Raw genomic sequence first — 72089 nt, 5'->3', positions numbered from 1 at the left:
ATATAATGAAAATATATAATATAGAGATCATCACTACAAAAAAAAGTTATAAATATCTTGTCAAATTGAACATAATCCTTATGAAATTAGTCCCATATTTAACAGTTGAGGTATTGGTAAATACATTCTGTACAGAAACACTCAAACACACACTTAACGTCTCGATCCTCGTCTCTTTGATTTTACGTTCACACTATCGTACGTTAACGATTAAAAAATCCGTAGTTTGACACTTAGATAAACTTTGTACAGAAGTTCTACTGACTACAGAGGAGCATCACAGCTAAAGCATTATAAAATAAAAGCTCAGTTTCTATTTTTTACGCGCTATGATAACGTGGCGCTGGAATTTCTACGTACCGTGAAGGAACTTGAAGAACCACAAACATATCGTTAGAAAATACTCCGTGAAATGGTGCTGGGCTTCTGTGGAATAGCTTAGGACACAAATAAGGTTTATGTTTATTCTGTGGTTCTTCTATGTCCCACAAATCCACCATCCCACAACCGGGCCGACTCCTTCGTATACACCACGGCTCTTCTAGCACGACGTAGTTCACTTTCATAGAAAGTAAAGTTTCGTAAACAGTCTCTGCCGATCTACGACTAAACACGCTATACACTTTTTTAGTCCGTTCTCTTAGTCCCGCATGCTCGTAATGCGGATGGTTCACGATTGGTCTTTGCGTTGACAACAGTATGTTTGCCATGGTAGACATAGGACCAGCAAACACGGCATCTTCGTGGGTTTCCGATTGGATCCATTCAATCAATTCCTCCAATTCAGGATTGCTATATTCACCAACAATTGATCTTTGCTCCGATATGTTTCTAAAGCCTCGGACACACATTCCACTCACTAGCACTGCCAAGATTGCCAAATGAATTTCTTTTCTTTCGATGACTCTCCAGTATTTTTTACAAGCCAACAATGAAACCACAACACACATCTGAGGTGTAAGGAAAAGCTTTAATCTCATGACAAGACTGGCCATTATTGCATACACAATAAGCATGGCACCATTGAATATTACTCCAGGATCTACTCCTGACCATAACGGTGGCCTTACCTCATTATTTTTATCCATTCGCACAATGATGTTATTCTTTACAATAGAGAGAATGTTGATGAAAACGGCTCCGCCCACCATTGTCACGCACGGGAAAAGGAGAGTCTCGTTTAACTTGTACAAGGACTCCTGCGGAAGGAAGTCAAACTCCGGGGAACAAGTATATAACAAAGTATGGAAATCTGAATAATTTGTGAACTTTGATTTCAAAATATTTACAATGTGAGCGTCATCCTCCACACCAAAAATCCTTGATAATTCAATCTTGCATGCCGTACATGAAACAAAGAGGAAGCCCAGTTGAACACCCATATTCATAGGGAACGGAAGATGATGAATAATTGGCTCCATGAAAAGATATAGAAGCAGTACTCCGACAAGACATCCAGCGAGTGGCGAAGACACTAATAAAGTATTGCCAAACTGGAGAACCATATTATTCAGGAAGCCATAAGAAGTACCTAGTAAAACCAGCAACATTGGCAGAGGTGGAATGACACTAATTGTATACATTATATAAACCACTATGACAACTGCAACTATAGTAAACTGCGCAAACTGCCAACACAAAAGGTACACTAAGGACAAGGTGCCAACAAGCAATGGCCGTGTCCATACAGGACGAGGAGTCCTTAATACTCGAGTTACAGCGATATTCAGAGCAATACTCCATGGAAAAGCAAAGCTCTCTCTTAGAGGAGGTGTCCACTGGACTCTTGTAGCCTCCCCATGATTAAAAAAGAAGCATAATACGGTCAGGAATCCACCTATGAGATTTCCACTGAGGTCTGTACCTTGAATAAATAAAAGAGCTGCAGTCAAACCTGCACTTATCCAAACGCCTGCTAAATACCAGTAAGCTGGATCACCTAGTCCTTCACAGCTCACCACAGGAGCCAAGCCACCACCTCGGCTTACCTGCCAGCACACTCTCATCTCTAAGCCAAGCCATGAGGTCATGGAACTAAAAACACGGTATGTTCCACCAAGTACCACCTGAAAAGTTAGAAAAGGCACCACATGTAAAGCACTTTAGGTACTCTTAATATTGCATATGCTAAAAACAATATATCAACTTGTAGCATTTAGATGTAAGTTAAATAACTACTTCATGATGAAAAGCAAATATATAAGAGGTGTATTATTACAGCAGTCCTAGAAATTGTACAGTGATCGCTATATGTTATCATCTGACTCTGCAAAGGGGAAGAAATCTACCCGTTAATATGGCTACTAGTTGTATGTGACGTTACCAGTTATTACCTTCTTATAACTATGCATAATTTACACTGCAAATGTTGGAACTAAAGGGATTTCATTTGTTTTGACCAAGGATTTCTATATTCAGTGATAGACTTAGTCTAATAAATTTAATCTTAAAACATTTTTAATGTAAAATTACGGCCTCATTTTCAATGGTAATTTATCAGTTAGTTGTGGACTTTGTTACATCAAAACCTTAGGAATATCTTCAATATAAAGTATTTCATTCCCTGGAATATACTCAATGTCATTATTTGTTACCTTAGCATTAATGAAATTATTTTCATCCAGTAACCCCAAAACTAGACAGATTTTTTATACAATCTTCTCAATGTATTGGCTACATTATTGAAAATACAGTACAGCTACCTTGATAGAAAGTGCATTTTGCAGCTAAACCTTTTAAACTGAATGATAGTGAAGTTGATAGTTCTCTAGCTGCATACTGGGACTTGACATATAATTGAACTGTGAAAATTTGAGAAAATTTAGGACAAAAAAAAAATTTATTGAAAAATCCCACAAAATGTCATAAGCTCTTAAACTTTTCATCTTGAAACCAATTTAATTGTTTCAATACTTACCTGGGATTCATATACATACTCTTCAATCAAATCATTTCGGACACCCGTTCTCACCCTCACTACTTCATTCCTAACCCTGTCTAGTCGAGATACACCAGCCATAATCCTCAGACACTTCATCTCGAACGTATCCAATTTCTGTCTCTCCGTCACTGTCATTCCAGACAACTCTGGTCCATAAATCCCAGTTGGTACAATCACTTTCCCATACAAAACTCTCTTTACATTCATTCTCTTTACTTGCCCCAAAACACTTTACATCCTTCATTCACTCTATGATTGTCATAGTTACTGTACTATAAAATGTAGTTTAATAAACCTTCCTCACTATGGAATAATCTATGACTGATTTATACAAGTACTGTGAACAAAATTCTTTGAAATGGATGAGATGGAATATCCATACACACAATGGATATCTATAAAATGTAGTTTTTACCATCTCATTTAAAGTATACTGACATATTTTATTCCAAAAGCTTCAGTACCAGAACTAGAGGGGCACTCAGTAGAGCGCAGACCTAAGCCATGGGAGCTTATTTTTCAACCTTGACCTTTGACCGTAACGCATTAATTGGTGAGGATTTTCATACACTCAAATATGAACCAAGTTTGAAGTCTGACAACGATGTCCGAACTTATGGCTGATGACGTGAATTGGAAATATTGCTTGATCCTGACCTTGACCTTCCAAAATTTAATCATTTCCAGCTTTTTACATGACAGTTAATCCCTGCAAGTTTCATTACTCTACAATTAAAATTGTGGCCAGGAAGCTGTTCACATACACGCAAACACACAAACAGGGGGCAAAACATAACCTCCTTCCATCTCCGTGGGCGGAGGAAAGGATTATTGTTACTAATTCATAATGTCATACCGTATATGCAATTAATAAGTTAATAAAATGAATAACTTTTTAGCAAATATTAGAAAAGTGCAATTATCACGACTTACCTCTGGGTACAAATTAAATCTTTGTAATGTATTGATGATATCAGGATACTCTGTCAAATTATCATGCATCAGACGATTTAACCCCATCAGAAAAGAATCGGAATTAACCAACGTCTTGTAATAAGAGTAATACAACCCCTGTGTAGAGTAGAAGAAAAAAATATTAACCAAATAAGCATAATTCTTTTATGTCATACTTCTAAAGTATAGATCAACTACATCGTTATACTGTCACATTTACAAGTATTAGTTATTCATGAAATTAAACAGGACAAATAGTAAGAACTGCTTCAAAGTTGTAAAATTTAATTATTTCATATTGTTTACTGCATTAAGTTTCTTAAAGTTTAAATCTCTGTTTAGGATTATATTTTATTTTAGGACAGACGGGATTTGAACTCATATACTTTAATTATTATTATTATTATTATTATTACTTGCTAAACTATAACCCTAGTTGGAAAAGCAAGATGCTATAAGCCCAGGGGCCCTAACAGGGAAAATATCCCAGTGAGGAAAGGAAACAAGGAAAAATAAAATACTTTAAGAACAGTAACATTTAAATATTTCCTATATAAACTATGAAAACTTTAACAAATTGGAAAAGCAAGATGCTATAAGCCCAGGGGCCCTAACAAGGAAAATAGCCCAGTGAGGAAAGGAAACGAGGAAAAGTAAAATACTTTAAGAACAGTAACATTTAAATATTTCCTATATAAACTATGAAAACTTTAACAAAACAAGAGGAAGAGTAATGAGATAGTGTGCCCGATTGTACCCTCAAGCAATTTTTTTTCTATATAATATTACAGTACGCTTCCTGATATGCTCATGAGGTAAACGCACTGTGGTAACTCAACATATAATCCTATGGACTAAGGCAAGCTAGTTCGAAATTCATCTCGCAAAAACTGTAGTACACAACTTGGAATAAAATCAAGACTAAAAACATGAGGTCCCAGAAATACTTTACAGACAATTTATGAATGTTCTATACAGTACACTTAGAACTTCTTCTAAAACAAAACTTACCATTTCAGTTCGGAAGGTCATCTCGCGTTCCAGGTTGGAGAGATGAGAAAAATGCCTGTCGTTCTCAAACATAGTAGAGACATGGATACTGTGAACCACACCAATACACACAGCTGAAAAACCAAGATTATATGTTTTACAAGTAAGTCTATGCATGTATTATCAGTTAAAGTTTCATTAAATCTATGCAAATACTTAACAAAATGTATCGGAATCACAGTACTGTAACACCCAATTCAAATAATAATAGTTTTAACCCTTTTACCCCCAGGCTATTTGGAAATTTCCAACCCTTAACCCCCAGGGGGTTATTTTTTTACCAGCACATTTTGCAGTATATTTTTTTAAAATTGCTCTAACAGCCTTAATTTTTGTCATAGAGAGGTCAGGTTGGTCTCATTATTTTGGAAAATGCCTGAATTTTCTCAAAAATTATCAAAAATATGAAAAAAAAAATTTATAGCATTTTTTTGCAAGGACGTACCGGTACGTCCATGGGGGTAAAGGGATGGCTTTTGTGAAACGTACCAGTACGTCCTTTGGGGGTAAAAGGGTTAATAATCATCTTATTAATTTTTTACTGTTGGAGCCCCTGGACTGGGGGTCTAGCCCTCACTAGATCTGTGACCTTGAAAGGGGGTAGGTCTAGGAACTACTAGGTTAGGTTAGGTCGGGTTCGTTATGGTTTGGCCTTTTGAACGAATCTCAAAATTTATAGTATTTTCATACAGGAAAAACTTTCCTTGAGAGACAAACTAAAACGGCTCCTCCAAAGTTTATCCAGTTATACTGTTTTGTATTTTCCTCCGGTTATAATACATACAAGAAGGTAATGTATAGAGAAGAAAAGGCTTGTTTTACATTTATATATCGATTCCCCAGTATGTTTTCCCCACCCAAAACCCTGAGTTCCCACTGTGGGTCCCCCATTATCGGAGGATATAGATGTATATATATTTCAGAAACTATTCATTTGCGACGGGAACGAGTGTTATTTTCGAAGAGCGTAATTTTTTCTATAAGAAAAAGTAGTTGATTGCCTAGGTTACATTGCCCTGTAATACACTACAATGAAACCGTTTTTCCTACAGTTAATAGTATGTTTGTAATGAATTTTACCTCTACCTCAGTCGTAAATAATCAAGGTTTTTTCTTATTTTCCCAACCCAAAGGCCACGGTTCTTACCTGTGTCCGTTGGGAAAGGGGGATAATGGGAAAACAAAATATTGTACTTGTAGTGGAAATAAAGATCAAATTCGTTGAAAGCACAATGTTAGCTATAGAAAAATATAATTTCACAATCAGAAATGCACGAAACACAATTGCAATTGGGAATAATCTATGGTTCACGAACTTGGCTAGAATTAAAGTAGCATACATTTACATGTAAAAAAAAATGATGCCTTCGAAATATAGCGGATGAAGACCATTGTACAGGCCTATAGTAAGGCTTACGGTAAATTTTTATATTATAACCATTTTATACAGCTTTAAAAATTGGAATACAGTGTATTGTTTATTTGGGTAAATTTTTAGGTTTTATTATTTTTACGGCTTTAATAACAGGAATCTTGTACATTTGGTAAATTTCTATACTTAAACAATATTTTTTATGGTTTTAAAAAATCAGGAATATTGTGTATTTGGTAAATTTTTAAAAATAATATTTTTAATGGTTTAAAAAAAATTGGGAATATTGTACATTTGGTAAATTTCTACATTTAAACTATTTTTTTTGGTTTTAAAAAATCGGGAATATTGTGTATCTGGTAACTATAAATTAAAATGTTTTTAATTAAAAATGTTCTTTTTTACTATGGTAGAATTGTCTAAATACCGGCAGATAAAATTTTTTCTACAAACATACTCATGCAGCTATTAAATAGAACACTTACATTTATAATTTACTTTATTAATAATTATAAACAAATAATCATAAAACACAGTAATAATTATAAACAAATTATAAAACAAGATAAGAAAAACATTTACGAACTCAAGATTGACAATTCGAAATGACATTAGGACATTGTTTACGTCCTCACTTACCACAAACTACAACCACTACGAAGGACGGTGCTTTATCCTCCGGCGGAGTCTTATTATGAGCCTTCGCCGGTCCATTCTCCTTCGGAATATTTGGATGCTTCCTATTTTTACTAGGCCTCTCGTCTTCGCTATGCCTACGGTGATGTTTGGCCGCCATCATTGAACTTGTTGTGCCGACTGGCGAAGTCGCGATCAGCTGAAGGAATCGGATACATCCAATGGATTTTATATATATAATTTCTAAAACTAATTTAATTTGTATATTTTTTTTATTTCTAGATTTTAATTTAATAATATATTTGTCTTTAGAATAAGGAAGATTATTAATTTGTTACGATTTATATTACAATGCCCGCCGAAGTCGTGATCATGTGAAGTAATCGGATACATCTAGTAGATCAGGTATATAGCTTCTAAACCTCGTATATATTGTATTTATTTCTTTTTAGCTTTCAATTTATTATTATTATTATTATTATTATTATTATTTGCTAAGCAGCAACCCTAATTGGAAAAACAGAATGCTATAAACCCAGGGGTCCAACAGGGAAATTAGCCCAGTGAGGAAAGGAAACAAGAAAATATAAAATATCTTGAGAAGAGTAACATCAAAATAAATATCTCCTATATAAACTATGAAAATACTTGAACAAAACAAGAGGAAGAGAAATTAGATAGAATAGTGTGCCCGAGTGTACCCTCAAGCAAGAGAACTCTAACCCAAGACAGTGGAAGACCATGGTACAGAGGATATGGCACTACCTAAGAATAGAGAACAGTGGTTTGATTTTGGAGTGTCCTTCTCCTAGAAGAGCTGCTTACCATAGCTAAAGAGTCTCTTTTACCCTTACCAAGAGGAAAGTGGCTACTGAACAATTACAGTGCATAGTTTTAGCCATATATTAGCCTTGATAATAAGGAATATTAATTTCCCTAATATTTTCTTCAACTTAATCAATTTCGTATATAAAGTAAGGAAAGACATCGGTTTTTTTTTTTTAAGATAGTTCCTTGAATATCTTTGGTTTTACTTTGCATCTCAAATGTGTCCGTGAGCATAAATGTATTCATAAATCTAATCCAATACTGTATTTAATATCATACTCACAAGTGTGTTCAAATCGTGTCTATATGGGTTGAAATATTATTCGCATAAGTTAATTCAAGTTATTCACTGCTAATACATATTTAGCCTAGATCCCATTGATAACAGTTGTCTTACTAAAACTAATTTATCATACGTATAAACTTTTTTTAAGCGGATACTATTTATTTCATTATAAAACATATTGAAAACCTCAAGGTCCCATGTGCAATAGATATTGGGTCAGAGTGTGGGACGCCTGTATAATTAAGTGTGGGCCAAAATGATCTTCAATTGGTGGGCTATATGGCTCTCTGATTGACTGCTGATATAGCGTTATAAGCCTTATAGTACTCTCTCTCTCTCTCTCTCTCTCTCTCTCTCTCTCTCTCTCTCTCTCTCTCTCTCTCTCTCTCTCTCTCTCTCTCTCTCTCTCTCTCTCTCTCTATATATATATATATATATATATATATATTATATATATATATATATATATATATATATATATATATATATATATATATATATATATATATATATATATACTGTACTTATAATCTTAGAATCGATATATCTATTTATTTATATATTTTATGGTCATTTAAATATCAATCAATCAACAGACCAAGGCATATATATATATATATATATATATATATATATATATATATATATATATATATATATATATTAATTCACCAAACTTTCAACTGGGCTCCACAAGGCACCAGAAAAGTTGGAAGACCCAGCCCTACATGGCTGGGGACTATAAATCGTGAAGTGGGAGGTAATGAATGGAGAAGTGTTGATTTAAAAGCTCCTCTCCCCTTTGGAGATATACGTTCTCCTTGATACATAACTGTCCCTGTTGACGCGAGAACAGTAAAAATAAGGTAATTAAGTATTCTGTTAATATCAGTCATTCTAAATTCCGTTCTCGTATCCTCTCATTATCCCAGCCTCGTCTCCACGGTCCGTAGACTCGGAGGCAGTGTTGCTACATATGGGGATTTATCCCTAGATTTGGGGATTTTGGATGTCTAATGGGGATATTCTGTAAAATTTCTATGAAGAAGAAACAAAGATGAGTAAAAATTTATATTGTTGCAATTAGTTTACTAGAACTTATATGAACTATAGTGAGTAATTTATATATTAATAAAACCTACATGATCAGAAGAGAACATATTTGTGGAAATATGGATTTTTGGATTATTTTGGGGATTTTTTATCATGAGTTTTGAGGATTTTTAAACTAACCCAACTGGCAACACTGCTCGGAGGAGTCAGTGACTTCCTTTGGGTTTTACCGTAATGGTTGTGTTAGGGATGTCGTAATGTTATCTTGCAGTTTTATAGTTATATTAACTTTACTTTGATGGCTGCTTTTCCGGTCCCATACAGCAGGGGAACCCCACCCTCTACAGGACCTCCACTGTCGTTTTACCTTGTTCGTTCACAGTATTTATCTATTCAAGTCACATATTGTTCATTTACTGTTAAATTGTCACTGTGAAAAGACTCATGAAATAAGAAAGTCTTCAGTTTCCTCTTGAAAGCCTTCATGTCTTCAATCATTCGAATGTTTCGTGGGAGCTTATTATATAGTCTCGGGGCCGCATATTTAAAGGCTCTGGAGCCTAAAGTAGACGTAAATCAAGGGCAATGTTTAATTTACTTTTACTTTAAGGTCTTATTTTAGGTCCTATAGTGCAAGAGAAGCCTATAGTCTCTACAGGACCTTTAGTAATTAATTTTAGCGTATACATTCCAAAATATTCATCATTTCACACAACGAGATGTGTTTAATTAAATCATTATAGGTTTCTACTTTTATTTATAATTTATGATAGTGTGTCTATTCCTTATCATGGGTTATAGGGGATTACTTATTGATATAATTAGTGATCTATGAAGATAGTATGTGGACAGGCACAGATAGAGAGATAGACAGACAGAAAGATAGATAGATAGATAGATAGATAGATAGATTGATAGATAGATAAACATTTCAAGAGAGAACAAAACGAAAATCATAGGTAAATCTCTCTCTCTCTCTCTCTCTCTCTCTCTCTCTCTCTCTCTCTCTCTCTCTCTCTCTCTCTCTCTCTCGTCCAGGATTGCCTTTACTGCTTAGTATTATTTATACGTTCAAAAATATTATCATCGTTGTTAATATCACGAGTAGGTCTAACATCAGTTATGATTCATGTACGCCCTCACCTTTGTTATTATCATCACCACTCCTAACATAATTCACTACTGTATAAAAAAAAGGATCATAAATAGCCTTTCGTAAAGTATTTTCCGCATTATTCTTTTTTCATCATCATAATCATCATCATCATCATCATCTCCTCCTACGCCTATTGACGCAAAGGGCCTCTGTTAGATTTCACGAGTCGTCTCTATCTTGAGCTTTTAATTCAATACTTCTCCATTCACCATCTCCTTCTTCACGCTCCATAGCCCTCAGCCATGTAGGCCTAGATCTTCCAACTCTTCTAATGCCTTCTTAAGCCCAGTTGAAAGTTTGGTAAACTAATCTCTCTTGGGGAGTGCGAAGAGCATGACCAAACCATCTCCATCTACCCCTCACCATGAAGTCATCCACATATGGCACTCGAGTAATCTCTCTTCATTTCTTCATACACTTCAGGTGTGGGATAGATAAATCAATTAAGATTGCGTGTCTCATTTGGGCTTTTTAATACGAAATTAATTAATAGATAAACGAATTAACACTCCGCTGTTGGTTATACCTGTCATCAATTAGGATTCACATATGTTCTGAACACTTGGGAAAGATTAATACATTAGTTTTTTTTTTTCTTTTGCTCAGCGTTGTTTTATTCCTCTACATATCATTATTAACTTTCTATTTTTTGTGTCTTTCCTTAGTATCTATGTCTCATCTCTAATCTTGTGAGAAACCGTAGCCTTTCTTTCTTTAAACGTGTGTGTGTGTGTGTGTGGAGGTGTGAGCGTGAAGATCCTACACACGTGGTGTGTGTGTGTGTGTGTGTGTGTGTGTGTGTGTGTGTGTGTGTGGAGGCTCGAGCGTGCAGATCTCACACTTAGTTCATAGGCCTAATTATTAAGTTTTTTTTTTCTTTTTTAATTGTTGTTCATGGTTCTTAACTGCTCACTCCGCAAAATAAGTTTGCGAGCACTCCATCGCATAATAAATAGTTGCAAAGCTTCTAAGCTTACACATATTACTGTAATTAAGCCTTTTTTACCCGAACCATAAACAACATCATTAATTAAACTCTCAATAGCTACTCTTACCTCATTCTACCTTGATATCAGTTGGGATAATACTTTGCCATCATCAGTTGTGGCAACCTATTGTGGTCAGTTTGGTAACTTTATCCTATTTTCATAACAACTCTCTTCTTTTAGTTTCAACTTCCTACATCAGATATCAAGTTTAATCAACTTTCTTTATCGAATGTCAACCAGCAGGGTTGATAACTCCTTTGCAGACGTTAGAAGATATTGTAATAACTTTGTTTTAAATCTATATTTTTGTCTTTTAATTGTAGATAATCATCATCATCATCATTTCCTCCTACGCCTATTGACGCAAAGGGCCTCGGTTAGATTTCGCCAGTTGTCTCTATCTTGAGCTTTTAAATCAATACTTCTCCATTCATCATCTCCTACGACACGCTTCATAGTCCTCAGCTATGTAGGCCTGGGTCTTCCAGCTCTTCTATTGCCTTGTGGAGCCCAGTTGAAAGTTTGGGAATAGTAGATAATGGAACACTATCATTAGATAGTCTTTAATAATTTCTTTCACGCTCAGCTGTATATCACCATATTTTTCCATATGAAAATTTTATTTCTTTTATATTTTTGTATTTTTCATTTATAATTGCAATATTAATATTTCATACACCGTTAATATGTTACAGCAATTTCAATAATCACTTTTTGTCATTTAGTAAAGCCTAGTGGTATATAAAATCTAGTTTTATTTTCAATAGAATTTATAAGACAGGCATAAATGTTTCTTCTCTCAATAAATGGATTCTTTGTGTTGTTCTCTCCGTAATATTATAGGAAACAATCAGGAATGTAGGTTTAAATGTCACTGTTTTCCGATAATGTATAATTCTGTTTTACTTGTTTAGGGTTAAAATCCAACCCTACACTGAAGTCGAGTGAACTACTTCTCGGGCGGGTCCATATCAATCATCTAACGAAACATTTTCATTATAACTTATACAATTCTTTGATTGTAGCATCTTCCAAATCATATGATCTTGTGAAAAGTAATGTCTTTAGTTTCTTCTTAAATTCAATTGCTCCCTTTAGGTCCTTCATTTCAGTTGGCAGTTTATTATAATGTCTAGGCGCACAGTAGCTAAAAACCCTTTCACCAAATTTACTATTTGTTCTTGGTTCAGATAGCCTATGTTTGTCACTCATGTGTCTTTTACTCATGGATCATCATGCAAATAACATGATTTCTTTCCATGTGGAATATGAACTCTTTAAATGTGAATAAACATCCAACATTAGTTGCATGAACAGACTTCTGACTGTCTACGTCTGGATTCAAAGATGAAAGTGGAATCAGAGACATAAACTAAACTGCTGACTCTAAAATTTACGTTAATTAAATCTTATCTTGAGCTTTTAAATCAATACTACTCCATTCACCATCTCCTACTTCACGCTTCATAGTCCTCATCCATGTAGGTCTGGGTCTTCCAACTCTCTTAGGGCCGTGTGGAGCCCAGTTGAAAGTGTGGTGAACTAATGTATCTCGGGGAATGCGAAGAGCATGACCAAACCATCTCCATCTACCCCTTACCACGATCTCATCCACATATACCACTCTAGTAATCTCTCTTATAGTATCATATTATGATTACCAATACTCGCTCTAAATCCTATTTATAAATCTTATTATTCTATAGATTTTAACCCTTACCTACTGTAATTTCGCAGACTTCTTACATCAATTATTATTAATAAAAAAAAATCAGACAATACATTCATGTTTTTTCTCTCCCATCTACATATTATTATTATTATTATTATTATTATTATTATTATTATTATTATTATTATTATTATTATTATTATTATTATTATTATTATTATTTGACAACACAGTGATTATCAAAAAATTCATCTTCACCTAAGGGTTAACTACTGCACTGTAATTGTTCAGTGGCTACTCTCCTCTTGGTAAGGGTAGAAGAGAGACTTTAGCTATGGTAAGCAGCTCTTCTAGGAGAAGGACACTCCAAAATCAAACCATTGTTCTCTAGTCTTGGGTAGTGTCATAGCCTCTGTACCATGGCCTTCCACAGTCTAGGGCTAGAGATCTCTTGTTTGAGGGTACACTCGGGCACACTATTCTATCTAATTTCTCTTCCTCTTGTTTTGTTAAAGTATTTATAGTTTATTTAGGAAATATTTATTTTAATGTTACTGCTTTTGAAATATTTTATTTTCCCTTGTTTCCTTTCCTCACTGGGGTATTTTCCCTGTTGGAGCCCCTGGGCATATAGCATGCTGCTTTTCCAACTAGGGTTGTAGCTTAGCAATTAATAATAATAATAATAATAATAATAATAATAATAATAATAATAATAATAATAATAATAATAATAATAATACTTGCTAAGCTACAGCCCTAGTTGGAACAACAGGTTGCCATAAGCCCAAGGGCTCCAACAGGGAAAATAGTCTAGTGAGGAAAGGAAACAATGTAAAATAAAATATTTTAAGAACAGTAACAACGTTGAAATAAATATTTCCTATAAAAGCTATAAAAACTTTAACAAAACGAAAGGAGGAGAAATAAGATAGAATAGTGCGCCCCAATGTACCCTCCAGCAAGAGAACTCTAAACCAAGACAGTGGAACAAATTCGTATTTTATCTATTAAGTAGTTAAAGAGATCTTAATTTTCTCTGTTCTTTTCCAGAATAACATTTTATATATATATATATATATATATATATATATATATATATATATATATATATATATGTATATATATATATATATATGTATATATGTATATATATATATATATATATATATATATATATATATATATATATACACTATATATATATATATATATATATATATATATATATATATATATATATATATATATATATATATATATGTGTGTATATATATATATATATATATATATATATGTATATATATATATATATATATATATATATATATATATATATATATATATATATATATATATATATATATATATATATATATATAACAGGAACTTTAGAGGTCCGTGAAGCCCAGTTTTTAAGAAACTTAGAAATCTGAACAAGTTCTTCGCTCAAGGGGTTAACTATTCTGCACTGTAATTGTTCAGTGGCTACTTTCCTCTTGGTAAGGGTAGAAGAGACTGTAGCTATGGTAAGCAGCTCCTCTATAAGAAGGACACTCCAAAATCAAACCATTGTTCTCTAGTCTTGGGTAGTGTCATAGCCTCTGTACCATTGTTTTCCCCTGTCTTGGGTTAAGAGTTCTCTTGCTTGAGGATACACTCAGGCACACTATTCTATCACTTATCTACCTCTTGTTTTTATAGTTTATAAACTATAAAAACAAGAGGTATAGAAAGATATATGTTAATGTTGTTGCTGTTTATAAAATATTTAAATTTCATTACTTCTCATGTAGTTTATTTATTTCCTTATTTCCCTTCCTCACTGGGCTATTTTTCCTTGTTGGAGCCCTTAAGGTTATAGCATGCTGCTTTTCCAACTAGGATTGTAGCTTAGCTTGTGATAACAACAACAACAACAACAACAACAATAACGTTATATCTTTAACGGCCATGATACATTGACCAACATTTTCAAAATATTCGTGATCTAGCATTTTGCGATAATCGTTTGCCTCTCCTATTTGTTGACATTGTTGTGTATTTCCAAGCGGTGAATTAATGAAAGTAGAAATTCACCCATAACATCATGGATTTTACGAGGAAACAGGTACTTTTGTGTATGAATTGTGTATTAAAGAAAGCACTATGAATTAAAGTAAAGCGAAGTGCGAAAAAGGGTTTTATTTGATAGTCTGTGGTTAAATAAAAGGAGATTTTGGCTAGTTGACGGAATCGTACCTAGAGTTTTTGACTTTTGGATTAATAAAATCACATACGAAACAAATATAATTTTGTAGACTGGAAAAGTATTAATACTAAATTCCCACAAATTTAAATACTTTATATATGTTCTAAGCTAACCTTTACATTGAGTGCAACTATTGGCTTCTCCCCAGTGGGTCAGTGATGCAAATTGCCTCCATGGCCCTAATGCTAGAACATAAATGTGGAATAACGTAAATCTTTAAAGTGAGATTTATGCCATTAGTACACTTCACAAAAGTGCTCTGAAGCTACTACTTTATGTAAGGTTTTACGAAACGTTGCTTCGGCTCTAGTTGAACCCTCTTTGGTTTTAGGGAGCCTATGTAGATCAGCGGCCAGGTCTCTCCCGCATGCATAGAAAATGGGAATTCTTCCCATTTTCTAGCCGTTCATAAGACGTGGTCGCTGTACTACAAAACTGTATCTGTTCTGCAAAATCTCTGAAGCTACTACTTGCCGTAAGGGCTTTCGTAGCGTTCCTTCGGCTCTAGCTGAACCCTCTTTGGTTTTATGGAGCCTATGTAGATCAGCGGCCAGGTTTCTCCAGCATGCGTAGAAAATGGAAATTTTCTTCCCATTTTCTAGCCGTTCATGAGACGTGGTCGCTGCATACAAAAACTGTATCCGTTCTTCTGCAAAACCTCTCCGCAAGAAACCACCTAACCTAACCTAAAAGCCATGTCTCTTGCTAACTGGGGCTAACACCCCTCTGCAACCCTCCTTACACTGCCGTATTCTCAATTTATCTTGTGTTTTATTCATAACCTGTTTCACTCCTAGCAAGGTAATACAATTATATTTCGTAAAAGAAAAATATTTTACAAGTAATAAGAAAAATTTACACTTATCCCAACGAACTACAATCACTCCTATATATTAACGGAAACAAATATATTTGTTCTTGCATTACTTCAGGTCCAGCTTCATGGATGATTTGTTGCCTTTGCAACGGTACCATTACGCGAAGTCACTGAAGTCGGAATCTTATTCTTGCCAAGGGACAATTTTTTTTTTTTTTGTGGTAGTTTGAACGGATCGGCAATTAGCAAAGAAAGTGGGCCATTATTCTATGATTTTCCGTCTTATTTAAAACGCATTTCACTAATACGACACTTTAAACAATCACCGGAATAATCCCCAAGAGTCCCATTTTATACAAATAAGATCTGAATTCATTACTCCTGGAAAAAATTGTAATCCATACCATATTTGGATTACAGTATTGGAATTGAAACACTATTCAAAAGTATCTACGAACTCACACTGATAGGCCTGTGTTGCCATCTTCGCGCCTTGTGGGTAAAAAATGAACATCTCCAACCGACGATTGATGCTCCCATTACCCTAGTTGGATAAAAAAAAGCCTTCCAACAATTTCCCAGGTCAAGTGGGGTCCGATTGGGTCGTTTTGAATTGCCGTGACCGCTGATTAGTTGAGTATTCTGCCGCTAGTGTTAGTGAATTGATCAAAACACCATCTACAGTGAATTCTAGGAACGGAGGGAGCGAAAATGTGTGTGTTGGGGTACAGAGCATGTTCGGCCTATATATTTTTCGGTAATTTTGATGGTTTTCTAAATACCTCTAGAGTACTTGTATCTCGTAAGTACTTGCCCAGGGTATTTAAAAGATTCTAAACAGTTTTCATTTGATACAATTTTCCAATAGAGTTGAAAGTAAGGGTGCCGCTATTATACATACAGGTGGCCGCCATCATAAATACACCACGGTTTTACTTTATTGTACCACAATATTCTTAAACTTTTTTTTACCCACATGATGCAATATAACCATACTAAAACCCTAGCTTGAACCTCATAATAAAATTTGGCGATTAAGAAGAACTAAAGATACCTACAGTACTTTCATGAAGATACCTCTTTCCTGCGTGTGTTATGGTCACCATAACTAAAGAAGACCCCTGGAACAGTTGATAAATTTCCCGACAGGTGGTTCTTGGCCAAAACTTTGATTTCCTGTTTTATGTATAATTACAGTAGTACTGGTACCCGTTTGTAACTTCCAATATAAACTACTTCATCTGTCTTGTGACTTTCTCTTGGCCAATCACCTTCCCCCACAGTTTCTATAGAAGCTTTATCTCTTTTAATACTTGCTCCTCCCCTTTTGATACTTGATCCTTCCCTTTTGATACTTGATCCTTCCCTTTTGATACTTGATCCTTCCCTTTTGATACTTGCTCCTCCCCTTTTGATACTTGCTCCTCCCCTTTTAATACTTGCTCCTCCTCTTTTGATACTTGTTCCTCCCCTTTTGATACTTGCTCCTCCCCTTTTAATACTTGCTCCTCCCCTTTTGATACTTGCTCCTCCCCTTTTGATACTTCCTCCTCCCCTTTTAATACTTGCTCCTCCCCTTTTAATACTTGCTCCTCCCCTTTTAATACTTTCTCCTCCTTTTAATACCTGCTCCCCCCCCCTTTTAATACTTTCTCCTCCTCTTTTAATACTTTCTCCTTCCCAACTACATCCCACATTTGAAACGGTTCTTTGATGCGTATTTAAGAAAGTATTCCGTATTAACGGCATCCAAAACAAGTGGCCATTTCCCGTTTGAAGGAAATAAGTGTTACTGATGTGTTTAAAGGTATTTTGGATGGTTTTGATTTAATTAATTGATGGAAAAAAATGCATGTTTTTCAAGTTTTATGGATGGGTTAAACTAGGAGATATGTCTTAAGAACCTTGTTTCAGGAGTGAATTCATGTTAAGAAGCGAACATTGGGTTGAGGCTTAGTCTTAGAGTAGGCCTAAGCCAGAAGATACAGCAGTCTAAAGGGTGGCTATGCTCCCCTTCATAGGAGAGTGGGTAAGGCTACAGCTGTTAGGTAAGGTCAGGTAAAGAAATGACTCGTAGGTTAGGTTAGATAAGAAAATGGCTCCTAGGTTGGGTAAGAATATGGCTCCTAGGTTAGGTTAGGTAAGAAAATGGCTCCTAGGTTAGGTTAGGTAAGAAAATGACTCCTAGGTTAGGTTAGGTAAGAAAATGGCGCTTAGGTTAGGTTAGGTAAGAAAATGTCTCCTAGGTTAGGTTAGGTAAGAAAATGGCTCATAGGTTAGGTTAGGCAGTGCTCTTGAATTTGTTTTCCTTTTGAAATTTAGTTGCAATTGTCATTATAACTTGAAAAATATGACTGCGATAATTGCCAAAGTAAAACCGTTCTAATTCATTATAAACACACCAGAAACTCACCTCTTCCGAAATGGAAGTGTTCATATATTTGGCTTGCTCCCAACAACATCCTCACTAACTGAAATACAAGAAAGAACGATTTAAAATTTGTTTGTGTATGTGTTTGATTGTCTTAAAGTACAGTTTAGGGTAATAGGTGTTAAATATATCTGCAAAGTTCTTTATATGCATGGGCTTTGGGTGGTTGTTTGAGCATAACGCCCGAGAATAACGAGCCTCTACTGTATACTGTACCCCTTAATAGATCACTTCCTGTAAAAGGTTAAGCTATTGCCCGCGCCTCTTTTTTAGCCTGTATTTCCAGGAAATTTGCAAGCCAATGGTCATTATATTTTAGATCGTCTTTGGAAATATTAGTATATTTTACCATTGGATGTAGTTTACGTCTGATATATCCCTTCAGCGCTATGAGTAATTACCAGTTTTTTTTTTTTTTTTTTTTTTTTTTTTTTTTTTTTGTACAGTACATATATGAAAATTTTACAAAATATTTAACATTATGTATCAATAGAAAGGAAATTTACTCAGGTATCTGCTAATAAATATTGTAGAGTCCTATCTTGTACAGTTTTTGTTTTAAGATGATAAGATGAGTTAAGTAAAATGACCAGAAAAAGTGCCTTGGCCTTGATTGGAAATCATTTGGTGAGGGTTGGTGCTCAAAGAATTAACCCTTTTACCCCCAAAGGACGTACTGGTACGTTTCACAAAAGCCATCCCTTTACCACCATGGACGTACCGGTACGTCCTTGCAAAAAAATGCTATGAAAATTTTTTTTCTTCATATTTTTTATATTTTTTTTTAGAAAATTCAGGCATTTTCCAAGAGAATGAGACCAACCTGACCTCTCTATGACAAAAATTAAGGCTGTTAGAGCACTTTAAAAAATATATACAGCAAAATGTGCTGGGAAAAAATAACCCCCGGGGGGGGGGGGGGGGGGGGGTTAAGGGTTGGAAATTTCCAAATAGCCTGGGGGTAAAAGGGCTAAAAGGAGGGACAGACCCACTATCTAAATTATAGAAAATTACAGTAGTGTGTGTAAGTGGGACCAGGATGGAATTCTGAAGCATATCAGTAGGAATAGGAATTAGAGGATTTATTCTAGATATGCCTATACACTTTATAAAGGTTCATTCATAAATTACTGTTCAGCACTGCATAGCTTTCACTGTGAAAATGATTAAGAGTGGATCAAATTAATTGATGATTAATGTTATAGGTTTGCTGATAGTGCAGTATCAGGATTGAAGTATAGTCTTAAACAAAACTTATGTAGGTTCTAGTAATTTATATGTAATGTACAGTATAGTACAATATATACATGATAAATGGGACAGAACGCACAGTCAAGTGAACTTCGCCAACGTTTGCCATTTGTTGTTATTTGTCTAAAGTGAAGAATCATGTTGGGCAGTTTAAAATTCTGTGGTAAAAGGCAAGATTTTATTGTTGTTTTGGTAGTACTTTAATGAAGATGGTCATGGTATTAATTTTCTAATCAGATTTATGAATTACAGTATTAAAAAAAAAACAACCTTGACAATTATCACCTCTCATTATGTTTTTCTCTTTATTTTTAGTGATGGCTTCTAGGGACAGCAGTAATCCTGGTGTGAGTGGTGTAGTTTCAGCGACGTCTGGTGTCCTTCACCAGCAAACTTCTCAGTCAGGTATGACTGCTGCAGGTGCCTCGACAGGAGGAGCTAGCGTGGCCACAGCTGCAGCGGGTGGGTCGCAAGGTGCAGCAGGAGGAGGTACGGGAGAACCTGTCGGTAGGGTTAGCAACGTTCAGCGTATCCAGCAGAAAAAGGCCCATGTCCGGGCATGGCCTCGGGATAAGAAGCTTGAGAAATTGGCAATATATTCATCGTGTCGGGTAAGATTTTGTTTCCCAAATTTTTCTATAGGACTTAGCTTTTCTGCTTAAGTTTTCAAAACTATATGGTGTTTATAGTATGCTGAATTAATTTTAAAGGTCATTTGTTATATATATTAATGTATTTGCTGTTAGAGATCATTTACGTACCGGAGTAAGTGATTACAGTATTTGACTAAAAATACATTAATATTGCCTTTGCAATAGACTCTAATAACATTTCATATATAGTACATCTAGTGCAATATGATTATTCAAGTAATACTCAAATGATTATGATTGCTAAAGATATATTTTCAATATTAATCTTACCCGATGATCATGTAGCTGTCAACTCTGTTGCCCGACAGAAAAAACCTAAGGTCGGGATACGCCAGCGATCGCTATACAGGTGGGGGTGTACAACAACAGCGCCATCTGTCGAGTAGGTACTCAGGTACTTCTTGTCAACAAGAACCCATTTTTCCTCTGTCGTGCCACCGGCAAGACCTATTTGGATACGCTGTTGTTTCTGGAGTTGTTTTCACGCTTTTGGTGATGTATTCGCTCTAGATTTTAGCTTTCGCTATTCAGGAGTTATTATCATTAGCTTATCAAGCTTTTTGATTAGTTTTGGATTAATTGTTGATGAACTTTGATAGATTTTGGATTCCCCCCTTGGCTAATTCAAGAATTCAAGATGTCTGACCATTCTCAAGTCCCTAAGTACAGGCAGTGTAGCGCTAGGGACTGTTCTAGGCGTCTTCCGAAGGCCTCTATAGATCCTCACACCGTTTGTTCCAATTATAGGGGTAAATCCTGTCAATTGGAAGATCGATGTGAGGAATGCGCTGGGCTTTCGGAATTCGATTTTAATGAATTCCTAAAGAATGCACGTAGGCTAGAGAAGGATAGGATCAGGAGGAGTTCTTCTCGCTCGTTTGATTTTTCCTCTCCCCATGCCCCTCAACCTATTCCTTCCCCTGTAGTGGTGACTCCCGACCCTGCTACTAGTGCTCAACCCTCGATGGCGGACATGATGCGTGCCATTCAGGCTCTTGGTGACAGAGTGGAGTCATTAGCTAATGACCGGAATCAACTTTTGGCCGATGTCAAAGAGTTGAAAGAAAAAAGTGCAGTGGGAAGTGTAGTGAGTGCAAGTGCGGTGAAAAGTGTCAGTGTCAGTGTTACGCATGAGGGTGCATCTGTTCGTGCCAGTCGTCCTCCCAGTCCGGGACCTCTTGCAAGCTCCCAAGCCCAGGGGAGAAGCAATGTCGAAGGACCAAAGGGTTCGACAGGCCTTGATCAGCGTACGGATGTACCCTCAGTGGTTGCGGACGCATCTTGCATAGATCGTCCCATCCACAAACAGACGAGTGAGCCCATTCATTCCTCGTCTGTGGAAGAAGTTTCTAGGAAGAAACGTTGGACCAAGGTCTCACGACCTCTCAAGCGCAAGGTCCCTTCCGAGCGAGTCCAACGGCCCAGGTGTAGCCACTGGGTCAGTTCGGACTCGCCGCAGTCTTCCGAAGACTGCACACCTCCCAAGAGAGGTAGAGTGGTTCCGCAGCAGGCAATCACTCCGTCTGTTGCCGCGCCAACCACGGTAGACCCTAAGTGGTCTATGCTGCAGACTATGCAGTCTCAGCTTGCTTCCTTCATGCAGGAGTATCGTGCTGAGAAGGTTGACACTGCACCTGTTAACCTACAACCTGCCACGGTTGTGCGCTCAGCAGATACTGCGGCTGCCTGCTCCCACACTCCACCTGTGAGAGCTCCACCACCGATGCGCAGTCGACCCTGCCAGACGCATGTTGACGTTAGCCGACATGCGGCACCCTCCGTTGACATGCGTGAGCTACCGCATCAGCAGTGGGAAGGTGCTGTCAAGCTGCCGTGTTTTGACGCAATGCGGCAGTCTCCGCAACCCACGGCAGTCCCTCCCACGCACCAGCACTCCGCTTTTGTTGTTGCCAGCTCGCAGTCTGACCAGCAGCGGCATGATGTTGGATCCAGTGCAGCTACGCATGCACCCGTGCTGCCGGATTCAGCCGTTCAGCTGTCTGCTCCGCCTTTGCCACTTCCTCCACAGCATTCGGATGAAGGAGTATCTGATGACGACGAAGCTGCGCATTTGGACGATCCGCACTCCGACATAGAAGAACCCAAGTCTACGCCTCCCTCCTTAGACTTTAGGAAAGTCCTTGCCCTGTTTAGGGAGTTGTATCCAGACCAGTTTGTGTCTGCAACCCCGCGCTCACCTCCCTCTGAGTTCGCTTTAGGCATGCAGTCTGCAGCTCCTGCCTTTACGAAACTCGTACTCGCGCGCTCATCCAAGAGAGCTTTGAGGGTACTGGGAGAGTGGTTGCAGTCCAAGAAGCAACTGGGGAAGACTGCCTTCATCTTTCCACCTACCAAGCTTGCTTCCAAATCTAGCGTCTGGTATGCCACGGGAGAGGAACCCGGCTTGGGAGTTCCTGCCTCTGCCCAGGGCGACTTCTCAAGTCTGGTTGACTCTCCTCGCAGGCTGGCTATGAGACGCTCCAAGATTTGCTGGTCCTTTTCTGACATGGACCATCTGTTGAAGGGAGTTTTTCGTGCTTTTGAGATCTTCAACTTCCTGGACTGGTGTTTGGGAGCGTTAAGCAGAAAGACCTCCCCTTCGGATAAGGACTCTGCCATGCTTATCATGTCTAGCATGGACAAAGCCATTCGGGATGGGTCTGGTGAGCTTGCGGCTTCGTACGTGTCTGGAGTGCTTAAGAAGAGAGATCACCTTTGCTCCTTGTCTGCGGGGATCACACCATGCCAGAAGTCGGAGTTGATGTTTGCTCCGCTTTCCAAGTGTCTCTTTCCAGAAGAGCTGATCAAGGGGATTGCTGCCTCGTTGATCCAGAAGGATACCCATGACCTGGTGGCGTCTTCCGCACGTAAAGTCACAGCTTTACCTCCCGTGCCTAGACCTAGGATGGACACACCAGCGTCTAGGTTCATCCCGCCCTTTCGTGGCAGAACCTCCAGCAGAGGAGGTACCCGTGCTGACAGTCATCGTGGCAAAAAGAAGAAGGGTTCCAAGTCCTCAAAAGGCAGAATCTGACTGCCTACCTCTCCAGACAGCAGTGGGAGCCAGGCTCAAGAACTACTGGCAGGCTTGGGAGAGCAGAGGTGCAGACGCTCAGTCTGTGAAGTTGCTAAGAGAGGGGTACAGGATTCCGTTTTGGCGCAATCCCCCTCTAGCAACTACTCCCATCAACCTCTCTCCCAACTACAAGGAGGAGGACAAGAGGCTAGCTTTACAGCAAGAGGTGTCTCTCTTGCTACAAAAGGGAGCGGTAGTCATAGTCCGGGACCATCAATCCCCGGGCTTCTACAACCGTCTCTTCCTGGTAGCGAAGAAGACAGGAGGGTGGAGACCGGTGCTGGACGTCAGTGCTCTCAATGCTTTTGTCACCAAGCAGACGTTCACCATGGAGACGACGAAGTCGGTGCTAGCATCGGTCAGGAAGGAAGACTGGATGGTCTCGTTGGACCTAAAAGACGCGTACTTTCATGTCCCCGTCCATCCAGACTCCCAACCTTTCCTAAGGTTCGTCTTTGGAAAGGTCGTTTACCAGTTTCAAGCCCTGTGCTTTGGCCTAAGCACGGCACCTCTTGTGTTTACCAAACTGATGAGGAATATTGCCAAATTCCTTCACTTGGCAGACATCAGAGCCTCCCTCTATTTGGACGACTGGCTTTTAAGAGCTCCGTCAAGTCGTCGCTGTCTGGAGAATCTCAGATGGACTATGGATCTGACCAAGGAATTGGGTCTCCTGGTCAATATAGAGAAGTCCCAACTCGTCCCATCCCAAACCATTGTCTATCTAGGTATGGAGATTCAGAGTCGAGCTTTTCGGGCTTTTCCGTCGGCCCCCAGAATCAGTCAAGCCCAAGAATGCATCCAGAGCATGCTGAGAAGGAACCGATGTTCAGTCAGGCAGTGGATGAGTCTAACAGGGACGCTTTCATCGCTGGCCCAGTTCATCGCGTTAGGGAGACTCCACCTCCGCCCCCTTCAGTATCATCTAGCTGCTCACTGGAGAAAGGACATGACGCTAGAAGCGGTCTCGGTTCCTATATCCGAAGAGATGAGGTCTGCGCTGACGTGGTGGAAGAACAGCATTCTTCTCAAGGAAGGTCTACCATTGGCTGTTCAGACCCCCGACCACCTTCTCTTCTCGGACGCATCGGACACGGGCTGGGGTGCGACACTGGACGGACGGGAATGCTCGGGCACGTGGAATCCGGAGCAAAGAACACTTCACATCAACTGCAAGGAGCTATTGGCAGTTCATCTGGCCTTGAGAAACTTCAAGTCCCTCCTTCTAGGCAAGGTGGTGGAGGTGAACTCCGACAACACTACAGCCTTGGCGTACATCTCCAAGCAAGGAGGGACTCATTCGAGGAAGTTGTTCGAGATCGCAAGGGACCTCCTCACCTGGTCAAGAGATCGAAAGATTTCGCTGGTAACGAGGTTCATTCAAGGCGACATGAATGTCATGGCAGATCGCCTCAGCCGGAAGGGTCAGGTCGTCCCCACAGAGTGGACCCTTCACAAGAATGTTTGCAGCAGACTATGGGCCCTGTGGGGTCAGCCCACCATAGATCTCTTCGCTACCTCGATGACCAAGAGGCTCCCGAATTATTGCTCACCGATTCCGGACCCAGCAGCAGTTCACGTAGATGCCTTTCTTCTGGATTGGTCCCATCTAGACCTGTATGCGTTCCCCCCGTTCAAGATTGTCAACAAGGTACTGCAGAAGTTCGCCTCTCACGAAGGGACACGGTTGACGTTGGTTGCTCCCCTCTGGCCCGCGAGAGAATGGTTCACCGAGGTACTGCAATGGCTAGTGGACGTTCCCAGGACTCTTCCTCTAAGAGTGGACCTTCTGCGTCAGCCGCACGTAAAGAAGGTACACCCAAGCCTCCACGCTCTTCGTCTGACTGCCTTCAGACTATCGAAAGACTCTCAAGAGCTAGAGGTTTTTCGAAGGAGGCAGCCAGAGCGATTGCCAGAGCAAGGAGGACATCCACTCTCAAGGTCTACCAGTCAAAATGGGAAGTCTTCCGAAGCTGGTGCAAGGCGAATTCAGTTTCCTCAACCAGTACCTCTGTAACGCAGATAGCTGACTTCCTTTTACATCTAAGGAATGTAAGATCCCTATCAGCTCCTACGATCAAAGGTTACAGAAGCACGTTGGCAGCAGTCTTCCGCCACAGAGGCTTAGATCTTTCCGCCAACAAAGATCTACAAGACCTCCTTAAGTCTTTTGAGACCTCAAAGGAGCGTCGATTAGCCACACCAGGTTGGAACCTAGACGTGGTTTTAAGGTTCCTGATGTCAGCAAGGTTCGAACCGCTTCAATCAGCCTCTTTTAAGGATCTCACATTAAAGACTCTTTTCCTCGTTTGCTTAGCAACAGCTAAAAGAGTCAGTGAGATTCACGCCTTCAGCAGGAACATAGGTTTTACATCTGAAACGGCTACATGTTCCTTACAGCTTGGTTTTTTAGCTAAAAACGAGCTTCCTTCTCGTCCTTGGCCCAAGTCGTTCGAGATCCCAAGCCTGTCCAACTTGGTTGGTAACGAACAAGAGAGAGTACTATGCCCAGTAAGAGCTCTTAAGTACTATTTAAGACGTACAAAGCCATTACGAGGACAATCAGAAGCTTTATGGTGTTCTATTAGGAAACCTGCTTTACCGATGTCTAAGAACGCAGTTTCTTATTACATCAGGCCTTTGATTAGAGAGGCCCATTCTCATCTGAAGGAAGAAGACCATGCTTTGCTGAAGGTAAGGACACATGAAGTTAGAGCTGTCGCTACTTCAGTGGCCTTCAAACAGAACCGTTCTCTGCAGAGTGTAATGGATGCAACCTATTGGAGAAGCAAGTCAGTGTTCGCATCATTTTACCTTAAAGATGTCCAGTCTCTTTACGAGAACTGCTACACCCTGGGACCATTCGTAGCAGCGAGTGCAGTAGTAGGTGAGGGCTCAACCACTACATTCCCATAATCCCATAACCTTTTTTAATCTTTCTCTTGAAATGCTTTTTATTGTTGTTTTTGGGTTGTACGGAAGGCTAAGAAGCCTTCCGCATCCTGGTTGATTTGGCGGGTGGTCAAATTCTTTCTTGAGAAGCGCCTAGATTAGAGGTTGTGATGAGGTCCTTTAGTATGGGTTGCAGCCCTTCATACTTCAGCACCTAGGAGTCGCTCAGCATCCTAAGAGGATCGCTAGGCTCAGTAAGGAAGACGGGCTTAAAAAGGTAGAGTAATGGTTCAAGTCGACTTCCTTACCAGGTACTTATTTATTTTATGTTTGTTATTTTGAATAACTGCTAAAATGAAATACGGGATACTTAGCTTCTAATGTTAACATGTATGCTGGTCTCCACCCACCCCCCTGGGTGTGAATCAGCTACATGATCATCGGGTAAGATTAATATTGAAAAATGTTATTTTCCTTAGTAAAATAAATTTTTGAATATACTTACCCGATGATCATGAATTTAAGGACCCTCCCTTCCTCCCCATAGAGACCCAGTGGACCGAGGAGAAAATTGGTTCTTGTTGACAAGAAGTACCTGAGTACCTACTCGACAGATGGCGCTGTTGTTGTACACCCCCACCTGTATAGCGATCGCTGGCGTATCCCGACCTTAGGTTTTTTCTGTCGGGCAACAGAGTTGACAGCTACATGCTCATCGGGTAAGTATATTCAAAAATTTATTTTACTAAGGAAAATAACATTTTTCCTTACTCCTATTCAAGAGAATAGTGGAATGGAAAAATACTTATTTATCTAGCTTTAGAATTACGGGAAATAATTGTAGTGCTTGAATAATCATTTAAGATTTTAATGTTATTACAGGCTGATGAGAATTGCAAATGTAATGGATGGAAGAATCCTACACCACCGGCTCCCACAACTCGGCCTGATACCCCGCAACCAGCTGCTCCCCCATCGCAACCTTGCCGAAGCTGCTCTCATACTTTAGGTAACCTTTTTGTTATTGTTTTTAAGGCCAGCTCTGCAAGAGACAAGTTCAACTTATCTCTATCTATCTATCTATCTATCTATCTACCTACCTACCTACCTACCTACCTACCTACCTACCTACCTACCTACCTACCTACCTACCTACCTACCATGGCACTTCCCCCAATATTGTGAGGTAGCTGACATAAAAAAAAAGAAACTAAAGGGGATTTTTCATCTCATCGTTCCTCTTTGCCTGGTGAGGGTTGAACTCATAGGGCTGCATAATGACTCCCCTCTTAATAATACAGTAATAATCGGTGTTCTCAAGCAAAGGCTTCATAAAAATTATACCTAGTGTAATACTAATAAAGTTGTCATTAATTTGGTGCTTTTTTTTTTACAATAATGTATGATATTTCTATGGTAAGTTCTGATCTATCAGTTATTTTATCTGTGCATTCACTTAACTGTTTTACCCCCAATGCTATTTGGAACTTTCCAACCCTTAAATCCCAGGCATTTTTTTTTCAAGCACATTTTGTAATATATTTTTTTTAAATTGCTCTAACAGCCTTAATTTTCGTCATAGAGAGGTCAGGTTGGTCTCATTATTTTGGAAAATGCCTGAAGTTTCTCATAAAGTTATCAAAAGTATGCAAAAAAATGTAAAAAACTTTTTTTGCAGGGACGTACCGGTACATCCATGGGGGTAAAGGGATGAGTTTTGTGAAATGTACCAGTACGTCCATTGGTGGTAAAAGGGTTAATAATTTCCTTGTACCTTTTCAGGGGATCACGTTAGTCATCTGGATTCTGCTGCTGATAGTGACCTCGACCGATTGCTATCCATTGTTGTAGATGTCGAGAACCTTTTCATTTGCGTTCATCGGGAAGAAGATCCCGACACCAAACAGGTACCAAAAGTCAGAATTTTGATAAATTTACCTTCAAAAGTCATTACTGTAGACTTCTCTACTTTGAAGTCTAGCAGGTAGTAAGGTTATTTTCCAAACTTAGCTGTAGAAACACGTGATTTGTGTACTAGAGAGCTTTAGATATGATTTAAAAGATCATTATGAAGAGTCAATGTATGAGAATATTTTGTCATGCCTTTAGAAAATTCTCTTGTTATAGTGCATTGGTGTACTGCACATTCTATGTTGTTTTGCAATTTGATAATAATGGCATACATACAGTTATGTATTATGAAAATCTGTACAGTATAGATAAAAAAAAATTATCCTATTTATCTTCGTGAAGATTGAAGAATACAAGTGTTAATCACAAGAAATTACAGTAATTATGTTTCTCTATCACTATGGAAGTAAAAACTGACATTTTTTAAATATTTAACTTAGCCGGTGAATATATAGCTGCAACTCTGTTGCTCGACAGACAAAAAACTGTACAAAAAAAACTCGCTAGCGATCGCTATACAGGTTGCGGGTGTGCTCATCAGCGCCAACTGTCGGCCAGATACCAAACTCTATGTAAACAAAGACTCAATTTTCTCTCTGTCGACGTGTCGACAAGACGTACTTTACTCGCTGTTGAAACCTGGAGTTTTTCCCATCATCTTTGGTGAAGTACTATATTCTGGTTTGAGCTTTCGCAGTGCAGGTGTTTTATCTTCATCTTAAATCTTGAACTCGTTTTGGATAGATTTAATTTTTGGTGACAAAGAGAGTATGGACTTTCTTTGACTTTTAAATGGCCGACCCTTCCCTTAGACGGAAGTGTGTTTAGGCTTTTAGTAATTATCTTATCACGTTATAAATTAATTATAGATTTTCCTCTTCGATTAACTTTCCATTTATAATAAACATAAAAAATAAATTTTAATGTTTTGTTTATATGCGACCTTTCCTGAGAGTAGGCGGTCCTAACTTGGAAACCGAAGTTAATCAACGTTGAGCCCTTTAAATCGTAAATAGCTTTTAAAGAGCTAAGGATTTAAAACTTTTTAAATAAAATATTTTATGAAAGAATTTCTTTGAATAGTCTTCGTACTGTTTTCAAAGATGAACTAACGTTTAGTTTATTTATGCTACGCAGTTTGCGCTCTATCGTTACGATAGAGAGAGAGTGTATCACGGTTTCACTTTGCAGAAAGAGTAAATCGATTCTGACGTTTTGTTCATTCTTTCAAAGCTTAAATGTTTTAAATTCTATTTTAAAGGAACTTTTTAATTGAAAAACCTTTCAGTTTTTTCCTTTGGTCAAATAACATGTTTTTTTTGACGAAACGTAATTGGGCTCTTCTCTTAGGTGCGAAATCAAGAGAGAAAGAGAGAGAGATATAGAGACGGAGGGAGAGAGAGGAGAGAAAACGTTCCGTTCAAGCGGGTAACGTTGTTCTCGAGTTACTCTCGTCCCTAGTCTCTGTACGGGGAGAAAGGATAAAACGTTTTTAGTTTTATTCTCGTCCCCAGGCAATGTACGGTGAGAGATTGAAAACATAGTTTTGAATAAACTAGTGTTTATTCTCTTCCCCAACCACTGATTTTTTTTTATCTTAAAAGATGTTTACTGTTTTTTTGCTGGTATTAATATGCTTGCATTATACGCCTGATTTCGCATTTACTACCTTTTGATGAGGGTAGAATTGCGTGCTTCAGGTAGAAATCAGTAAAAGGTTCGATTTCAGTGTAATAAGTGCAAAACAGAAAATCGTAGTGATAAAGTGATATTGCGCAAAGTGTTACAGTGTTGCGTCCGAGGGTTCGTCTGTTCGTGCCTGTCGTTCACCTAGTCCGGGACCTCTTGCAAGCTCCCAAGCCCAGGGGAGAAGTAATGTCATACGACTTATGGGTTCGAGAGGCCTTGATCAACGAACAGACGTTTCCCTCTATGGTATCGGGTGTATCTTACCAAGATCTCCCCTACCATAAGGCGAGAGAGACGTTTTTCTCCTCGTCATCCGAAGGCTTTTCGCATAAGAAACCTGTAACAAGGTTTCGAGACCCTTAAGCGAAAGTCAGTCCTTTCAGGACAGGTCCAGCGTCCTGGTTACAGCCATTAGGACAGCTCTGACCCTTTGCAGTCATCGGAAAACTGCTCGCCGCCTAACAAAAACGTAACACAGACTCCAAGAGTCTTTTTTGTTGGCAAAGTGTTGCGGTCACAGACGTTACCCTCGTCTCTTACCGCAACCATTTCCGTGGATCCTTAATGGGTTGTACGGCAAGACATGCAGAATATGCTTGCCTCCCTTATGGAAGACTATTCTGCCGATTAGTCCGTTGAGTCTAGCCGTTTATCTCATCGATATCCTGGCTTTCAGCCAACCTAACGTTCCTTTGTGCATCCTGTTGACGTTGGCGTAGCTAAGTCACGTCAGTCAGGTTGTTTAGAACCACACTCGATGCGGTCTCGTGTGGATTTTCAGCCACTTTTGGACGTTAGGCCACTTGCTGATGTTCCTGTTGACGTTCAGGACGTTCGCTAACAATCGGAGTTGACTTGTTTTGACGCTGTGCGTCAACCTCCGCATTCTAGAGTTGTTTTGACTGCTCAGTCTAGACAGTCAAAGCAGTCTCGAGTGGACGCTGTGCGTCCTCACGCACCTGTTGTTGTTGACAGTTCAGTTGTTGACAGTTCACAGACTGTCTAGCAGTTACATGACGTTGCGTCCTGGTCCGCTGCTTGCACCAGTGTGTGGGGACTCTGCTTGTAAAGCATTGCCACCACGGTAGGTCTCTCCCTTGCTTGAGACTCAGCTTTTATCGGACAAGGTTCCTTTAGATGAGGAAGTTGCTGTTCCCCCTCCTACTGATATTCCCTTGAGGACTCTGTCAGACGGAGAGGAGCCTAAAGCTGCTTAGCCCTCTATGGACTTTAATTAAATCATGCTGATTTTTAAGGATCTTTGTCCGGATCTTTTTGTAACTGCTGCTCCTCGTTCGCCTAAACGTCAGAGCTTACACTAGGCCTAGCTACTTCGAAGCCGTTGTTTATAAGCTAGTGCTCTCTCGCTCTCCTAGAGAGCTTTACGTCTGCTAGGCGACTGTTTTATCACCAGGAGGAGTTTGGGGGATACAGCCTTTGCTTTCCCTTCTTTTAAACTGGTTTATAGAGCGAGAGTCTGATACGACACGAGAGAAGTTCTCGGCTTGGGAGTTCCTGCCTCTGCCCAGATAGACTTCTCAAATCTCGTAGACTCTCCCTGGCGCCTGGCCAGGAGACGCTCCCAGTTTTTTACAGGTCAACTTCACAGCTGTTTTCGAGCCTTTGAAGTTTTGCTGTACAATTATGTCATGCATAAACAAGGCTTTCAGGGATGGAAAGCGGTACCCGCCTCAGTCGCTAACCCCGTCTGTTGCCGCACCTGCTCCCGTAGACCCTAAATGGGCTTTGCTGCAAGACATGCAGTCCAAGCTTGCGTCCTTGATAGAGGACTTTAATGCGGAGAAGGTTGCTGCTGAACCTTCTGGCCAACAACCTTCCAACCGGTCGGTTGTGCGTCCTGTTGACGCTGAGGTAACCTTCTCGCGTCTACCAGTTGAGGTGGTTCCTCCACCGATGCGACCCAGTGTGGGTGGCCAGCCGCACGTTGACGTTAAGCGACACTCGGAGGTGGTTGTTGACGTTCAGGACGTTCAACAACCATCAGAGGTGACTTGTTTTGACGCACCGCGTCAAAACAAGTCACCCGGTATGGTGTTGACTGCACAACCCAGACGGTCTAGACAGTCTCGGGTGGACGCTGTGCTTCCTCGCGCACCCATGGTTGTTGACAGTTCACAGACTGTGCAGCAATTCCATGACGTTGCGTCCGGCTCCGTCACGCATGCACCAGTGCGACCGGACTCAGCGAGCCAGACGTTACCCACTCCGTTGCCGTTTCCTCATCAGTTTTCGGATGAGGAACTATCTGATGAGGACGTTGCTGAACAACAAGACGATCAGCCCCCAGAATAGATCAAGCCCTGCTATCCATCCAGAAGATGCTGAAGAAGGAACGCTGCTCAGTCAGGCTGTGGATGAGTCTGGTGGGGGCGCTGTCATCCCTGGAACAGTTTGTATCACTAGGAAGACTACACCTCCGTCCTCTTCAATACCATCTGGCTTTTCACTGGAAAAAGGACAAGACGCTAGAAGCGGTCTCGATCCCGATTTCCGGAAAGATAAAGTCTTGTCTGACTTGGTGGAAGGACAATATCAACCTAAGAGAGGGTCTTCCCCTGGCTGTTCAGACTCCCGACCACGTTCTCTTCTCGGACGCATCGGACTTGGGCTGGGGCGCGTCACTGGACGGTCGGGAATGCTCAGGTCTGTGGAACTCGAGTCAGAGGAGCATGCATATCAACTGCAAGGAGCTGTTGGCAATTCATCTGGCCTTGAAAAGCTTCGAGTATCTCCTTCGAGGCAAAGTGGTGGAAGTAAACTCGGACAACACCACGGCCTTGGCGTACATCTCCAAACAAGGAGGTACCCACTCACTGACGTTGTACGAGATCGCAAGGGACCTGCTCATCTGGTCAAAAGGTCAAGACATCTCCCTAGTAACGAGGTTCATCCAAGGCGACTTGAACGTCATAGCAGATTGTCTCAGTCGGAAAGGGCAAGTAATTCCAACCGAATGGACCCTCCACAAGGATGTGTGCAAGAGACTTTGGGCCACTTGGGGTAAACCATCCATAGATCTCTTTGCAACCTCGCTGACCAAGAGGCTTCCAATCTATTGCTCTCCAGTCCCGGACCCAGCAGCAATACATATAGATGCTTTCCTCCTAGATTGGTCACATCTGGATCTCTACGCATTCCCACCGTTCAAGATTGTCAACAAGGTACTGCAGAAGTTCGCCTCTCACGAAGGGACAAGGTTGACGTTAGTTGCTTCCCTCTGGCCCGCGAGAGAATGGTTCACCGAGATACTTCGATGGTTAGTAGACGTTCCCAGAAGTCTTCCTCTAAGGGTAGACCTTCTACGTCAGCCACACGTAAAGAAGGTACTCCAAAGCCTCCACGCTCTTCGTCTGACTGCCTTCAGACTATCGAAAGACTCTCGAGAGCTAGAGGCTTTTCGAAGGAGGCAGCCAGTGCGATTGCTAGAGCAAGGAGAGCGTCTTCCATTAGAGTCTACCAATCGAAGTGGGAAGTCTTCCGAGACTGGTGCAAGTCAGTTTCTGTATCCTCGACCAGTACCTCTGTAGCTCAAATAGCTGATTTTCTCTTATACCTGAGAAAAGGACGATCCCTTTCAGCTCCCACTATCAAGGGCTACAGAAGCATGTTGGCATCGGTCTTCCGGCATAGAGGCTTAGATCTTTCCAACATAAAGATCTGCAAGACCTCCTTAAGTCTTTTGAGACCACCAAGGAGCGTCGTTTGGCTACCCCTGGATGGAATTTAGACGTGGTACTAAGATTCCTCATGTCAGACAGGTTGGAGCCGTTACAATCAGCCTCCCTGAAAGATCTCACTCTTAAGACTCTTTTCCTGGTATGCTTAGCCTCGGCTAAAAGAGTCAGTGAGATTCATGCCTTCAGCAAGAACATCGGATTTTCGTCGGAAAAAGCCACTTGTTCGCTGCAACTTGGTTTTCTAGCCAAAAATGAGCTGCCTTCTCGGCCTTGGCCTAAATCTTTCGATATTTCCAGCTTATCGGAGATCGTAGGCAATGAACTAGAAAGAGTCTTATGCCCTGTTAGAGCTCTTAAGTTCTATTTAAAGCGTACTAAACCTTTACGAGGCCAATCTGAAGCTTTATGGTGTTCAGTTAAGAAACCATCCTTGCCTATGTCAAAGAATGCTTGGTCAGACTTTATCAGATTGTTAATACGAGAAGCTCATTCACATCTGAGTGAGGAAGACCGAACTTTGCTTAAGGTGAAGACGCACGAAGTTAGAGCTGTAACAACTTCCGTGGCCTTTAAGCAAAATATATCTCTGCAAAGTATAATGGACGCAACCTATTGGAGAAGCAAGTCAGTGTTCGCGTCATTTTACTTGAAAGATGTCCAGTCTCTTTACGAGAACTGCTACACACTGGGACCATTCGTAGCAGCGAGTGCAGTAGTGAGTGAGGGCTCAACCACTACAATTCCCTAATTCCATATCCTTTTAATCTGTCTCTTGAAATGTTGTTTTTTATGGGTTGTCCGGAAGGCTAAGAAGCCTTTCGCATCCTGGTTGATTTGGCGGGTGGTCAAAGTCATTTCTTGAGAGCGCCCAGATTAGGGGTTTGAGGAGGTCCTGTTGTATGGGTTGCAGCCCTTGATACTCCAGCTCCTAGGGGTCTGTCAGCATCCTAAGAGGATCGCGAGGCTCCGTAAGGAAGACGTACTTATAAGGCAGAGTAATCGTCTAAGTCGACTTCCTTACCAGGTACCTATTTATTTTGTTTTTGTTATTTTGATAACTTCTAAAATGAAATAAAAACTCTTAGCTCATAAGATGTAAACATATTTAACTGGTCTCTACCCACCACCCTGGGTGTGAATCAGCTATATATTCACCGGCTAAGTTAAATATTTAAAAATGATATTTTAATTATAAAATAAATTTTTGAATATACTTACCCGGTGAATATAAATTAAACGGCCCTCCCTTCCTCCCCAATAGAGACGCAGTGGGATGAGGAGAAAATTGAGTCTTTGTTTACATAGAGTTTGGTATCTGGCCGACAGTTGGCGCTGATGAGCACACCCGCAACCTGTATAGCGATCGCTAGCGAGTTTTTTTTGTACAGTTTTTTGTCTGTCGAGCAACAGAGTTGCAGCTATATATTCACCGGGTAAGTATATTCAAAAATTTATTTTATAATTAAAATATCATATTATGACCCATAGATTATTATTTTTGTCGCATTTTATTTTTTTATTTTTTTCAATTGCCTGTCACAGAACATTCAGATATGTACAAACTTCATCATTTCATACTCTAATCTTGATAGTAAAATACTTATCACATATATACTAGGGGTAAAGTAGACTTTCATTCTTTTGTCTAGTGTGAATCTGGCACTAGGATTGTGACACTTTAAAAATTCATTCAGGCAACAAATTTGATACTTTGAATTTCATCATTTTCACTAGCCACTTTTACTGAAGTGACAATTTGCATGAGATATTTCATAAAGAGCCATTTTTCAAGTAAATATTATAGTGAAACCTCTAGATATGAAATTTTCTGTATACGAAAAACTAATTTTACGTAACGACATACAAAGATTTTTTGCCTCATTACGGAAAAATACTTGGGATACAAAACAAAATTTGTGCTGTAATTTTAGGTATATTGAAATATTTAAATGTATTTGGGTTTATTTCATTCTATTTCATAATACAAAAATATGTTACGAAAGCCACTGTGCAGCGAATTAATTTCGTATCCTGAGTTATTACTGTATATGTATTAGTACTGTATAATTACATATCAATTTCTCTCCTTAGGTGTACTCCTATCTATTCCGTCGTCTCCGAAAATGTATCTTGCAAGTGACTGTACCAACCCTAGAAGGCCCTCTGGGTACTCCTCCATTTGAAAGACCAGCCATTTTCAAGGGTGTAACAAACTTTGTCCTTCATAAATTCAACCATCTTCCACAGAAAGTAAGAGCTCAGATATTTTTGCTTCTTTTTTATTTGTGAGAAGGTTCATGCTTATAAATATAGATCATAATCTATTTTGATACCAGAGTTACTTGTTTATACAGAACAATTATTTAAGGTATTGTTTTTTTCTAGCTTAATAGCCTATGTTGTGGTGTAATCACAGACTTTGGGAAGGAATAGTGATATTAGATATTCATTAAAAAAAAGAAAAAAAGTAAAAATACATAACTTGAGATGTTAAGAAAAGATGTAAAATTCCTGCTTGAATTATTATATAATGTATTTGTAATACTTTTTTTAATCAATTTTAAAAGATATATGTGGAGTAAAAAGTGTAGTTGTAATTAGTTGGAAAAAATATCAAGTCATATTTCTAGACTTTTAAGGCTTACTCGAAGAATTAGTTCTGAAATTTATGATTACTGTATAGTTCACAGAGTATTTTTATGTTTCATTTTAGTAGTTAGACAGTTTTAGGAATACCACCTTGAAGACACAGCGTATTGATTTTATAGAGTACTTGAAGTTTTCATTTATTGCAAATATTTGATTTTTTATAATGAAATTGATTATTTTTATATTTCCATACTCATCTGAGGTTCCACTCACCTGAGGTTTGTATGGCTTTATCCTTAAAAGCATTGCTTGCATCAGTGTGTATCCTTTAAAAATTTCCTGTTTTCTCTGACTCCCAATTGTGACTTCTGCAATATAGTATAGTAGTACTGCATTATGTTACTGCCATATAGATGGCGTTGTCTGGCAAGAAGTGTGGTCCATCCTCTCTCTCTCCACCATGCATGTACATACACATAACACACACCCAAACACACAGACCTAGCAGAGGATTTTATATGCACGACCCTTCCTACACGAAAAGGGTAATAAAGGATTTTTATCAGTCTCCTCTATCATACCAAAAGGGATACCTAATTCATTCACATAAATGGGGTGCCACCTCCTCTTCCCAGAAAGGTGCCAAATGACGACAGGGTCTTGTGGCACTGACTCACATACACATACTTAACCAATTGGGAGGTAGGGATGAATATATAAACCTCAGGTAAGTATAGAAATAATTAAATTATTAAATTTTCATTTATATCTATAAAACATTTGAGGTTCATATTGCTGCATCTCACAGTTACAATGAGGTGGTAAGGTGAGGGAAAGGAAAACCAAACCAAAAAACCTATTAAAACTCAAACTCTTCCTGACAATCCAAAACAAATCTCTCCTTAATTTCCTGTACTTCAGGAAACCAACAAAGTCTTGACATATCCTCTTATCTTTCGCAAGAATTCTGTTACAGATTGAGAAAGTCTAACATACCCCTTGCCATGGTCGCAAAAAACCCAACACCAAATTAAAGGTATCCTAATCACTACCATTTTCCCAAAATAAACATTCCAAATACCAAATTATATTAGTACATCACCTGCTGCTACAATATGACCTAACACCCAGCAATCTTTTTAAGAAAACCAGGCTTAAGTAGTGCTTGGCAAAAATAGATATGGTAAACCATTGATTCAGTCAAAACCTTATCTGAAGACAGATTCTTACAAACATTAAGAAAAGTAGCATCCCTTCTAATGTCCCTCACCTGTCCAGGATCATATTTAAAGTGAGCTTCCATGACTAAAGCCTTAATAAGAAAAGACGTAGCATTGTTGGAAAGAAGGTACCCTGGCACCTAAATCTCACAATACAAATTAGGAACCTTCTTCCTTAAACACTATTCACCTTGTCTAGATAAACTTTCACTGCTCTTATAGGATAAAGAAATCTATTCTTTGAACTACAACCCACCTTCCTCTCTGAAGAGGGAAAGTGGAAAAACCGTAGAAGACTCTTACCTTTAAAATCATTCTTGGTCTAAAGCTTGTCTAGAGAGGGAAAATTATTTTATTTTGTTACTTCAGAAAGACCCCGGAGTTCACTAATACGGTTGGCGAAAGCCAACTGAAATAGAGTTTTGGTGGTACGATCCTTAAAAGATAGTATTTCCAAAAGCTCAAAAGGTGGACTTTTAAAATAAAGTATTGTAAAATCTCATCCAAATTCCAATGAACTGACCTGATAACCTGAGGTTTAGAAATAGTAAAAGATATGAGGACATCTGCGATAATACCTTAAGAAGGTGAATCTAATCCAAGATGTTTGATACTGTAATGGTATTACGCAAGGGCTTACAACACTGATAGCTGAAATAGAGATTTTCTTCTCAAAGAATAGAAAGTGTAAAAATTGGGTAATATTTTTCAAACTAATTCTAATCATCAATACTTTCCTAGATTTGTGCCAATCAAAATAGACGTGCTACTATTTCTGATACAGATGATTGGTAGCAATGTCTTGGGAAGCTATTGTAGACAATTTAGAGGATCAAGAAAACCATTTTTCTTTGAGGTCGTGGCGGAGTCTCCATGTGGTTAGCTGACTCATGATTCATCAGTGCACCCCTCATAACAGAAGTTTTCTGGGTTGGTTAGGTAACCTTCTCAGTCAATCTAACTACAGAAACCATAGATCTGTAAACCATTTTCTCTGAGGCCAATATTGAACCATGAGTGTCATTCTGCTATTCGAAGACACCCTGAACTTGTTTCTCATTGCCCAAATCATTGAGAACTGGGGAAAAGCATAAGGTCCAGGTTCAACCAGTCCTCTAGTATGACATATATCTTCCTTGTCGTTGGATCCATAATAAGTGAGCGAAAGACATTCAGATTCTTGTTGAGCGAAATCGTAACCATGTCTACGTTAGGTCTTCCCCACCAACTCCACATCTTGACATGCTATAAGGTGTAGAAACCTTTTGTTGAGAAACACTTGTCGTTTCCTGCCTAACTAATCTGCAAGGACATACAACTCCCTGAAATAAACTAAGGTAAGTGGCAGATCCCCAGTAGCTCCATCCATGGCGACAGTTCTTCCGCTTTGTGGAACAGCAGTTCCGACCTCTTACCCCCGTTTCCGAATGTAAGTAAGCAGTGTCATGTTATCTGTAAAATATGCCATACGGTCTTACAAGCATTAAGGAAAGAAACGTCCCTTCTAATGTCCCTCACCTGTCCAGGATCATATTTAAAGTGAGCTTCCATGACTAAAGCCTTAGTGACTCTTGAGTCTAAAGAACCTTTAATACTGCATAAAGTTCTAGGTACAGCAGTTAACATGGAGGTAAGATTTCGGGTCCCCATGACGATTAAGTTACAGCTGGAAATTCCACATTCTCAACTAACCATGGGAGACTTCCTTTATTTCTTGTTTCTTCTGAAGCTTTGAAGTTTCTAATTTCAGAAGATGAGATTTGATGTGGTCTTTAAGGTAACTGGGCAATGGAAGGGGAACTACAGACAAAAGGTGGTTAGAGCATTGTGGAATCAGATAACCCTCTCTCACCACAGAGAGAACCCACTGCTTTGGAAGAAGGCTTTCCCAAACTTGATGAAAAGGGGCTAGCTTTCCCCTTCTCGGGATGGCTTGGTAGAGACCATTATTGCGTTCTCCTAGAATAACAAGGAGTCTTGCTGGAACTTTTACTTGGCTTTCTAATGCACCAAACATTTTCTGTAAAGTGTAAGAGCCTACAGAGGCCAAAAGGTGAGAATGATAGAAAGGAACAGTAGGCCTTTAAAAGAAGGGCCTTAAAATATTGCACTGATTCCTAGTAGCTATCTGTTCTGCCACCCTAGTAATCCTACTAGACTTAGAGTGTGACCCATAAGAGGGTATGCAATCAAAGCCTGCTTCAGTTCACCTGAAGCCATCCCAACCAGATATTATTTTCAAAGGATAAATATTGACGCAAGCACAGCTTTCAAGGGTAAAGCCATTTCTACTTCATGTGAATTTCATAGAAATATTATTTATTTGTATAAGAAATTGAGACAGTCTGGAACACATCATTTATGACTTGAAAGGATAATTGTAGAATAAATGTAGATATTTTGTTACCATAACTATGGTATTGGAGTTTTATAATGGTGGCTGAATTAAAAATTTTAAGCAAAAAATAAGTAAGCCATATTTGATGCATGCCTTGACAATTTAGGAAAATTTGAATGTTACATCGGAATGGAACTAATTCTCAAAATTTATAGATAATCAGATTTTGCAAAGAATCAATTTGTGGTAAATTGGACTTTAATTGATCAATTTGATAAACGCATATCTCAATAAAGGTATCAGTGACCTAATTTCAAAGACAGGCAATCTTGAAGTAAGAAGTTTAGCTTTGGTAGTTTTAATACCGTATTCAAAATTGAATAGTTGTATGTTGTATGGACAGGAACCTCTAGAAAATAAGGTTAGCATAAAAAGCCTATGAGAACTTGAAATTTATGTGATTTTGATACAATGTTTTTTAAAGGACTTTCAGATGATGAGTGATCTCGCAAAGATGTTTCTACATTGCCTCAACCACTGGAGATTAGAGACTCCGTCTGCCAGAAGGGCCCATACCACCGAAGAAGAAAGTTCTGCGTATAAAGTAAATTATACGAGGTATGTATGTAGTAATGTATTTATGTGAAGTAAAATTGACTGTGTTACGGGAACTTGTCCATTATATACATACATACATATACCAAGGCACTTCCCCCAATTTTGGGGGGTAGTCGACATCAACAAATGAAACAAAACAAAAAAGGGGACCTCTACTCTCTACGTTCCTCCCAGCCTAACAAGGGACTCAACCGAGTTCAGCTGGTACTGCTAGGGTGCCATTATATATAAAAGAAAAACTTTAGTAGGGTTTCATTTCAAATACATTTTAAAAAGAATATGGTTTTTACAAAGCCTTCGGTGTGGATTGTCTGTAAGAGGGTATTAAGGATCAAACACTTTGGTTTTCATATCCTGTTAAGAGGTAAGACCTCAGTTTTGTATTAATTCTAATTAGTAAGACGAGATACAATTTGATTTGTCACCAACAACGATAAACTAACTAGCAATCCTAGTTTTGTGAATTGAAAGCTATCTATTTTCCCAATATGTTATCAACTATGAATTTAATCTATTTTGCTTAATGATGTGTTCAATTGCCATTTTGTTTGTTTATAGGTGGTTGTGCTTCAGCTATGTACCTCAGCTTTGTGATTCTCTCCCTCATCATGAAACCACGTGGATATTTGGTCGAACATTTATGCGAGCTGTCTTCCATACTCTACGGAAGCAGCTTCTCGATAAGTTCCGAGCAGAGAAGGAAAAGATGCCTGCCGAGAAGAGGTTGCTGTTGCTAAATCATTTCCCAAAGTAAGTTAGATTATAGTTTTTTACCCTTTTACCCCCGGGGTATTTGGAAATTTCCAACCCTTAACCCCCAAGGAGTTATTTTTTTCCCAGCACATTTTACAGTATATTTTTTTCAAATTGCTCTAACAACCTTAATTTTTGTCATAGAGAGGTCAGGTTGGTCTCATTCTCTTGGAAAATGCCTGAATTTTCTCAAAAAATTATCAAAAATATGAAAAAAAATTTTTTATAGCAGTTTTTACAAGGTACGTTCATAGGGGTAAAGGGATGGCTTTTGTGAAACGTACCAGTACGTCCTTTGGGGGTAAAAGGGTTAAGTCTTACTTTTCTTGATTTTTGTAAGTTTAAAGTGATAGTAATTGCTGAAGTATTATTGATACTGACATTTTCTATTAGTGAGTGATTTACTTTCTTGTTTCTAGATTCCTTTCGATGCTTGAAGAAGAAGTTTACTCAAACAATTCTCCAATTTGGGATGCCGATTATAGGCCACAGTTTCCCCCTCACCTGCACAATCAAGCAACTGAGAAAAGTAAGTTAAGGATTAATTATAATTTTTTTTGTAAAGTAACTAATGGTGGGAAGTATTTGAAAATTAATTTGTTCCATAACCGAAATACAAACCACGCTATTTACATTGGGTTTACCTTTCGGCGTAGCTGAAATGGCGAGCCATTAGAATTTAACAAGGGTGTATTACCCCCGCGCTAGTTAGCAGGGGGGTAGGGGAGTGGTAGCTAGCTACCCCTCCCCCCCTCACACACCGGTGAACTGCTTCACTTCACTTTTGGCTCGGACAATGGACAGACGTCTCTGTCTTTGTCCTCGCTTGGCAGCCATTGTTTGTTTTGTCTTTACTTAATCACTTACTTTTCTTTTACTCAATATATATGTAAAATTTTTTTCGTATTTATGTATATATTTGAGTATAGAAATCAGTAAGTTTCCTTTTCAGAGTTTGTGCTTGTGTGTGTAGTGTACGATATCTCCGTGGAGCCCTCGGCAGTTAGGCCACCATGGTGTAATTTCATGGGTCGCGATCGAGTTTGACTACGGTCTTTCTCTCTCTCTCTCTTTGAGGTCGTTCACCCTTTTACTACGTTACTTTTACTACGTCTGAGTAGCTTCCTTCCCGTGTGGGTGGGGTTGCTACGCTGTACGTTTTGTCTCAATTAGTTTATGAATCTAATTGTATTTGTTGATTTTTCATCTTTGTAGAACGATTTCTTTCGGGGTTTTCGTACTTTCTTTAGTGTTCATTCATTTTTAAATTACATAATTACATAGTTACATAATTATAATTGTTATAATTCTGTGTTGGTTACAGCTCTCCTTCCGTGAGTGTAAGTGGTTGTGAGGGCACGTGCCTGTTGTGTAATTCTTGTGTTCCTTTCCCTCGGGATTCCTCTTCGGAGCCTTCCCGGGGGAATGAATGTTAACTAATGATTTTGTTTTATTTTTTACAGTTACCGATCTAGTTCGTTTCTGTAATGTGACAACAGAGTGAGCTGTCTTGTTGAGGCCTGGGGATTCGGCTGTTGCTGCCTCCCCTATAGATCTTCGTCAGGGACGTGTCTCCTTCTCCTGGAAGTACTCCCGTCACGATTGACAGCTCTCCTGTTCATTTTAGAACACTCAGGAGGCTCGCCTCCTTGGGTGGGTAACTTTCCTTCCGAGGGAAGTTTTCCTGTCCAGGCTTGAGTTTTTCTCCTTTGGGGGGTTCTTCTCTTGCCTTTTTTTCGTGCGACTATGCTCTTGGTGCTGAGCGGTCGCACCTGCAGTTACGCTCAAGGGGCTGGGCAACTGCAGGAGCCCCTCTTCGGAGGATTTCTCTTTTTAGGTCACTGGCTGACCCGTCTTCTACGAAGTGTTTTTCTTTCGTTCGCGAGAGAGTACACTCATAGAGACTCCTCTTCGGAGGACTCTTCTGCTGTTGTTGCTGTTGGCCGCCTTCGCCGTAAGGCTCACCGTCCGCTACATCGTAAGGGCCTCCCATCTCCCTATAAGGGTGCTAAGAGGCGCCTTTTTGAATCTCCGTATGCAGCCTGCAGCTCCTTCCTCTTTAGATCTCTCCGGGGATCGATCTCCAACGCCTTCTTGACCTTCCACCCCTGGTGCAGATGGACAGCAGTCTGACCTCGTCTTCCGACGGACAACGGTCCCTTCGAGGCAAAGGGTTGCCTCCCACGGGGGTGCTTCCCTTGCATGTCAGGGTTCCCCTGCGCGCCCTTCTGCAGTGTTCTCTCCTGCTCAGTGTTAGCGCACAGGCGCTCTCCTGCTCAGTGTTAGCGCACAGGCGTTCTCCTGCTCATCAGCTTTTTCCTGAGCGCTAGCGCTCTCCTGTTTGCCAGCGCTCTCCTGTTCGTCAGCGCTCTCCTGATGATCGTCGCTGCTGTTCCTGTTGGTTCCTGATACGCGCCCTGTGAGCCCACGTTCGCCCGCGCAATCTAGAACTTCGGTTCAGGTCTTGGACAAGGACTCTTCTTCTACGCACAGGATTCCACACGTTGCCTTCTGCTCGCCAGCGATCACCAGCTCGCCAGCGATCACCAGCTCGCCAGCGACCAGAGACGCGTCAACGTTCGCCTGCTCGTCAGCGATCTCCTGCGCGTCAACGATCGCCATCGATCTGCCACGCGTGTCAGGTCCCCTGAACACTATCAGTAGCGATCTAGCGCTCGCCTGCTGTGGACGATCTCCGGTAGCTGAGTCTTGCCGTAGATCTTCCTCCTGCTCGCCAGCGCTCACCTTTACTTCCGAGACTTGACCAGGCCTTGCCTATCTAATCAGTCTCTGACATTGCTTGAATTGTTGATGTGTACCCCCTTTGTAGCTGCTCCAGGCATTTACAAAAGTTTTTGAAACCATAGGTTTTTTATTGTGTATCCTGATAAAGTAATATTCCTTAATCGAATACCGGTTTCAAGTTAAAAGTAACTAAGAACTGAAGTAGAATATAAGGAACTCATTATCAACCATTTGCTAACTATTTGATTTGGACTTTGATTCCCTGGATAAGGAAAGAACAGTGGTTTTGGGGAATTTTTGGAAGTCAGGTTAGTTTGCGTTTGAGGTTTTAAAAATTTAGTTTTGTCTGATTATCACTTTTCCTATCACAAACTTAGTGTCTTTGTCTATCCTCTTTCGATTAGGTTTGTTCTGTTTCCATGGGACTCTCAATTTTTTTTCCCTAGTGTTTCATATTTTTTTTTCCTCTTTTGTTTTGCCCTTTTCATAGTATTTAAGTTTTTTCAATATTAAACTTAGCCGGTGATCATATAAGCTGTCAGCTCTGCTGCCCGACAGAAAAACCTAAGGACAAAATACGCCAGCGATCTCTATACAGGTGGGGGTGTACATCAACTGCGCCATCTGTCGAGCAGGTACTCAAGTACTCCATGTCAACACAGAACCAATTTTCTCTCTGTCGTGCCACTGGCAAGACCTACTAAATACGCTGTTACTAACTGGATTTGTTTTCACAACTATTTGGTGAAGTACACTATTCTAGTTTTGAGCTTTCGCTATGCAGGGGTTTTATCTTCATCTCAAAACTTGAACTCGTTTTGGATAGATTTAATTATGGTGACAAAGAGAGTATGGACTCTCTTTCACTTTTAAATGGCCGACCCTTCCCTTAGACGGAAGTGTGTTTAGGTTTTTAGTAATTTTGCTTAACACGTTATAGTTCTATATATTTTATATCTCCGCCTTTATTAGGCCTCTTCGATTAACTTTCCTTTTATTATAAACATATAAAAATAAATTTTTATGTTTTGTTTATATGCGACCTTTCCTGATAGTAGGCGGTCCTAACTTGGAACCGAAGTTAATCAACGTTGAGCCCGTTATATCGTATTTAGCCTTTAAAGAATTTAAAACTTTTTAAATTTAATGTTTTATGAAAGAATTTCTTTGATAGTCTCGTACTGTTTTCAAAGATGAACTAACGTTTAGTTTTTTAGACTACGCAGTTGTTGACGTTCAGGACGTTCAACATGCGCTCTATCGTTACGATAGAGAGAGAGTGTATCACGGTTTCACTTTGCAGTAAGAGTAAATCGATTCTGACGTTTCGTTCATTCTTTCTTAGCTTAAATGGTTTAAATTCTAAATTAAAGGAACTTTTTATTTGGAAAACCTTTCAGTTTTTTTCCTTTAGCCAAATAACATGTTTTGACGATATATAATTGGGCTCTTCTCTCAGGTACGAAATCAAGAGAGAAAGAGAGAGAGAGATAGAGACGGAGGGAGAGAGAGGAGAAAAAACGTTCCGTTCTAGCGGGTAACGTTGTTCTCGTGTTACTCTCCTCCCTAGTCGCTGTACGGGGAAGAAGGTAAAACGTTTCTAGGGTTTTATTCTTGTCCCCAGGCTATGTGCGGTGAGAGATTGTAAACGTAGTTTATTTGAACTAGTGTTTAGTCTCTTTCCCAGCCACTGAATTCTTTATCTTTATATATGTTTTCTGTTTTCGCAATTACTACCTTTTAATGAAGGGTAGAATTGCGTGTTTCAGGTTGAAATCAGTAAAAGTTTCGATTTCAGTGAAATAAGTGCAAAACAGAAAATCGAAGTGATAAAGTGATATGCGCAAAGTGTTACAGTGTTGCGTCCGAGGGTTCGTCTGTTCGTGCCTGTCGTTCACCTAGTCCGGGACCTCTTGCAAGCTCCCAAGCCCAGGGGAGAAGTAATGTCGAACGACTTATGGGTTCGTCAGGCCTTGATCAACGAACAGACGTTTTTCCCTCCGTGGTTTCGGGCGTATCTACCCAAGATCGCCCCACCCACACAAAGACGAGAGAGCCCATTTACTTCTCGTCTGCGGAAGAGGTTTCTCGTAAGAAACCTTGGACCAAGGTCTCGCAGCTTATTAAGCGCAAGTCGGTCCCTTCCGCGCAAGTCCAACGGCCCAGGTGTAGCCACTGGGTCAGTTCGGACTCGCTGCAGTCTTCCGATGACTGCACACCTCCTAAGAGAGGCAAAGTGGTACCGCAACAGGCAGTAACACCGTCTGTTGCCGCACCTGCTGCTGTAGACCCTAAGTGGTCTTTGCTACAGTCTATGCAGACACAGTTAGCATCTTTTATGCAGGAGTATCGTGCGGAGAAGGTTGACGCTGCACCCGTTAGCCTACAACCAACCACGGTTGTGCGTACAGTAGACGCTGACGCTACCTGCTCCCGCACTCCGCCTGTGAGAGTTCCACCACCCATGCGCAGTGTACCCTGCCAGCCGCACGTTGACGTTCACAGACGCACGCTACCCTTCGTTGACGTTCGCGAGTTACCACACAACAGGAGGGTGGAGTTAAGTTGCTTTGTTTTGACGCTGTGCGTCAACCTCCGCAACCCACTGTGGTTACCGCTACTCGCCCGCAGCAGACTAGTCAGTCAGGAGTAGAGGCTTTGCTTCCCCACACAGCTATGGTTGTTGCCAGCTCACAGACTGTCAAGCAGTTACATGACGTTGCCTTCTGGTCTGCTACTCATGCACCAGTGCTGTATGTCCTCACGCACCTGTTGTGGTTGACAGTTCAGTTTTTGACAGTTCACAGACTGTCAAGCAGTTACATAACGTTGCCTTCTGGTCTGCTGCTAATGCACCAGTGAGACCCTCACTGAGATAACCTAGCTTTTATCTGACAAGGTTCCTGTAGATGAGAAAGTGCTGTTCTCCCTCCTACTGATATTCCTTTGAGGACTCTGTCATTTGGAGAGGAGCCTTAAGCTGCTTAGCCTCCTATGGACTTTAATTAAATCATGATGAGTTTTTAAGGATCTTCGTCCGGATCTTGTAACTGCTGCTCCTCGTTCGCCTAACGTCAGAACTTACACTAGGCCTAACTACTTCGAAGCCGTTGTTGTTAAGCTAGTGCTCTCTCGCTCTCCTAGAGAGCGTTACGTTGGCTAGGCGACTGGTTTTTGCACCAGGAGGAGTTTTAGGGATACAGCCTTTGATTTCCCTTCTTTTAAACTGGCTTATAGAGCGAGAGTCTGTTAGGACACGAGAGAAGTTCTCGGCTTGGGAGTTCATGCCTCTGCCCAGATAGACTTCTCAATTCTGGTAGACTCGCCCTGGCGCCTAGCCAGGAGACGCTCCAAGTTGTTTACAGGTCAACTTCTCAACTTTTGTCGAGCCTTTGAAGTTTTGCTGTACTATTATGTCACACATAACAAGGCTTCCAGGGATGGTATATGGTTCCGCCTCAGTCGCTAACCCCGTCTGTTGCCACACCTGCTCCCGTAGACCCTAAATGGGCTTTGCTGCTAGACATGCAGTCCAAGCTTGTGTCCTTGATAGAGGACTTAAATACGGAGAAGAACCTTCTGGCCAACAACCTTCCAACCGGTTGGTTGTGCGCCCTGTTGACGCTGAGGTATCCTACTCGCGTCTGCCAGTTGAGGTGGTTCCTCCACCGATGCGACCCAGTGTGGGTTGCCAGTCGCACGTTGACGTTAAGCGACGCTCGGAGGTGGTTGTGGACGTTCAGTGTGTCACTAGGAAGACGTTCAACAACCAGCAGAGGGGACTTGTTGTGACGCAGTGCGTCAACCTCAGCAACCCGGTAGGGTGTTGACTGCACAACCCAGACAGTCTAGACAGTTTCGGGTTGACGCTGTACTTCCTCGCGCACCCATGGTCGTTGACAGTTCACAGACTGTGCAGCAGTGCCATGATATTGCGTCCGGCTCCGTCACGCATCCACCAGTGCGACCGGATTCAGCTAGTCAGACGTTGCCCACTCCATTGCCGTTTCCTCATCAGTTTCGGATGAGGAACCCTCTGATGAGGACGTTGCTGAACAAGACGATCAACCCCCAGCCCTGCTATCCATCCAGAAGATGCTGAAGAAGGAACGCTGCCCAGTCAGGCTGTGGATGAGTCTGGTAGGGACACTGTCATCCGTGGATCAATTTGTGTCACTAGGAAGACTACACCTCCGTCCTCTTCTATACCATCTAGCTTTTCACTGGAAAAAGGACAAGACGCTAGAAGCGGTCTCGATCCCGGTTTCCGGAAAGATAAAGTCTGGTCTGACTTGGTGAAAGGACTATATCAACCTTAGAGAGGGTCTTCCCCTGACTGTTCAGACTCCCAACCACGTTCTCTTCTCGGACGCATCGGACGTAGGCTGGGGTGCGACTTTAGACGGTAGGGAATGCTGGGGATTATGGAACTCGAGTCAAAGGACAATGCATTTCAACTGCAAGAAGCTACTGGCAGTACGTCTGACCTGGAAAAGCTTCAGGTCTCTCCTTCAAGGCAAAGTGGTGGAGGTGAACTCGGACAACACCACGGCTTTGGCGTACATCTCCAAGCAAGGAGGGACCTACTCTCTGACATGGTACGAGATCGCAAGGGACCTCCTCACCTGGTCAAAAGGTCTAGACATTTCACTAGTAACGAGGGTCATCCAAGGCAACTTGAATGTCATGGCAGATTGTCTCAGTCGGAAGGGACAAATAATTCCAACAGAATGGACCCTCCACAAGGATGTATGCAAGAGACTTTGGGCCACCTGGGGCCAGCCAACCATAGATCTCTTCGCAACCTCGATGACCAAGAGGCTCCCAATATTTTGCTCACCAATCCCGGACCCAGCAGCAGTTCATATAGATGCCTTTCTACTAGATTGGTCACATCTAGATCTATATGCATTCCCTCCGTTCAAGATTGTCAACAAGGTACTGCAGAAGTTCGCCTCTCACGAAGGGACAAGGTTGACGCTAGTTGCTTCCCTCTGGCCCGCGAGAGAATGGCTCACCGAGGTACTTCGATGGCTAGTAGACGTTCCCAGAACACTTCCCCTAAGGGTGGACCTTCTACGTCAGCCACGCGTAAAGAAGGTACACCAAGGCCTCCACGCTCTTCGTCTGACTGCCTTCAGACTATCGAAAGACTCTCGAGAGCTAGAGGCTTTTCGAAGGAGGCAACCAGAGCGATTGCTAGAGCAAGGAGAACATCCACCCTTAGAGTCTACCAATCGAAGTGGGAAATCTTCCGAAACTGGTGCAAGTCAGTATCCGTATCCTCGACCAGTACCTCTGTAACTCAAATAGCTGACTTTCTCTTATATCTGAGGAAAGAACGATCTCTTTCAGCTCCCACTATCAAGGGTTACAGAAGCATGTTGGCATCAGTCTTCCGTCACAGAGGCTTAGATCTTTCCAACAATAAAGATCTACAGGACCTCCTTAAGTCTTTTGAGACCACGAAGGAGCGTCGTTTGGTTACACCTGGTTGGAATTTAGACGTGGTACAAAGATTCCTTATGTCAGACAGGTTCGAACCGCTACAATCAGCCTCCCTGAAAGATCTCACCTTTAAGACTCTTTTCCTGATATGCTTAGCCACAGCTAAAAGAGTCAGTGAGATTCATGCCTTCAGCAAGAACATCGGATTCTCATCCGAAACGGCTACATGTTCTACAACTTGGTTTTCTAGCCAAACACGAGCTGCCTTCTCGGCCTTGACCAATATCGTTCGATATTCCAAACTTATCGTATGGTTGGAAATGAACTAGAAAGAGTCTTATGTCCTGTAAGAGCTCTTAAGTTCTATTTAAAAACCTTTACGAGGCCCGTCTGAAGCTTTTTGGTGTTCAGTTAAGAATCCATCTTTGCCTATGTCAAAGAATGCTTTATCCTATTTTATCAGACTGTTAATACGAGAAGCTCATTCCCATCTGAGTGAGGAAGACCAAGCTTTGCTGAAGGTAAGGACACACGAAGTTAGAGCTGTCGCAACTTCCGTGGCCTTTAAACAAAATAGATCTCTGCAAAGTATAATCGACGCAACCTATTGGAAAAGCAAATCAGTGTTCGCGTCTTTTTATCTTAAGAATGTCCAGTCTCTTTACGAGAACTGCTACACTCTGGGACCATTCGTAGCAACGAGTGCAGTAGTGGGTGAGGGCTCAACCACTACAATTCCCTAATTCCATAACCTTTTTTAATCTTTCTCTTGAAATGTTTTATTATTGTTTTTGGGTTGTCCGGAAGGCTAAGAAGCCTTTCGCATCCTACTTGATTTGGCGGGTGGTCAAAGTCATTTCTTGAGAAGCGCCTAGATTAGAGGTTTTGATGAGGTCCTTTAGTATGGGTTGCAACCCTTCATACTTCAGCTCCTAGGAGTCGCTCAGCATCCTATGAGGATCGCGAGGCTCAGTAAGGAAGACGTACTTAAAAAGGCAGAGTAATTGTTCAAGTCGACTTCCTTACCAGGTACTTATTTATTTTATGTTTGTTATTTTGAATAACTGCTAAAATGAAATACAAAATACTTAGCTCATAATAATGTCAACATGTAATGCTGGTCTCTACCCACCCCCCTGGGTGTGAATCAGCTTATATGATCACCGGCTAAGTTTAATATTGAAAAATGTTATTTTTATTAATAAAATAAATTTTTGAATATACTTACCCGGTGATCATATATTAAAGGACCCTCCCTTCCTCCCCAATAGAGACCCAGTGGGCCGAGGAGAAAATTGGTTCTGTGTTGACATGGAGTACTTGAGTACCTGCTCGACAGATGGCACAGTTGATGTACACCCCCACCTGTATAGCGATCGCTGGCGTATTTTGTCCTTAGGTTTTTCTGTCGGGCAGCAGAGCTGACAGCTTATATGATCACCGGGTAAGTATATTCAAAAATTTATTTTATTAATAAAAATAACATTTTGAACTGATTTTTCTTGTTGCAAAGTGGTAATCTAATACTGTATTCCTTTGCAGTAATACGTTGAGTATTTTAGCATTTTGATTTTTAATTTCTGTCTTTTTGGATCATTTTAATTCAGTGGCTTCTGTCCTTCAAGGTAAATGGTTTTTTTTTAATGTGCTTCAATATCAAGTAAGTTTGTCCTTTCAGATGAGCGTGTGTAGTAACTGTAGCCCACGTCAGTTGGCTTTCTGAGTGTTCACTCCATTATGTTGAATAATTATATTTTATATGAGAACTAAATTTTTGTGTTTTGGGAGAATTTGTAATTGTTTTCTCTGGTTCTGTCAGCGGACTATGGGGTCCGTGTCAGTGAGCTCCGCTCGTAATGAGGATCGATCCTTTGAGGGATAGCTGCATCTGTTGGCATTGTTCATTTTGTCATAATTTGGTTGTGGAATTTAGTTCTAGTGCCTTAGAGAAAGAAATTTTTTTACAAGAATTAGTGTTATAAAATACCTTAACCCTTAAGATTTATGAATAACATCCCCTTGGACGGGGAAAAAAGTCTCCAAAACATATATAGTTGAAGAAAATAAAAATAAAACAATTTCACATGAAATAAACAGGTTTTCAAATAGTACGCTAAGTTTGGGAACTCCAATCTTATGTGAACTCCAACTCATTAATACGAAGCTGACGGCAATACGCAAACGCAGGATTTCATCTGTCAGCCCTTAGTGTCGGTTAACCAGACCACATGGAAGTTAATTCTCTTTAGGAAGAGCAGGAATAATTTTCTAAGGCTTATTGTGATGATGGTTTTTGAGGTGAAATCAATGCAATGGTTTACATGCCATGATATTCTAGTGTTCTGAAAATTGCAAAATAAAACGTACTTAGAGTTTGTTAAAAAAATTTATCTTACATTGCTTCAAACCTATAATTGTACATTTTGTTTTTACATTTGCTCTCAATCGGTTTTTCTTCTTAGCAGCCAGTACACAGCAAGGAGAGTTCGAAAGGTTATCTGTCCAGCCTGGTGAAGGGCAGTATACAACTGTCACGCTTTCTTCAGCCAAGCGCTTCCGCCCTGACGAAAGGTAAGTTAATTTTTCTCATATAATCTTATGTTTATGGTAAGTATTACAGTATTTTCATCATCACTTATTCTTAATTTCTTTCTAGCTCTGTTCATATAAATTAAACCAGCAATGTATATTTGATTAAATGGGAATAATTTGAAACCGTATGGCTTTGCAAATCATATAAGAACCTGACTTGTAAATATATATTTTTCAAAGTTTCCAGAATAATCATTGACATCATATGATATCAGACATGTAAGCAATTACAACCAGCTTTTTATAGTTTCTCTAGTAATTCATGTCACCATGTCATTAATTATTTAGATAGATTTTCGTTGTTCTAGTCATGCAGACACCCCACTTCAATTGATAATATTTTATTCTAAACAGAGAAAAGCAAGATGATGATGTGTGCAAGTCTAACAACAAGAGAATCAAAATTGAAACGGAAGATCTTGGAGAAGAGACCGTTGCAGAAGTTGTAGCCACTATTACAGATCCTAGACAAATGGTAGGCCCTGAGGTGCTCTTTTCAGAAAATGCTGCCAGAGATGAGGCAGCTAAGGTAAGCTTCTTGCTCCTAATGTCTTGTAGTCTAGGGTTGCAAGTTGTAGAAGCCTTCGAATGGAGAAAATTACTTATTTTTTCTTTTACAGATACAAACCTTCATTCTTTACTTGAGATATATGATTAGCATTGAGCTGGTTTAACCGTAAAAACTTTCATACGATGTTTTGATAACCCTCCGCTAGTTAGCAGGAGTTAACCAACTATCCCTCTCTCACACTTGCCCAGTGACTGCTCTTCACTTTTGTTTTGGCTATGGTCGAGTCTGCTGGCTACTGTTGTGTGCAGACGTATTGTCTCTCTCTTCTGGTTCCTGGCGTATCAGGCCGTCTTACAGTACCATTATGTCAGCGGTAGAGATGGATCCTCACCAACTTTGCCCTTCATGCAAATGACACTCCTGCTAGGAGGCTTCTCCCTGGTAGTGATCATCCTCCCAGTGGGAGCAGTACAGTAGACATAAGAAGAAGTCTAAAAGGGATTCTTCGCCTTAGAGTTCATCTTCAAAGTCAAAGAAATCCAAACTCCTCTCTTCTATGGCTTGCACTCTTCCAATTTCTTCTTTCCATTCGGCTTCCCCCTGAAGCTGATGGGACAAGAGCAATGACCATTTAACCCCTAGACTACCTTTAGGTCAGGAAGACCATGCTGCTTCCCCTAGCAAAACGGCGGTGCCTTCCTCCCGGAGGGAGTCTAGTAGTTTTGACGCTCTATGCCAGTCGTGGCCTTCTTGAAGCTTTCGGTTTCCTCCACTAAGGAACGACTTTTGGATTTTTTGAAGCTTGGGGCACTGCAGGAGCGCACAGCTGTCTCCGCAGGGGTTCGTCTTGACCTTCCCCACCGAGCCATTGGAGGGAAGACCCTTCCAGTAGGTCTCGTGCCTCCAGTGGATACTTCCTCCACAGCTCTTCATCCCCCTGACTTCCAAACATGACCACAAACCACTGTTCTTGCTTTATCCAGGGAATTAAGAGAGTAATGATTTCTTTCATGCAGTGTAGTTATCCCCAGAGTCCCAGCCGACCAAGTTCACCCCTTGGGGTGAGCGTACGAACTAAGTCTTGTCTCCACGCTGAGTTTGATCGATCTGAGATTCAACCCTACGAGGTTGGTAGATGCTCTAGTCAGCGCTAAAGGCCTTCCTCTCAAGGCTACTTTGGAACCCATTGAGTGCCTCCACCTACTGTAATATCATTAATTGCTTCTCTTCTTATAACTCATGAGCAAAATTCGTCCAACTATTTTCATCTTTATTCATTTAATATCTTATTCATGTTGTTTTTATCAAGATTGTTTTAGTTTTCTTTTAACTATGATGTAACTTTTTTAATGGGTTTGATTCTTTTGAGGTATTGGGTGAAATCTGCCACCACTCTGTGTAATGTATAGTGACATTCAAGAATTATTTGGTAAAACGTATTAGAGGCCTTGCAGTTGTGTTTAGACAACATTATATTTTGTAATGTTCAAAAAGTTTGCTTTCTCAAAGGCAATACTCATTTGAGCTGCTCATTCCGGTGTGTAGTAGGAATCAGTACTCTATTTTTCCAAGTTCTTCTCTGAATACTTATGCCATGAAATTCAAGTTATGAAGTCTTTTAGCAATCATAACAACTTAATTTGTGTCCCCTCTAATGTAATCCAGACTTCTTGCCCTCAGGGTTAAGATACAAGAAGAGGATATTATTTTTATTATTATTATTATTATAATTATAAGCTAAGCTATAACCCTAGTTGGAAAAGCAAGATGGTATAAGCCCTAGGGCTCCAACAGGGAAAGTAGCCCAGTGAGGAAAGGAAACATGGAAATAAATAAATGATAAGAAAAGTAATAAACAATCAAAATAGAATATTTTAAGAACAGTAACAATATTAAATTAGGTTTTTCATATATAAACTATTAAAACTTCAAAGGAAAACAAGAGGAAGAGAAATAAGAAAGAATAGTGTGCCCAAGTGTACCCTGAAGTAAGAGAAGGCTTCTTATGTGTTTGTGTTGATGTTGATTTCTTTTTTCACCCCAATAATTGCCATGGTTATTAGCTTTTGACTTTGCTTCCAAATCAGACTGTGAGCAATTCATAAATGAAGCTTCTGGTAATTGTTTGGATCTAATTTGCGGGTATAGACTGGCATAGAAACACCATAAACAAGCGTGTGGAAGGACATGTCTGAGGTCTTTGTCCTGCAGTGGATTAGTAAAGGTTGATGATGATGTTGAATATAGTTTTCTCTAATTCCCTCAGTACAGTATTATAATAAGCAATGCTGGTCCTGTAATTGGTATGATATTTACAATAGCATTTCTCCTCCACAATGAAATAAGATTCATTGTGACCTAGGACTGGTTACCCATAAACTATTAATAACTCTGGCCTTAATAGTCTATGTCCCTATGATCACCTAAATATGAGGTTAATGGTGTCACCTTCCTAGCTCTCGCTTGGGTCCAGGGAAAATTACTTCCAGGGGAAAATAAGAATGACTTCCAGGTGAAAAATTTGGTTCATTGGGACTATCTCCCACGGAGTGGGTCTTCTATTTTAAAGGACTAAAGGATTGTTTTTGCATCAAAATAAATAGATTTTAAAAGTATTTTGTATTTTTCTTAAAGTTAAACTTCCCTTTCCCAATAGCCACCCCTCTCGGTCCTGAGGCAAGGTATAGAGTGGCACGGGTGGTACCATCCCCTCCCCCACCTTTCGTTGTCTAACTACTGTGTTATTGATTGAACAGCTGTTACAGCTTATGCTAAAATATCTCCTATTAGAATCCATTTGCACAGTTTTGAAAAATAAATATTACTTTTAAAATAACTATTTTTGCTTGAGAGTTGCATAGTTCTAGTTCTCTATACTTAATTCCTGTTGTAAAACCAAGCATTGAAGTGAAAGTTGTAATTTTATACTTTGAAGTAAGATTTTGTTGAGATATTTTAGCAATGTACTGTATAGAGATGAAAACTAATTAGGGTTTGTAAAGTGGTGAAGTTTGGGATCATATGTAAACAGAACTGTAGGTGTTGTTCCTTTTCAGCTGGAAGAACGAAAGGGGAACATAGAATTTCACATCGTCGGAAACTCCCTCACGCAAAAGGTTTCAAAGCAAACTATGCTTTGGCTAATTGGATTACAGAATGTCTTTTCTCACCAGCTTCCTCGAATGCCCAAAGATTACATTACTCGCCTCGTGTTTGATCCGTAAGTCTTAGAATTTTTACGTCATATAGGATCAAATATCAGTATGATTTATAGTCAATTCTTTTTAGCGAGGCAGATTTGCACCAACTCGCAGGGTAGCCCTTTCCTGATAGCTGATTGGTCGGAAGTATCTTTGTCCGAATAACATCATTGCTTTCAAGTAATGTGAATCAAAAATTTTTTTACTAACCTAAATTTCTTCCTCAGATATATGTTTTGCGAGTCGGTGCAAATCTGCTTCGCTGAAAAGAATTGACTATAGTAATATCTGCAGCTATATGTAGTTCATTGTGCCTAGAAGTTATGATTTTATTTTTTAAATTGTTCTATGAAATTTTTACTCTTAGAATTTTTTACAGAAAATTTAGCATAGATATTTTTGATATTTGGTACTCAATTTTTTACTTTGATACAGAAATTTATAATGTTAGTTTCTAAGATTTTTTTCTTCTGTTCGCTTTAGAAAGCATCGCACTCTTGCACTTATCAAGGACAACCGACCCATTGGGGGTATATGCTTCCGAATGTTTGCCGCCCAAGGTTTCTCAGAAATAGTGTTTTGTGCTGTGACATCCAACGAACAGGTCAAGGGATATGGAACGCATATGATGAACCACCTTAAGGACTACCATGTCAAAAAGAACACGCTTCATTTTCTCACTTTTGCCGATGAATTTGCTATAGGTAATCTTAATCAAATGTATTTTGATATAGAATAATTTTAAATTTGTGCAATATTGTAGTAATTTTTGTAGTTTCCTTTGATATATCTAGAATGTGAAATAATCTTATCAAAATCTAATGGAAAACTTATTTCTAAACAGGGTACTTCAAAAAGCAAGGGTTCAGTAAAGACATCCAGCTCCCTCGGTCTGTTTATCAAGGTTATATCAAAGATTATGAAGGAGCAACACTCATGGGATGTGAATTAAATCCAAAGATTGTTTACACTGAGTTTACAGCTGTGATCAGGAGGCAAAAAGAGGTATTCAGATGAACGATGAGTTTATATTAGATTTTATTGTTATTGTGATATGATAGATTGAATTTATTTAATTTTGTTCATATGGAATTGACTACTAACCAACTTTTAAAGTTCCGAAGTTGGAGAATGGAATTGTGTGCGTTATTTCATTGTTGTGTCGTTTCCAGATTATCAAGAAACTCATTGAAAGGAAACAGAGTGAGATTAGAAAGGTCCATCCAGGGCTGACATGTTTCAAAGAAGGAGTGAGAGAAATCCCAGTCGATAGCATACCAGGCATATGGGATGCAGGATGGAAACCACCGCCCGCTACCAACAGCCGCTCCTCTCGGTCGCCCGACCACGAGCACCAAGATCCAGATTACGTATACGGTTCATTAAAAACACTCTTGTGCAATGTAAGTTTTCATTTCAACATAGATTGTTTATATGTTAGTTAAATATACTCTTCAGGGGACATATTATAAATTAGTTTATTTCTTTTATAACCTTGTTATTGTGTGGCTTAAGCAATTTTGTTTCTTATTTTGTTGGTGATCAGTTCAAGCCTTAAAATGCTAATGGTAGAAATTTATTAAAGTTATTTTAACCCTTATTTTAATATGTTCTCTTATCAACTGAGACGTGTAACTAAGAGTGGGATAAGGAAAGGTATTAATTTTGCATTAAATGGCTGTTCATTTGCTCCTTACATTTTATCATTTGATGCAGGTTAAGAATCATGCTGCTGCGTGGCCTTTCCAAGTCCCTGTTGATCCCAATGAAGTACCTGATTATTATGATCACATCAAGTGTCCAATGGGTAAGTTTTTAGGACTAAATAATTTGTTTTATTTTGTGAAGAAAATTCTTAACCCTTTTACCCCCCAGGCTCTTTGGAAATTTCCAACCCTTAACCCCCAAGCCAACCCTTAACCCCCAAGGGGTTATTTTTTCCCAGCACATTTTGCAGTATATTTTATTTAAATTGCTCTAACAGCCATAGAGAGGTCAGGTTGGTCTCATTCTCTTGGAAAATGCCTGAATTTTCTCAAAAAATTATCAAAAATATGAAAAAAATAATTTTTATAGCATTTTTTCGCAAGGACGTACCGGTACGTCCATGGGGGTAAAGGGATGAGTTTTGAGAAACGTACCAGTACGTCCTTTGGGGGTAAAAGGGTTAAAAGTCTTCTCTAAAGGATTATGTGAATGAATGTGTGGCATGATTTTCTAATGGTGATAAATCAGATTAGACTAAGGGTAGATGTATGGCTTTTATTAGTACTTTAAAGAATGTCTTGTAGAAGTACTGTTGTGGCATTCCTTCTAAAATGGATAGATGAATTCAACTCGCTTATGGCTAAACCGTATCACCAAAATCTTATATGTATGGAATGCAAAAGACCATTAGCTGAAAAACATGTATACGACGCCTGGTTTCAACTAATGCAAATGTCTTGTAAGGGGAGTATCATAGAGCGCCTGTTTTAGTTTGAATCTTGTGACTGCTTTTTGCTGTTGCCCTAGCTAAATTAGCGAAACTATATTTTTCCTCCTCATTTTTTCCCTTTATCTTGTGATGAATGATCTTGTTTTGATATTCCCTGCACTGCAATAACTGATTTTGATTGCTCTTAGAACATGAAAGATAGTGAAGTTGGGTGGTAGGCTATGTCCCATGACTTGTTAATTATTATTATTACTAGCTAAACTACAACCCTAGTTGGAAAGGCAGGATGGTATAATCACAAAGGCTCCAACTGGAAAAAATAGAATCTAAGTAGCTTATATTTTCAGATTAAGTGAAATGCATTTAAATTTTGAGCTTCAGTTTTGAATGTGAAACTCACTTTAATAAACTGATGGCCTTCATGGCGCTGAAATTCATCATATGTCAAAATTTAGATGGCTCTTCTACGGCAGCTATTTGTTAAAAAATAATAAAAACACTTTGTTATTACTTCCCAGGTAGCTCTGTTCTTGATGGTTGAAGTCTTTCATAAACAAATTTTGTAACATGTGGACGACAGTTCCTTACAATAGCTGCCCCTTAGAGGGAGTAGTGCTGTTAGTACACCTCACAGGATGTACTTAAAGGGTCTTTGCAGCATTCTTTCAGCCCCGACCATGCTTTATGTCCTACTTTACCTCCGTTCTTGCTTTGGTTCTTCCATCTGGCTGTCCAACTTCTTTTGTGTTCATTGTGTAAATGCAGTGGTTCCCCCCCAGGTTCCACATTTAAAGGTTTCAAAGACTGCTGAGTGACATTGTCTTATCACGCAGGACAATGCCCTAAAGACTGACAAGATATACATATAATCAGCACCCAAGCCCCATCTCCACCCAAGCTAGGACTAAGAAGGGCCCATCAATGGCTGCTGATGACTAAGAACATAGACCTATAGACTCCCCCAAATCCCCCATGGGTACTGAATGGGCTTAAAGTCCCTAGCACTGAACTCAAAGGCAGGTTGGAAACGACTGAGTTCATAACCTTACTCGGCGCCGTCACATTGGTGACCCCGGAGTGACCAGGCGCCGTCACATTGGTGACCCCGGAGTGACGGCGCCAACAGGACATAACAAGTTCACAAGACAGACAATATTACAGAGGAAAAACCAGACATAAATTTACATGTTCGTTTTAGTGCGAGGGAAGAGCGAAGATACAAGCATAATATATACAAAAGGAATTATGTACAATTGTGTGAAACACGGTTGGTACAACTGTATAGCCCAAAGTCATAAATCCAATCCAAAGCTTTTGAAAGTTGATGAATAGGTGATGGCAATGATTATGAATAGTTATCCCTCCTTAATGAAGTAAATAGCCAATATTAAAGCTTACGCATTTTATTAGTACAGTATACAGTGCGGTATAAAGAACAGACTTCTAGTAAAGGTTTATTCTTAAAATGAATTAAAGCTAGAATCCTATCCACATTTATAGAAAAATAGTTATGATCTTATGCCTAATATGAGAAAAGGGTTTCAGATCTTTGTAAAGAAAGGAATTGTGGATGTTAGCCATCATTAAACTTAGTCTTGTGTTAGTGTGAACATAAAAAAATCCAACTTTTAATAGTAATGGTTTCAGGTCATGACATACTTAACCTTGAGTAGGTAATGGAAATGTTACCTAACATTAATGAATATGGGAGAGATACATACATACATATACCAAGGACTTCCCCCAATTTTTGAGGGTAGCCGACATCAACAAATGAAACAAAAAGAAAAAAGGGGACCTCTACTCTCTACGTTCCTCCCAGCCTAACAAGGGACTCAACCGAGTTCAGCTGGTACTGCTAGGGTGCCACAGCCCACTCTCCCCCATTTTCCACCACAGATGAAGCTTCATAATGTTGAATCCCCTACTGCTGCTACCTCCGCGGTCATCTAAGGCATCGGAGGAAGCAGCAGGGCCTACCGGAACTGCGTCACAATTGCTCGCCATTCATTCCTATTTCTAGCACGCTCTCTTGCCTCTCTCACATCTATCCTCCTATCACCCAGAGCTTCCTTCACTCCATCCATCCACCCAAACCTTGGCCTTCCTCTTGTACTTCTCCCATTGTTTTGTAGAAATCATTGAGGTTAAGATGTGACATCACTCATGACCTGGAGGTATATAAGATCTCTAGCTAATAAAGATTGCAATACGACAAATTATTTTTTATAAATATCAGATTCCCTTGACAGACCCTGCCACATAACTCTTAGGAAAATTTAATTCAGTATTATGTTATTTTGGGGTTACTTTGAACTCTACCTTTTTTTCTCAACCAATTTTTATTTTCATTTAAAAACCATTTGAAAGATAATAATATATACAAAAAGTTATACATTAAAATATTCTCTAAGCATTATAATTTTTTTCATGTATTTTATCACGTATAGAGGTCACTTTTAATATTGCATTTAGAGGTGTTTCATTTTTAAAGGAATATTAACAGATCATAGGGAATAAAATACCCAACATTTTCCTGTTTTAATTACAAAAATCGGTCAATATTAAGACAGTAGATGTAATTTTTCTCAGAAAATTTCATATTTTGAGAAATTGGGCTTCAAAGTTTTCTCGTAGAGATTGATTGAATAGACTCAAGCATGTACTGTGTAATTTTCCACATCTCTTGGGGTCATAAAGACAATTATTATTTTTCAGGGTTATTTACCAACCGATGGTGAGACCCTTCCTTTCTATCCAAAAGTTTCGTTCCCCAAACACTAATATATGCTACGTGCACCAAATGTGCTCAAATGAGCAAAATTGGTTAGATTGTCTTTGTAATTACTGGGCAAATTTTACGCTTTTGTCCTATTTAGTTATTGTTTCTGACACTTTATGCATCTTTCAGCATACAGTAATCATAATCATAAGAAAAATGATATGATAATCTATTCCTCAAAGAATCATAAAATTTTGGCATTACTGTATGTGGTATGCTAAAATATATGACTTTTCCTGCAATTTTTGAAGAATAGATAAATAAATGAGTATTCAGGTTAGAAAAAGGTTGTGTACTGCACAGGACCGAATGTACTTGCGTAAATATATAAAAAGTAATTTTTAGCTATAAAAAAAATTATTAAAAAACTATTTGAAACCGGAAATATAAGTGTTCTCAAAGCAAAAAATGCAATACCTGTAATCTAGAATTCCAAAATTGCAAACCAGAGGTCTTGAGTCACTACGTACTTCAGACAGTGCAATAATAACCTGAGCAGTAACATCTTGATCACAACCTAAATCCACTTGCCTAGTCTCTTGTGGATGCTCTCATGAATTGAGATTTACTTTTCCTTTACGTTTAGAGTCCTCATTAACTCATTCAGATATAAGCCCAGCGTATTCTTCCATAAGAGTCTGTTAGAGAACATCTATGATCTAAAGCTCATTGTTACCCACTCCACATGACACAGAGGGAATTAGGATCCTTATTCCCTAGTTAACTCATAGATGTATATTGAAACCTGAAGAAGGCATCCCTGATTAAGCTAAAGCTAACACTTGTGATGAAAACTCTTGAAATCTGGATTCACTGAGTGAGAATGATAGACACCCAACACGGTCACTTTTGACAAATAGACTGATAATGGCGTACCCATGCCTCGATCATTGCTATTCTCCGCCATATAGGCACAAAATTGTATGCAAGGTTAAAGCTATTAAAGGTGGGAAAAATGAAAAATTTTAAATCTTATGATAGACGTTGACAATTGGCTAGCTTCGAGTAGGAAGCCATATGAACCTGATGTGAAAACTGTATAGAAATGATTAATTATATTATTAGAATTCCTGTAATTTCTCTCCTTTTAAACTTACTGGACATGACTCATTGCCTCAGAAGTTGTAGGTATCTGTACAAATTTCAGCAGAAGTAAGTTATATCTCCTGTGTTCAAGCAAGTCATGTTTTAGTACTAACTAGAAGTTCTAGTAAGTTCTGAATAAAATGCTGGGACTTTCAAGGCTGGCAAGTTTCACATTATTCCTTTTTCCTTGGAGACTAATGTTTGTGCAAAGTACTCCACAGGTGTGCATTATACTTCATGCACTTCTCTCTTTAACTAACACTGATTTATATTTTTGTAAAGGGGTCTTGTGCCATAGTCTCCAGCACAAAACACTTTGCCAGATAGTGTGCAAGGATACAGTATTGCGTTTAGTGTCCAGAGTTTTCGCCTCCCCAATCTTCATGGTAGCCGCAACAACTTTGCGATGACATGTGTTTCATATTCTTGCACAGAATGCTATATGCCAGAGGAAACTCTCATCTGCCAGTCCTGCATCACTGAATCTTGTGCCATTCACGCCTCTGAATGAAATCTCACTCTGATTGTGCCACTAGTGCATATGAGTCTCTCGCTCATACACCAACGAATATAGCATTGTTAATGCCTTTGAATTGATTCTCATGCCAGTTACTCTTCAGATTCTCATGGCGATCATGCCACAAATGCATATAAATCTCGCTCATCACAGCTATGAGATTCACTTTTATTGAGTTTCATGCCACTAGTGTCTCAGAATCGAGTGCCGCTTATGATTATAAATACTGTCTTAGGGAATCTGGCTCCTAGTTAACAGTTCAGTTGAAGAAACATTATACATTATGAAGTGTGAAAAGTATTAATTTCCTCAATCTTCTCCAGATTTAAAATGCTTTCAAGAAGAACATATAGAAACTGTTATTTCTATTGGCGTAGGAAAGTGAATCAAGGTGCCTTTACTAGTTAATCAACTTTGACAGTGGATGCCAAAGTTTTTTCTAAATCAAGTTCCCTTTCTCTGACATCAACTACTAGTCTTGAAATTTTAAAGTTTGTTAAACAAAGTTGTCCTTTCAATGGATATTGGGTGAGTATTGAAATGATAAGTTTTATATGAGAAATTTGGTTTTTGCAGCTGTACATACTTCAAAGAACTTTGGATTTTGAGCACCATATTTGAGTCAGATATTATGACACATGTTAAACACCAGCCACCTGTTGAGATACTACCGCTAGAGAGTTATTGGATCCTTTGACTGGCCAGACAGTTCAACATTGGATCGCTCTCTCTGGTTACGGCTCATTTTTTCTTTGCCTACACATACACCGAATAGACTAGTCTATTCTTTTCACATTCTCCTCTATCCTCATACACCTGGCAACACTGAGATTACCAAACAGTTCTTCTTCACTCAGGGGGGTTAACTACTGCAATGTAGTTGTTCAGTGGCTACTTTCCTCTTGCTAAGGATAGAATAAACTCTTTAGCTATGGTAAGCAGCTCTTCTAGGAGAAAGACACTCTAAAATCAAATCATTGTTCTCTATTCTTGGGTACTGCCATAACTTTTGTACCATGGTCTTCTACTGTCTTGGATTAGAGTTCTTTTGCTTGAGGGTAAACTCAGGCGTGCTATTTCAATCTTGTTTCTCTTCCTCTTGTTTTTATGAATTTTTTTTATAGTTTATATATGATAGATCTAGTTTAATGTTATTAACGATCTTGAAATATTTTTATTTTTATTGTTATTACTTCCCTTATAGTTTATTTATTTCCTTGTTTCCTTTCCTCACTCGGCTATTTTTTCCCTTTGGAGCCTTTAGGCTTAGCACATCATGCTTTTCCAACTAGGGTTGTAGCTTGGATAGTAATAATAATAATAATGATAATAATAACAATGATAATACACTATAATACTGTAATAATAATTTTAAAGGATTTTGATTCAGTACTTGAATAAAGGGACTTTATTGTTAAGAGTATGATTGCAACATTGTTATGGAATATATCCAGTACTGTATTATATTTTTCAGATCTGAAGACAATGACAGAACGCTTGAAGGCTCGATACTACGTGAAGGCTCGACTTTTTAACGCGGACATGCTACGTATTTTCAAAAACTGCCGTTTTTATAACCATCCCGACACTGAATACTATAAGTGTGCTAACACACTAGAAAAGTATTATGTTGGTAAAATGAAGGAATTAGGTTTATTGGAGAAGGAGAAGTAGTGATTGCAGGGAAACATTGTCATGTAATGCTCTGGATACCTTGTATAGTTTTAGATTTCATTATGATCATGTAGCTGTTTTGTGAGCGTATGACCAATTCTATGATTTAGAAAGGTAAGTGAATTCAGGTCTGTTAGAGTAAATTTTCAAGTGCAGTAGTGAAGTGTTACAGGTTTCAATTCATGTTAATTGATATATATATATATATATAATTTATTTTCAGTATATATTATTACTGACAAGTTGACTTGTAGTTTTTATGCTGTTCATTTGCATAGATTTTGACTGAATTTTCATTGTAATATATTTTTTTAAAAGTCTCGGTTAAATATATTCCTAACAGTATATGCATATTCTCTCTCTCTCTCTCTCACTCTCTCTCTCTCTCTCTCTCTCTCTCTCTCTCTCTCTCTCTCTCTCTCTCTCTCTCTCTCTCTCTCTCTCTCTCTTTTTTCACCATAAATATCACTTAACACTTAAGAATTGAAAATTTGTAAAGTGAGGTTTACGTTGATTTCACTATATCTTACAACCCAAGTACAGTTCAGTAAATACTTGGTATCTACCAATCTTTCTGTTTTCACTGCAGAACTGTCTGCAATTTATCTGAATTTCAGTCACCATTGAAGCAGTAATTTGTCTAATAAATCATTTCCCAAATTATATAAAGCTATGTTGATTTCAATGATCTAGGATCCATGCTCATAAAAAAAATTAGAATGCTGCTTTTTTTGCGATGAAGTTCAGATGTAACCATTCTTGCGATTTGTCGTTAGCGTCACTGTAGCTAGTTATCATGGATAGAAGGTAGACTATAGTATAGAAAATGTAATACACCTGTAGTACATACATACATACATATACCAAGGCCCTTCCCCCAATTTTGGGGGGTAGCCGACATCAACAAGAAACAAAAACAAAAAGGGGACCTCTACTCTCTACGTTCCTCCCAGCCTAACAAGGGACTCAACCGAGTTCAGCTGGTACTGCTAGGGTGTCACAGCCCACCCTCCCACATTACCCACCACAGATGAAGCTTCATAATGCTGAATCCCCTACTGCTGCTCGTCCAAGCACTCGAGCATTCACCTCTCTCACCACTCCATCAACATACAAGTTAAACAACCACGGCGACATCACACATCCCTGTCTCAGCCCCACTCCCACCGGAAACCAATCATTATAGGTGTGAGGCATTCTTCATTATTAAAAGAAATGCCTGCCCTAAATCAATTTGGCCTGATCCTCAAAATCAGTCGTGGACCTATAGATCTTTGATGACTGGAGGATGACTAATTCCATGGATTTAGAGTATATAAATGAACGTTGACAATTAGAAGGATTTTACATGATTTGCCAGATTTCAACTAGATTTACATGACAAATTATAGAATATTATTAAAAATGTCATTCTAAATTTGTCAACGTTTTGAATTTATATAAACTCAAAAACCAGGAATTTTTTAGGTTTATTTTTCTGATAATGAGAATGAATCTTTTGATTCATCCTCATGAAAAATGATGAATTTCAACCCTGTGGTTAGGTTGGACTTCTTGATGATAATGAGGACGGGTTTAGTAATGGGAGGAATTCATATTGAAATGTACTACAGCTGTAAAATTGAAGAGAGGGAGAAACTTCGTAGGTTGATTTTTGGTCTACGTTAAGGTTAAGAATTACGGTAGGTTAGCGTCGTCAAGAATTGCATTACTGTACAGTATAATCACTGGAAGTTACGAATGAATGAGTTGCGAAAGAATATTAAAACATAAGAATCATTGTATTCATGAACAGAACTACTCCATAATAAGTTATTATGAGCAGTTCTTCATATTACTAGTTTACGGTAGTTAATATTGATAGGAGGAAACAAGACATAGTAATTATATTTTTTTCAGTCTTGTCCATACTTCATTTAGAAAAAAATAATGAGTCGTGTGAATCTGAAAGGGATATGTTTGTGCATGTTTTATTAAGAGCTCAACTGTGCTTGTTTTAGGATAACACTTCGAGTGGTTATAAGCATTTGTAAAGCATATACCTAAGATTACGTTCGGAACTCAGAGAATATGTTTATACTGTTATCTTTTTTTTGTGTCTTGCAAAGGAATTTATACAGATATTTATTTATTGTCCAACTTTCTTTCAAATTTAGATTTTACAGGCAGTGTAGAGTTATTTGAAATATGTACCACTGTAGCTGGTTCAGTTTACTCGTAACTCCATCTCGCGTTGTGCAAGGGACTGTCTTCTGGGTATTGCTTTGTTCTAAAAGCATTTATCGCCAACAGACGACAGTCTCGTCATAGCAAGAGAACATTTTACAAATTGATATAGAAATTTTAGAGAAGTTACCATATGATGTCGCTGTATGTGAAAATATATCACGTCTCGGTAATTGAGTCTGAGAATGTAATTTATGTAATTCTTTATAAAAAAAAGCTAATCAGTGAAGTCCTTTTATTATTCATTCATCATTATCATCATAATAATGAGTGCTTGTTCATCAGGCTTGTCCTTCATAGGAAGAAACAGGAAATGAGTTCTCCCTACTTCCTATTCTGTTGTGCTTTCTGGTGTGTGTTTTCATTTATGTCATTTTTTTATTATCTTGGCTACTTTACTTTAGTTGACTAATTTAGTTTACTTCTTCTCACCCTTTCTAATCCTGTGTACAAAACATGTATTGGAAAGGAAAAAAGTAAAGACCCAATTATGTTAGAAACCTGGTCGGGTAAATGAAGCTATCATTAAACCTCTTGGTGAGATGGCTGTATATCAGGTATATTCTAACTACATCAGTGCATGAGGAACTGGCCTCAATTAGAGGAACTGTAGCCAGGGTATACAGGGCTTTTATTTTACATATGTTATACCACAGAGAATGGTGTAATATTTACCAAAAATGAAAGGTTCTTTGACTCTTTCTCGATGGTGAATATTCTTAGGTCAAACCCCTTTACAGTATTCCTTACTAACCAAATTCCCAATAGCCATTGCTTGCTTGGTTACTTTGTGATGCAGGAGCGTTAATATTGTCTTTGATATTTGATATCCTTTCCTATGTTCTTTTTATTTAACTGTAATTATTTGCCTCAATCTGTCTTAATATTTTAAACCTTACCAAACTCCAATTTTCACCTGTTATACAGTATAAGAATCAATCTTCCAGGAAAGCCATTTGAATATCTAGAAATGTGACTTAGGTGTTTTTGTAGTTTAAGAAAATGGTAATATATTGTCAATAACCCCTCTTTCTGGGTAACTTTACAACATAAAGAAGACTACTATTTTACACCTAATTAGCTTCAAATCTTATTCAGTGATTCTTATTTCTTTTTATCTGCTGTAGGAAGGTTGAAGATGATATCCCCAAGGGCCACTGATTTGAAGATAATTTCCCTAAGGGCCATTGATGGAAAGAAGTATTTTATTGAGGAAAAGTTAAAAGAAAGAATAGGTTGTTTGAATGTGTTCAAACCGTAAACAGCTATGTTTTATCTTCTTAAGCTTCCTCATAAGCAACTAAAGGAAAGCATGCAACCACAGTGCTATAGAGGTATGATAAATTACAGTTATTGTAGCTGAGTGAGGGCAGGAAATGAAAGTAGTTCAGTAGTAGTGGTATTGTCCTTAAATGGTATAGTTCTACCTGAATACCGCGAGGGCGCTAGTGTACACCTAGCTTATCTGTGATAGCCGCGAGATTTTGAATTTTTTGCCTGGCGTCTAGGGACTTTTGCCATTCTTATATAACCAGCGGGTAAGTATATTCAAAAATTTATTTTATTATGAAAATATTTTGCCTAGAAGGAGCTAAAATTGTACAGGCATATGTGAGGGAGATAAAACACCCCTCCCTAGGTATATCACAGGAAACTCTTAAGTATCCTGTATATAGGTTATCACAATACGGAAATGATCATATCACCGCATTTTGCGGTTGTCTTGGTAAACCACATAATGTGTCTACAGTCAACATTCTCATTGGACTGTTTATCACAATGTGGCTTTTCATTTTCTTTTTACAGTGGTAAAAAAGCTTAATTTTATCAACTGGTAATAGCTTGGCCAAGGCACCAGCCACCCTTTGAGATACTTCTGCTAGAGAGTTATTGGGTCCTTTGACTAGCCAGATAGTACTGCATTGGACCCCTCTCTGGTTACAGCTCATTTTTCCTTTGCCTCTACATATTCCGAATAGTCTGGCTTATTCTTTATACATTTTCCCTTTTCCTTATACACTTGACAACACCAAGATAACCGAAAAATTGTTCTTCACTCGAGGGGTTAACTACTGTAATGTAATTGTTAAGTGGCTACTTTCTTCTTGGTAAGGGTAGAAGAGAGACTTTAGCTATAGTAAGCAGTTCTTCTAGTAGAAAGAAACTCCAAAATCAAACTATTGTTCTCTAGTCTTGGGTAATGCCATAATCTCTGTACCATGTTCTTCCACTGTCTTGGGTTAGAGTTCTCTTACTTGAGGGTACACTCAGGCACACTGTTCTGTTTTCTTTCCTCACGGGACTATTTTCCCTATTAGAGTTCTTGGCCTTATAACATCCTTCTTTTCCAATTAGGGTTGTAGCTTAGGTAGTAATAAGGCGATGTGTTAAATTAATATCTTTCCAGGCAGAGGAATGGGACAAAATTGCACTCAATAAGTACCTTCTGGTGTTGATTTTTTTAGTGTAGACTGTTGGTTTAGTATTTGTAGCATCTAGAGCTACCTTCAGGGTCACTTTCATGTCCAGGAAAGATAGAGAAGCATCACTACAGAGGTGAAGTTCATATTTAAGGATCTTTTGAAAACTCACAAGCTAAGCTGAAGTTGTGCTACATACCTTACCCTAAGAAAAGGGTCATCGATATAGCTAACACAGACCAGGTACTGAGAGAAAGTTGAACCCCCTTTTTTCTTCTTTTTTTTTCCCACAAAATGTCTGTTCTCACAATATCATCATGGAATTTTGCCAACTCTTATCCTTTAAACCTAGGTAATAGGACATTCATGTGCTCCCTATATGCTCTTCCCATTACTTCTCTTGCTACTTTTCTTCATTACTTTTATACTTTTTTTCATTACTTTTATAATGAATTTTTTATTTGGTGGTGTTTACATATGATACTGAGCTAACAAGGGATTGTAAGGAGAAATTGCAGAAACTAGAAAAGTTTGAAAATGTTTCCGAGAGTAGGTATTTGCTTGTAGATGGATGATCTCTTTTGGGGGCCTGTATTATTGCTGTGAGGTGCGCTATAGGCACTTCTTAGGGTTGATTCTCACTATCAGTCCGGTCGTGCTCCGCTCTCGCTCGTCGTGGTCCGGTCAAATATTGTTACATGATTTTAAATTGAAGCATTCCCACTGGCGCTATGGTTCACTCTCGCTCCAGTCTCGCTCTGGTCACGGTAGAAAAAAATCATCTCTTAGGGTAGTGTCTGAAGAATCTTTTCATAATTTTCAATTCTTTATTACTTGCAAACATCAATCAGTTCCCTCTCCAGTCAATTTTACACCTATGTGTAATTTATTTTCAATGGCTTCTTGCATCACTTCGTCTTTGAACAAAGTAAACGATGGTGACATAACATACCCTTATCTTAGACCCATTTATACACCAGAGTAAACTGCCTTCCATTGTTTGCTTACATCTCTCTATTTTTGAGTACAGTAGATGGAAATAAATTCATTTTAGATAGTAAAGAGAAGTTCAAAGGTTCTTAGAGCCCTATTATTCCCTTTACAAAGACTTACTGTTATAATGCTGGACCAGACTAATTCAACCAAACAAGTGAATAGCAAGTTTATGAATTAATAAATTAATGATGAGAGGAGTGGGTAAAGGTATCCATGGTTAATGTTTGGTTGAAGTGAAAGATACAATAGACTTTAGTTTGAAAGAAAGAGTTGAAAATGAAACTGGGATGGTAAATGTAACCAGGACAAATTGGTTTAACAAGAAGTGGGAAGAGACTATAACGAAATTTTGGTTAGTGTTTAAGACACTAAGATATAAAGATTATATAAATAGTATGAAAAAAATTGGTATTGGCCATAGAGCCAACAGAGAATATTAGTGGGTAGTTGGAAAAGGAAAGTGAATAAAAACAGCAAAGTGTTTGTATGATGAATAAAGAGATTTAATGAATGAAAAAAGTTTATTCAAAGTGCAATTAATTTTGACAAAACATGATGTACTTGGAATCAGGAGGGTTAATAGAATGGTTAATGATGGAAGAGAAACAAACAATTAAGTAACAAGAATGCTGGGGTAAACAAGCTTAGCCTTAAAGATTTTAGTATAATGCTGAGGGAAAGTCAATGCAGAAAGAAAAGTTAATGAACAAATTTACTCGGAATATATTATGCAAATGGAAAGATGCTACCTGAAATCAATGGAAGGAGAATGAAAAAGGTTACATCCAGTGTATACAGTTTCTTAAGAGTAATGCAATGAAGAAGGGTACAAGGATAGAGAAGGGTGAGTCACAGAGATGGAGAAGAGAATTTGTCTAAAAATGTGGTTTTACAATGTGCAAAGGAATTATCAACTTTATAATATGGATGTGAAGTGTCCATACATTATTGGATACACATGAAATAAAAATGTTGAGGCTCTTAAGAATAGTTTGTGTATTATATGTGTCATAAGAACAATTAAAAGGTGATAAATGTAGAGATACATAAAAGTATTAAAAAGGTTAGGAAAATAATGAATTGGAGTGTTTTGAGATGACTGTTTTGTGGAAAGAAGGGAGGATTCAAGTTCGGTGAATAAGGGTGTATGATTCATGAGTTGGGAATGGGGAGGAAAGGTATCCTCAGAAAGAACTACATAGAAGTCGTAGAGGTAATGGAAAGAGGTGTTTCATATCCATGAAGTGCAAAATAGAGGTGAATTAAACAGTCTTTAGGCAGTTTTACATACTTCAGATAAGCATTTCTGTTGATATATGTGCTGCTAATATTATAAAAGTTACCTACACAAAAGTTTTCTTCAACAGTTTGGCAGTTCAAGTATGGATATAAATGTAACAACGATAGTCAAGTTGTTTCTACTTATAGTGATATCCTGTTAAGGAAAACAGCATAAAGACTGGTAAGAGAATAGAGGTGTTTGTGGAAGTCTAATTGGGAGTGTATTGAGGGATTGTTGAACCAAATTCTGTTTATGGAACTGATATGTGATTGAAAAACATATTGAACTGCTTAAGATGAAATGTTTGTGTCACACAGTATATATGGTGTAAGAAGAATTGATAGTGGGAGAAAACGTAGACACACATCGTAAGTAGTGGAAAGGTCTGCTGAGAGTACTTTGAAGTGATTTGGTCATGTGGGAAGAATGGTCAACAGAAGATAATCAAAAAAGATAAAAAGGTAAGAGTGGAAGGCTTAAAAATGGTTGAATAGATGAAGTAAAATACAGTATTATTTGATAGGAAAGGGCTTGATTTCCAGGAAGGTCAAGGGTGTGAGTAAGTTGGGATGAATGGTAGAGTATGTAGGAAAGTTTGATATCCTACAGATGTGTCTTCTGTGTAGGTGCATGAAGCAACTAATGTCATGGAAGTGTTACTACACAAGTGGCTCATCCACTACTTTGCAGATCAAAATTAATTTGCATGGGACATGTGTATTTCATTTCAGGACCCATACCCTTTTAGGGGAAATGGTTTAATGTTGACTATACGGTAATTAACATGTTGCAATATGCTGGTGATAAGATGATGTGGTGGCAGACCATGTTTTGTAAGGTATGTTGTGCTGAGTGAAAGGTCACCCAAGAATGGGTTAAGGGAAAACTTGATCCGCTGTATATAGTTAAGGGTGACTGTAAGACTTATGGACCTTAATGTTGCTTTTTTAGTAGCCTATATCCCAGTGAAGGTGTGTGGTAAAATCATTATTGAGAAATTACTACAGGTTACAGAGACTGACAGGAATGATGTTTCAAGCTTGTATAGA

At 39.0% G+C, this 72089-nt stretch overlaps 2 protein-coding genes across 5 annotated transcripts in view; one reads left to right on the top strand and one right to left on the bottom strand.

The window, feature by feature from the left end:
- The window catches only part of LOC137635723 (protein C-mannosyl-transferase DPY19L1-like), a 13649-nt gene extending 6509 nt beyond the window's left edge, over positions 1-7140 (bottom strand). The window contains exons 1-4 of one of the 2 annotated variants that reach the window (XM_068368176.1): positions 6957-7140; positions 4907-5019; positions 3875-4012; positions 361-2066 (exon numbers count right to left, since the gene is read on the bottom strand). In XM_068368176.1, the coding sequence (XP_068224277.1) occupies positions 361-2066; positions 3875-4012; positions 4907-5019; positions 6957-7116 (2117 nt within the window). In that variant the 5' untranslated portion in view covers positions 7117-7140. Of the gene's footprint in view, positions 2067-3874; positions 4013-4906; positions 5020-6956 lie in introns of both variants that reach the window. The other variant, XM_068368175.1, reaches the window with a different exon arrangement.
- A 7798-nt stretch (positions 7141-14938) lies between these two features.
- Gcn5 (Gcn5 acetyltransferase) lies at positions 14939-64555 on the top strand. Of its 3 annotated transcripts, none has more exons than XM_068368173.1 (16): positions 14939-15047; positions 20003-20298; positions 27191-27317; positions 28091-28215; positions 35698-35856; positions 40238-40371; positions 40930-41121; positions 41544-41653; positions 51783-51888; positions 52264-52438; positions 55477-55640; positions 56104-56324; positions 56465-56625; positions 56793-57023; positions 57337-57427; positions 63917-64555. In XM_068368173.1, exons 2-16 carry the CDS (start codon positions 20005-20007, stop codon positions 64114-64116), a joined length of 2490 nt encoding a protein of 829 aa, XP_068224274.1. In that variant the 5' UTR covers positions 14939-15047; positions 20003-20004; the 3' UTR covers positions 64117-64555. The 3 variants fall into 3 exon arrangements, with proteins under 3 accessions (XP_068224274.1, XP_068224275.1, XP_068224273.1); XM_068368174.1 differs by having other exon boundaries at positions 51780-51888; positions 52264-52384; XM_068368172.1 differs by having other exon boundaries at positions 51780-51888.
- Positions 64556-72089: the final 7534 nt, after the last annotated feature.

This window comes from Palaemon carinicauda, unplaced genomic scaffold, assembly GCF_036898095.1.
Source record: "Palaemon carinicauda isolate YSFRI2023 unplaced genomic scaffold, ASM3689809v2 scaffold164, whole genome shotgun sequence".
NCBI classification, from domain to species: domain Eukaryota; kingdom Metazoa; phylum Arthropoda; class Malacostraca; order Decapoda; family Palaemonidae; genus Palaemon; species Palaemon carinicauda.
Note: the sequence above shows the minus strand (reverse complement) of the source record. Positions and strands in the feature narration are given on the sequence as shown.

Coding starts and splice junctions, on each gene's coding strand:
- Gcn5 (XM_068368172.1), top strand. CDS start 20,005: ATGGCTTCTAGGGACAGCAGTAATCCTGGTGTGAGTGGTGTAGTTTCA. Junction 27,318..28,090: donor AAGCTGCTCTCATACTTTAG/GTAACCTTTTTG, acceptor GTACCTTTTCAG/GGGATCACGTTAGTCATCTG. Junction 57,428..63,916: donor TCACATCAAGTGTCCAATGG/GTAAGTTTTTAG, acceptor TATATTTTTCAG/ATCTGAAGACAATGACAGAA.